This window comes from Hibiscus syriacus, unplaced genomic scaffold (assembly GCF_006381635.1).
Source record: "Hibiscus syriacus cultivar Baekdansim isolate YM2019G1 unplaced genomic scaffold, ASM638163v2 tig00110788_pilon, whole genome shotgun sequence".
Taxonomy (NCBI): Eukaryota; Viridiplantae; Streptophyta; class Magnoliopsida; order Malvales; family Malvaceae; genus Hibiscus; species Hibiscus syriacus.
In genome coordinates, this window is record NW_024062863.1 from 1802627 (window position 1) to 1874201 (window position 71575).

Sequence of the window (71575 nt, forward strand, 5' to 3'; positions counted from 1 at the left end):
ATTTCCACCGTTGCTTGGCCTACAATTCACAATCAATTATCTTCAAAATTTTCCAATTCTTAAGGCTAAGTTTTTGGATAAGGTTGGCTTCAAAACCAGATTCAATTCATTTACATAAACGAGAATCTTTGTGAGACTAGCAAGAATTCTACTCTTTGAAGCCTTTTTGCACATGAAGGTCGTTGAACTCTCCTCGTACAAAAGAGTTTTTGGTCTCTGCAAAAAGCCACATTTTCTGCAGCTTCCTTCATTTTCTTGGCAGTGAGTAGACTCATCTTTTGCTCAAACTATAACCAAACGACCAAAGAATAACATCCAGACAGTAAGAATCAACAGGAAATTAAATACAAAAGTTCATGGGGTATGTCTTTTGATTCCTGATGATTCCGATGTTGGTTGAAGATATGTGCGGTGGGAAGAGTAGTATGGTAGCGAGGATCAACATATTGTAAATATGGCTTCATTGAACGGTTGTCGACGATGAGCGAAAGCCTTTTATTTCCAGAAAGCTAAACATTTTTCGGTAGATCCACGATCATCTATGGAGTTTCTCGAAGAACAGAGGACAGATTCATGGAAAGGAGACCAAGGCACTTCGAACGGTGTAACTTGGGTTTTGGTTGATGACCATCGATAACGGTCGGCACGGTGGTCATCGGTGTTTGGGTAATGGGCGATGAAGCTTCGTTGTCTTCCTACAAAGCTTTCGGTTGGGGAGAATTTAAAAGAAATAACAAAAGGTGACCATGTGATTCCAATCTTTCAAGGTGAGTATGGGCATCTGCAATTTGCTTTCTTTAGTTTAATAAGACATGAACATTATCACGTGGGTTGTTGGGGAATTGTAGATAACATGCAAAAAGGGGTAACTACAAGGTAAGTCATCCAAGTAGTTAAAAGCTCAACCTTGTCTATTAGCTTTTATATTGTTATGATTATGGCATAATGGTTTTATTAAGATCGATTTAGTCCCTAATTTTAGTAATTAAAAATTATATTGGCTCCTAAAGTTTTTAGTTTTAACAATTGGGTCCCCAAATTATTCATTAGATTTTAATAAGTTATGTTGATGGCGAGGAAAATTATTTGAAGTCGTATTTGTACGATAGATTATCCGTGTTCGTTAGAAAAAGAACGGAAGCTAGAAATCAAGTTGGTAAGCTGGAATTCAAGAGTAATATTTTGGGTTTTGTTGACGTCCTGAGTCCGATTCCGAAGTCCATTTTGCCAAATTTGAACTCGGTAAGTTGTTTTTACTGATTTATCACCCGATTAGATTCATTTTTCGCAATTAAGCTCTGTTTTTGATGAAATTTATGTTGTTATGTATTTGAGGAATTATTGGTAGTTGAATTAAAGATTGAGGGCGTTCGAATGGAATTTAAATGGTCGATCAGTATGATACAGAAATCGAGGTAATACTTTACTACCTCTTTATGCTTTATGGAACATGTGAATATTGGTAAATGCATGAATAAGATAATATTGGTCTCATATGTGTAGTTAATTAATTTCTGCACTCGATCCGAATACGATAAAAATTCGGTAACTGATTATGGTTCAGATGACTTTTATAAGAAACTGATGGATTATTAGAATTAAAATTACAAGTTCTGTGTATAGTGATAAAGGTACTTGGATGGAAAATTATGAGGATATTCCGGTAGGGTAAAATTACAGAAATACCCTTATGTTGTAAGATGACAAGAATTGTCCCTGGAAGTTGTTTAATAACTCTGAAAGGATATATTGATCTGATAAAACTATATATGTGCATAAGAAATGCTAGTTTGCTTAGAAAATTTGGATAATCGGTTTTTAACCCAATAGAGTTTATGCAAGATACTAGAAGTCTATTAATCAATCATTTCAAGATCCGAGAATGTTCGGGTAAGCAATTAAGCATAGAATCTCTGAACTATATTTATTTTCGTTAAGAGTTAATACCAAAAGTATATGGGTGCGAAATTACAAAAATGCCCTTGAGAGTTTAAAATAGTCCAAGTTGACTCTGAATGAGAGAGTAACCTGAGAATTTGTTTTTAAATCGATAAATTACTGATTTGATTGTTGGGATCTTATCTTTGTATGGAAAATTCTGAAAATTAGTTAATAACATTTGAAAAGACATTTAACTTGGAAATTACCGAATTCTGAAGAATGAGTTATCGAAGGTGCTCTTTAGTCAGAATTGTTTGAAAGGACCGAAGTAAGTGATAAGATTAAATTAAATAATAAGATCGGACGTAAGAAAATGATGGAAATACATTGGATCTATAAAATAACCAAAATACCCCTAGATTGGAAATGACTCAAGAATGTCACCAAGCTCGGGAATGAATGGATATACTCAAGCTTTGAAATGAATAGAAAAATGTTGAGCACCAAAATGACCAAAATGCCCTTATAACCTAGAATAAGTGAATGTCTTGGATTAATTAAGAAATCCAAATAAACATGGATGTTGTGCTACCAGTAAAAGTTATGGAACGCAACTTAAGTGATCAGCCAACGCTAGTGCTATATCATTACCTGAATGATATAAGTACCACTTGAATGTTTGTTCATCGTCTCAAATTTGGATCGATGATAATTCTGGAAGTACTTGGCTCAACTCAACTCTAGAGCGCATATAGTACTAATAAGTGGGTATTCATAAGTCAAATCAACCACGAATACCAGAATGACTTTATTATATGAATAAATTGAACTAAAAGGAAGTACAACATGTATTTGAAATTCAGAAATGTCTGAATTATTCTAGAAAACTCTAAAGTAACTGGGATAGACTTGCTTGCTAAACGAACTAAGTAACCTCAATGGCTGAGGATTAAATAGGTGATTGGATGAGTTTGGAAACACTGTTGGACTTACATGATGAATTGTCCTTATGGGTTGAACCATGAATTAAGTACGTCCGTATTTCTTGATATCGTTGAAACGTGGAAATGAAATAAAGACCGTTGGAAGATCTATTCAACGATGATTATGTGGAAGATCTATGGATCTGCATTATGGTATTAAAAAGTGAATACACTGGAAGGATAATGAATTGATTTGTTGACATGTATCAGTTTGGGAGTTGTGTAACTCAAGTTGTTTGATAATACGATCGATAGTCATAGATTGTAAATGACTTGAATCTTCGATTCTATATTTTCATCTAAAATCACTTTGGTCATGTTTGAAAACGCAAGTAACGCAGGAGGAAAAATTCTGAATACCTCATTTGGTTCAATTGGGCTGAAATCCTATGAATTTAAAGTATATTCCTGAATACCCCTGATTGTTTGGGTAATGGAATCACTCGCAATAAATATGAATTTAGAATTATTATGTATAAAGGTTCCTGAACGTTTTCCTGATGCACATGGAAACTTAGTGGAATTCTAAAGTATCAATTTGAAGTGTCTTATTAGATCGGTTAGAAATCTATTCTCTTCAATAAGATCTTATTCCTGGAATCCGATCAAATTGCACAAGTTCATGTTATCCATACTGATAACTACAAAATGCATCTGAAAAATATTTGGATTCTCTAGTGTGTTCCTTATATTTTGAAAAAAAAAAATTGTTTTATTGTTTTAACATGTGGTACACTGAAATCTATGGTTACTTTTTATGGATGCACCGAATTAACGGTGATGTCGTATGGATTTGTATCATTGTATAAACTGTATCTTGGAGATACATATTTGTAAAGTACAACTCTGATCAAGGTTGAAAATTTTTATGGACCTAATGTGACTCTTAGGTAGGCTCTGTGGCCCTGAGATCATTCTCGGGTAGGCCCTGCGGCCCTAAGATGTGTTCTTAGGTAGGCCACGTGGCCCCGAACTTTCTTGGGTAGGCTCTCAGGCCCTAAGATGTTTCCTTAGGTTAACTCTTTGTACGATGGTTTTAAAAATACGAGTTTAAAAAGCTCTACTATAGTATGGTTTATGGGATTTACTGAACTATCATTTAATTAGTGTACCTATTATGATTTTATCGTACTGATGGAACACACTAGACATCCTATTCGACCTCATGAAAACGTGACTGTATGAAAGGTTTCTTATGAACTGAGATTCATGGCTTCTACTCGATGAACTACTAATGGAAACCCAGATTATTCCGCAATTGATATACGATTGATTCAATAAGGAAATTATGGTTTCCCATTTATCTACATGTATTATAGCATCATCTGGTAGTTCTGTATTACTGAGCTTTTCGAAGCTCACTCTATTACTCACCATTGCAGGTTAAAAGATTGTACCAGTACATCTATCAACATCAGTTAGGGAGTTCTTCCGACGTTGCTTGCAGAGTATGGTACATGTGATTAGGGGGCATGTAATTGTATTTTGCTTTATATATGAGTATGAAAATATGTTATATTTCGAATACTGATAAATTTTATTTTGTACTCATAAATGATTTTATGAGTTTACATGTTTTAAGAAAAGTTTTAAATTTTTCGTTGTTTTTTTAGGTGGGTTGCTCCGGTGGCCCTAATGTGACACTCCAGATCGGATCGGGTTATCCGCATCGGTCTGAGGAGGTTACAGTAAGGACCAAAGAAACAAAACCCAGAGTTTGTTTTTTCAGTTAAAAAAGCTTCTGAATGGTTTGTTATGTTGTAAGAGATTCAGAGCATATTCAACCAAACGATCTAACTGTAGGGTTGGCCTTTTAGGCAGGAGTTGAAAAACCCTAGCAATTGTTTTGGAAAATATTTTAATGAATAAATTCCCATTTATTGTACTTAAATGTAAAAGGTTTAATTAAAAAATTAAAAGTATGGATTATATTTCTCACTTTAGTAGTCTAAGGGGTTGTTTGATAAAATTAAATGATTAAGCGTTGAATGATTCAAAAGCTCGGTATGAATTGGCTCTGAATGTGACATGCTGTTTGATAATAGTTTTGAATGTACAATCTGAATTATGAATATTTTCATTTTTACTTTCATAATGATTTATTATATTATAAGATATGATTGTTTAATAAGACAACATGTGAAAAAAATATGTATTATAGTAAAATACCGTGTGCTTAATGATTCAGAATGTATTTTAATGTTGAATCATTCAACAGTGTTTTGTTGTTTCATTCAACATAGTCTTCATTCAGATGTGAGAATCAAATAGGCTGAATGCTGAATGGTTTAACATTCAACGCTAAATGGTTCCATTCAGCAGTAAACAAACGGCCCCTAAAATTATCTTAGTTAATATAAGTGTCTAATGTTTTTTCATTGCTATTTTTAGATGTTTAGTTCATCACAATCTTTAAAAAAATCTCTTAATCATTTAAAATGTTACATGTAATAATTTATATATTTTTAAATATACATATATATATATATATATATAATTATTAATTCAAAAAATCTCATTTTCCTTCTATAAAAATTAAAAGCCCATAATCCCTAATTTTAAACTCTTATTACCGTCGTTATTATCGTTGAATAATCATTAATCCTTCGTCATCCACCCACTAATCAATTATCACCCTTATCGTTGTCTCAACCCCTAAATTCCTTAACTAAAATTCTCAATACCTAAGTCTCAAATTCTCATTCCCCCGTACCTTCCAATTGCCCCTTCCTCTTATCGTCAACGACAACATATTTCTGACGATATGAATGCATGAATGATAATCTATAACGAGTGATGAATGATCAATATTGATAGTCAAATGAGGTAATGATATTTTGCAATGATCAAATTAATATGCAAATTAAAATTGAGTATTTAAAATTGAAATATTTTTTTAACCGATAAAATCGATACACAAATTAAATTCATGAGAAAGAACAACTATATCATCATTTGAGATACTTTACGCATGAATAATAATTTAACGTGTCATTGCTCTAATAACTTTAAATTAAAATTTAGTATTAAAAATTTAAAAAAAGTTAAAATTCAATAAATTATATACAATTTAAAGTTTAGTGACATTTGAGATACTTTACCCTAAAAAACCAACCAAGAACAGTGGTGCTTGGCACGATACATGTTGGGATTTGATCCCGCACACAGTATAGACTCTGTAATCAGATTAATCCCGAGTTGAACACCTCTTTGTTGTTTATTGATTACTGAAATATTTGATTGATGAATCAATTATATTTCTCAGCAACTTGTTGGAGACATTAGCAGACCTCCTGGGGCTTGGAAAACATGGCCATATGATCAGCTCCATCTATGAAATTCACATCCACTGCTGTGCTGTTTTCGATGTACCATTTCCGCAAGCTTTCTTTTATCGGCAAATCATCTTTGCAAACTATATAAACTCGATCGATCGAACCGAGTTTCTCTTTTGTTAGCAGAGATTCCTTGGATTAGTCTTTCATGAAGAACTTTCCTTGTCTCAGCAACGTTATGGCCAATTCTATGTCCGATAAATTTCAGCACAAAAACATCAGAGCATCGGTAACCACAAACCATCTCGGTTTAATCATTTACTCTTATGAAATCGATTCGAATACTACTTAACCTCTTTTGGTGAGAGTTGATAAACCTTTGCTGCGATATATTTTGGTCCAAGCAAGGTACGAGTTGGTGGATTTTCGGGTCCAATCACAGTTGTATTTGTATTACACATCAATAAAGAATGCATTATCTTTCTGTTGTTTTGTCAAAATCCCATTAAGTGGCAGCGTTGTTATTGGTGATTAATTGATTATTGAATAAAAAAGTTTTGTTTTCTTTGGCCATCGTTGTTTGGTGTGGATAAAGTGATTAAATGGCTAAACTCACGATATAATGCTTTAAAAATAAATAATTCACTATCTAATGCACTCTCTATATTATTTGCTGAAATAGGGTGAAATCAACAGTGTGGCCGTAGGTCGCCATGCCTTCCGGGCGACCTACTACGTCGCCATAGCTTCCCGGGAGCTGCACAGAGATAATGGACGTCTGCATGGAACATGCACGTCCCCAACACCCCAACACAGGTCGCCATGTACGTCCCCAACACCCCAACACAGGTCGTCATGCACTCCCAGTGACCTACAAGGTCGCCATTCACTCCCAGCGACCTACAAGGTCACCATGCACTCCCAGCGACCTTGTAGGTCGCCAAGCAATCCCGGCGACCAAGCTCTGGCGACCTGCTGGCAACCAAACTTAACCCTGCTCCCTCGTGCATGGGTTGCATCCATAGCTGGGAGATTCCTGGTCGCTCTGGCGACCAAACTTATCCCTGCTGGCGACCAAACTTAACCCTGCTCCCTCGTGCATGGGTTGCATCCATAGCTGGGAGATTCCTGCATCCATAGCTGGGAGATTGTAGCCACGCTTTAACCCTATGTTCCCTCATGCATGCGTTGCATCCATAGCTGGGAGATTCCTGCATCCATAAGCGTTAATTTAGCTGCTAAATGCAGCAAATATTGCTGTTGAATTGCAGCCTTTCAACGCTCTCAATAGTTACACAATTCAATGCTCAATATTATTTTCTTCAACAATCTAATTTAATGACGCTCTCCAACGCTCATTTTCTTTATATAGAGGATATGGAGGTTTAGGGTTTAGGGTAAAAGCAGAAGCAACACATATAGAAACTTTATCGAGAGAAAGAAAATGAAGAAGAAGAAAAGAAGATAAAGGCTCAAACATTTTTTTGAGGTAATTTTTTATTGTTTAATTTAGTTTATTATATGAAATTATTAGTTTGTTAGCTTAAGGTTTAGGGTAAAACTAAAATTTAGTTAATTAGTTTGTTAGTTTAAGTTATATTATATTAGTTTGTCAGTTTAAGTTATATATTATATTATATAAAAAAATTTAATTAGTTTCTTAGTTTAAGTTATTAAATATAAAAAAAATAATTAATTTGTTAGTATCTTTAAACGTATATTAGGTTGTTTGTTGAAGTTATATTATAAAAAAAATTAATTAGTGCTTAATTAGTTGTTAGAAAGGAAAGGAAGAAGACACAAATATGCAGGTAATTTATTATTTTTTGTTGTCCATTTTTAGTTGTTGTGTATGTGTAAATTAGTTAGTTAATAAGTTTATATTAGATAATTTGTGCGAGATAATTTTTGTTTAAAAAAATATTGTGTTTAAAAATATTTAGTGTTGTTTTAAAAATATTTTTTTAATTTATATTATATGTGTAAATTAGTAAGGAGTAAAAATTAATTGAATGAAATAATCCGGTCAACGCATTATATCACGAAATAATTCTTTCGAGAACATTATCTCGACAGTTCTGCCTAACAAATTTGTTTGATATTTTTAAAAAATTAAAAATATTATCAAACTAATCATTATTATTAGTAATAATTACTAAATGATTAAATATTTATAATAAATAATTATTAGTAATCATGACTAAATCATATTATTATTAAATTATTAAATATCAAATCATTAGATTAATAATAATTATTAAATCATTATTAGTAATATTAGTAATCAATCAATCAAATTAAATAACAAATTTTATTTGATCATTAATATAATAGTATATTATATTATATTTAATGATTTATGAAATTATCTTATCTAATTTTTTAATCTAAATTAATTTATTTTTTTATTTGTAGAGAAAATGAGCAACAACTTTTTCACGATTGTCCATTATAATGGACATATTATGAAAAATGAGGTCGGAGTAGTTTTTCAGTCTGAAAAAACAATAAATATGATGTTCAAAAAAGACATCACATTTATAGAAATGAAGCATAAGATAGAAAGAAAATTTTGAGCTGCAGTTGATGGTTTGAGGTATAGGTTTATGATATGCCCCAACCCAGTCAGATATGCTGCAGTTCCACTTGAAGAAGATGATGATATTAGAACCATGGTTGGATTACATGAGTCAACCAATATAGCAGTTATTGAGTTATTTGTTGATGTACGTAACATATGTGATGTTCTTGGGTCATCAAGAGGTGTGGCTCAAAATCCATCTGAAATGGCTTTATATAGTCAGTTTGAGGAGCCGACATACAAGTTCCCGAACAGTTTTATGGCACTATTGGAAAGTGTAAATGAAGTCGGGGGACATCTGCAACAGCAGAGTATGAGATGAGAAACATATCAGAATTGGTTGTTGATATTGACGCTGAAAATCGATGGGGAGAAATTCAAGATGATTCAAGCGAAGATGAAGAAACCGAAGAACCCGTTTTGGGCGGCGACGAAAATATTTTTGGTGGAGGTGCAATTGATGAAGTTCTGGCACCGTATGAAGCTACTCCTCACATGTACAAGATAGACTATGATGCGATGAGGGCACCTGAATTCCCAGACATGCCACATTTACCTCCATACCAAATGACTGAATCATTCGATAATTCTGGTGAATTTTCAGTTGGGGTGCAATTCAGAGGAAAAAATGAAGCTACGCTGGCGATTAAAGAGTACTGCATCAAATGCCATGTTGATGTCCATGTTGCAGAGTCCAACCAGAAAACCCTATACGCGAAGTGTGTAAAATATGGCCCAGAGTGCAAGTGGAAGATCAGAGTGTCGAAAAATCAAAGGCACGATGTTTGGGTCATCACGAGGTACAATAGTCCGCACACATGTTTGCGAAACTCCATCGAACAAGACCACCGACTATTGGACTTCGATGTAATATGTGAATACGTGAAGGCGATGGTTGAAAATGATCCAAGGATATCTTGTTCAGTGTTAGCTGCATCTATTCGAAGCCAATTTGGATATCAAGTAAAATATGGCAAGGTGTGGAATGCGAAGATGAAGACAATGAAACTGACATATGGAGATTGGGATACATCGTACAATGAGCTACCACATTTTCTACAAGCAATGAAGCAATTTATCCCAGGAACCATAGTGAAGTCTCAAACCATGCCCGCATATGACGAAGAAGGTCAACTTCTGCGAGGGAAGAAAATATTTCATAGACTATTTTGGGCATTCAAGGCATGTATTGAAGGATTTTCATTTTGCAAACGTATGATCTAAGTAGATGGTACGTGGTTGTATGGTCAATATAGGCATGTACTTTTGATGGCAGTTGCTCAAGATGGTGAGCGAAATATCTTTCCAATTGCATTCGCCATTGTTGAGGGAGAGATAACAGAGGCTTGGGATTTCTTTCTGACCAATCTACGTCAATATGTCGTTCGTGAAGATGGAGTTTGCTTGATATCCGATAGAGGAACGGGTATTTTGGCGGCAATTGAACGACCAGGAAGTCGTTGGATACCTCCGTATGCATATCCGACATTTTGTATCCGTCATATTGGCAAGAATAATATCGACCAGTTTCATAACGCACATATTCGTAGCGAGATAGTCAGCATGGGTAAGTTTTATTTACAATATTTGTGCATTTTTACGTGGTTTTTTTAATTGCGGTTTAACAAAATATATTATGGAACAGGATACGAACTACGTCGACCAAATTTTGACAAGAGATTGGAGAATTTGAAGGTATTTTACGATGATCAGCGTGTTTTGAAGTGGGCTTCAAAAATACCGCGGGAAAAATGGTCGCAAGCATACGATGAAGGTCGGAGATATGGACATATGACCACAAACCTTGCTGAGGCCATTAATTCGGTACTAAAAGGTACACGCCATCTCCCAATGGAGAGTGTGGTGAAAGAGACGTACTTTAGATTGGCTAAAGTTTGGTCGGACAAAGGTAAGGAAATTGAGAGTCTCATAAATAGAGTTCAAACTTGGGCTCCTACAGTGGTGAAATCAATGGAAGCAAATGAGCGATTGGCAACATCAATGGTTGTTCATAATTTCGACCGAGTTGGTCATACTTTTGTCGTGTCATGTATACGCCGTAACATTGGAGAAGAAGACCAAACATTTAGAGTTGATTTATGACACAAATGGTGTGATTGTGGTCGTTTTCAGGCATGGAAATATCCATGTGATCATGCAGTCGCTGCATGTATGTATGTTGGTGTAAGCGCATACACTTATGTTGATGAATGCTTCCACCTACGTAGGATATTAAATGTCTACAGCTATACGTTCAGACAGATCCCGAATGAATCATATTGGCCCAAAAAAGATCATGGTGAATGGCTACCAAATCCAATGCTTCGCAGAAGTCCGAAGGGTCGACCTGAGTCCACTCGAATTCATATCAGTATGGATTTCCATGCTAGAGAGAGGTCAAGCAAAGAGCGGATTATGTAGGGGTGAAGGCCATTCAAAAACAATTGTCCTAATTTACCAAGATATAGGCCTCATCATTAGTAATCATATATGTATTTCTATGTATTTATCCGGATTATGTGTGGTTCAATTAACGCCATTTTCATTACATAACTAATATTGTCCCGGCATACATACAAGAGTTGGTGTAGTCTGAGGCACCCATATATTATTAATTTAATGTATGTTAATATGAAATTATATTATTTTAATTTTATATTAGTATTAATGAAATTATAATAAGATTTACTAATAGGGTGATAAATTATTATACATTTAAAGTAATTCTATAAAATCGACCGGAGTTTTTTAAAGGGACCTAATTGATATGACATTTAATTCGAGGAATAGATTTGAATGGACGTGTGGTTCAAAACCATAAAAATGATGATAATAATCATTAAATGATTAATAATGAATTTAATATTTAATGATTTGATGATTTAGTATGATATATATAATCATTATAATGATTTGATATTAATCATTATAATAATGATTTAGTAATAATCATTATAATAATATTTAATAATTTAAATATTTATGATTGATGATTTAGTAATGATTGATAATAATCATTATATATGATTTAATAATAATCATTATAATCATTATAATAATATTTAATAATGATTTGATAGTATTTAGTAATGATTAGTAATAATGAAATTATTATTAATATTAATGATTGATATTAATGATTAGTAATAATGAAATTATTATTAATTTTTAATGATTTGATAGTAATGATTAGTAATGATTAGTAATAATAATTTATTTTAATATTTAATGATTTAGTAATGATTAGTAATAATAATTTATTATTAATATTTAATGATTTGATACTAATAATTTAATAATGATTAGTAATAATGAAATTATTATTAATATTTAATGATTTGATAGTAATGATTAGTAATAATGAAATTATTATTAATATTTAATGATTTGATATTAATGATTTAGTAATGATTAGTAATAATAAAATTATTATTAATATTTAATGATTTAGTAATTATTAGTAATAATGAAATTATTATTAATATTTAATGATTTAGTAATGATTTGTTAAGGTTTGAAAAAACTAGTCTAATTTCAATATTAAATTTTTATCAAATAACAAACTAGTTTACAATTGTTGCCGATGTCGGGGTGTTGTTGAATGATAATGTTGGGCGGACGTTGATGCTTTGTGGCCGTTGCGGTTGCTCAGGAGTATGGTACCCATCCTCCTCATTCATTGGGGGCATTTGATCTGACATGTGTTCAAAGTCATACGTCGAAGAAAACATGAGAGAGTAGATGGATGCATCAGGCTGCACAAACTCTGGTATGTAGCATCGCCGAACGGTGTGGTGCCTTTATCCACATCGGTCATTTCCACTTCAGGTTGTTGAGATGAACTCCCACTCCCACTTGGTAGAGAGTATTCAGCTTTACCAAATCTTTTCTTAAACCTAAAAAATTGTCGCCTCTCTACAATTGTTGTCAAGAATGGCTTTCCATTATCCAAAAAATAAGCAAGGTAAGCCGAAGTCTCAAAATTAAAGTCGTCGTCTTGAATGTCGTCAAGAGTTAGCATGAATGAAGCCCTATTGTTCCAAGCATTAATATAGGTTGCATGCTTCTCAACCCAATTAACATTTTCTTTACGACGACCATTAAATCTGTGCAACTGGTCATGCGTCTCAACCCAATTCACTTGACGACGACCATCTAAGATTTGGTGAAGGTCATGATCCCATGGACTCCGCGAAATATGTTGGTGGAAGTGGAATTACCTCAACACTCTATCCCCAAATTGGATCTCAACAAAATCAAAATTGATCAATGGTGTAACAGCACACCAATATTGAAACTCATCTAAAATATCGTGCGGTATCAACGCAAGTATTTCTTCATTCATGTATGGTCTCCAATTAAATTGTAAAATTACAAAAACAATAAAATTTATTTAAATCAAATAATATAGTTAATTTAAATAATAATTAAAAATAACAGATTATACATACCTCCTTTTTTGTCTTAATGTCGATCTTCAGCCTGAACTCTTTAATGTTGTTGTGCACCAACCTCGTGCCTTCAATTTTATGCCTCCATCTGTATATCAATCAAAACAAAAATATGATCATTTTTATTTTATAATTAATATTTTATATTAAAATAGAAAATTCATATTACCTTCCGGCAAGAGGAAAGCCAACCGCAGTCTGACTAATCGGTGTCAGAAACGGAAGTCTATGCCAAGCCCATGACTGTAGCAGCAACAGACATCCACCGATTTCTGCTGTATTATTATCATTCACGACTAATGACGCCTTGCACATCTCACGATACAAGAACGCCGATATCGCCGATCCCCAGCTATATTGCCTGCTATTCTCAAAATTTCTTAAAAAAAGAAGATACTGAGTGTGAACATAACTACCGGATTTATCCGGCATTAAAATACCCCCAATCAACTGTAATATATATGCTCGTGTTGCATATATAATTTCATGCTCCGTACTATTTGTGTTGAGTTAATCGATTGACTAAATCGGCCAAGAGGGGGGTGAATTGGCAATAAAAATTTTGGTGGAAGCTTTTGCAGAAAATTGAAAGAAATTGCACAGCGATTTAGAGTGGTTCGACTTTATCAACCAAAGTCTACGTCCACTACCTTAGTTATCCACACTAAGGATTTTCCAACAAATTCACTAATTTGTTCTTTCTTTTGAGGCCAAAGAGATAACCTTACAACTCCCTCAAGAATATACCCCAATTCTTGAGAACACTCTTTTCTCAAAGAGAAATACAAATTTGCAAACTTACAAGAAAAACCTCACAAGGCAAATATTTTTGCACAATTCTAGAACAAAGAAAGAACACTCAAGAATAAATACAATTGAGCACAATAGGTGTTCTTGAAAGCAAAATGAATATTGAATGAAAAATAGGCTTGAAATGCTCAAACTTGAGGTTTGATGCTTTCTCTTTGATTCTCTCTTGATTCTAATTGCTTGATGTTTCTTGTTATTGATCAATGGCTTCTAAGCTTGCTTAAATACTCCTTGAATCAATTCTGAATGTTGGTGATAATTAGTGGAGTCAATAGAGCCGTTATTGTGTGAAAACAATTAATTTTCTGGGTGGGAGCGTCTCATGCATCGATGCATGACCATTATGCATCGGTGCATCAGTGTAAAATTTCAAATATTTTGACCGTTGGACTCCTAGTGCATCGGTGCACTAAGAGTGCATCGATACATGAAGTGCATTCGATGTTTGAAAAATAGCCTGGTGCATCGATGCATGGATTGTGCATCGATGCATCAAATGCATTCGATGTTTTAATTAAATCAGAGTGCATCGATGCATGGAGAGTGCATCGGTGCATGGAATGCATTTGATGTTTCAACTTATTCATTGATGCATCGATGCATGGTATTGATGCATCGGTGCATACCTTTGAAAAATTGATTTAAGGCTTGATTTTGGTTCAAAATACTTTGTGAAAATTGTTTCAAAAATAGTTTAAGTACAAATCACAATTTTACACATTTAGTAAAAATTGATCTTCAAAGACTTGGAGTAATAATTTGATGTTCGATAAATTGAATCGAATATAAATTGTAAAATCATTTGTAAAAATCTTAAAATTCATTTAACTTAATTTGTTATATCGAAATATCAAAAATGTTTTTAACAATCTCCCCCTTTTTGATATAACAAAACACTTGGGAAATTTTAAGATTTAAAAAAAAAATTGAAATCAGCTTTTGAAAAATTACTCCCCCTTACTATGACACACATCTTCTCCCCCTTTTTGTTAAATCAAAAAGACTCTATAAAACGTTTTAAATAAGAATGTTTTGAAAAACTAAAGCCAATTGATTTATTAATTATAAGCTGCTAAGATGACAATCAAAAGAGAGGTTAGCCATTAGTTTCATAAATCAATATTCATATAACATGCAATGGATAATTGGTCATATATGTCTAATGATGCAAAAATAAGAAAATTTAACCAAATATATATATTAAGTTCAAGCATCAATAAATATAAAATAAGTCCAAACATTCAACAACCAATCAAAATCAAAGTATCCAAAAACAAAGAAACCAGAAATATCAAAATCAATCCAAGTTTTAATTTTAAGAAAGCATGACAAGAAATACAAATTTACTCCATCGGAGGATCGGGAGGAGAAGGATAATGAGCTCGAACTTCAAGAGTCAGAGCATCCATACGATCACACATCTCCCTCTGAAACTCAGTAATCTGAGACTCCATGAAAGCAAATCGTAGATCAAATGCCTCTAAAAAAGATCGGAAATAAGGTGGTGTTTGATCTTCTTTTCGAGCGGGTTCCGGTGCATTAGCTGGATCGTCAATATCTTGAAATATCCCTTGAAGCTCGGGATCAACATTCGCAGCCGGAGGAGGAGGAGGAGGAGCACGAGAAGAACTAGCTCCCGGAGTCTGTTTATTTGGTCGGAAGACTCAAAAACCGGTGCGTTCATCTTGAACCCAATCCGCTTTCTTTAAAGAAGTGAGATTGATTTGATTTTGGAGAGGAATGGGAGTGTCGAGAGAAACGTCTAGACCAAATTTGATAAACATGTTACTAAGTAGACATCCGTAGGCTAATGTTTCAACATGTTTAGAAGGAACAATGTTTACGATGTCTACTAGTTGACTAAAAATGATCTGTGGAAGATTTATTTTGATTTTATTTTTAATACAATATATCCACCATAAATCCCTAGCGCGTAGAGTGGAGTACCTACCAGCAGAAGGACGAAACCACCAAGAAATAATAAAATGAAGGAAACGGTCGTGATGGGTTCGAAGGGTACTGACACTAGCATTAAGAGTATAGGGATAAGCCACAGATTCTTTTTCGTCAAACACACCATCATCATCTAACCCGAAATGAGAAGCAATAGTTGCGGAATCAACAACAATGTACTGTCCTAAAAGATAGGATCTAATTCCGATGGTTCCACATTGGGTTTGATTTTGAATACAGACCGCATTGGAATAGAAAATGCGGACCAGTTGTTGATAGACGATAGGTTTAAGCTTAAACAATTTATCAAACTTCCAAGCTTTAAGAATCGGAAGGTATTCGAAATTGATGTCAACCATAGCTTGAAGCGAAGGAATACGCTCTTCACGAATTCTATAAGTTTAGAAAGAATTTCTGTTCCTAGAGTACAGTTCGTCTCTACGACGCTCAGGCATGTTAAAACAAGAACCTAATAGACTAGTGGGTGGTGGAGGAACGAGATTTGGCGGTTGGTTTGAACGAGAATGACTAGACGAAGTTCTAGGACGTTTTGGATTAGACACGATTAAAGGAAACGAAATAAGGAATATTACCTGCAATTTGAAAACATATGTATGCACAATCAATCCCAAAACTCAATTGAGTCCTCAATATTTCAAGGTTCTCTAAATCAATCCTAATGGGCATGTTTTGAAAACTATTAAAAAATTGATAATCATAATAATATAGTTTTCATGAAAACAAAAACAATTAAATCAAAAATCTTACTATTTTTTTTAAAATTTTCGAAATCCAATAAAAATTTTTTTTTTGAAAAATTGTTTGTTTTGGAAGAAATTGGCAGTAAAATATTGTTTAGAACCAACAAACAATCAATGCCCGATATAATGTACATCCTAGAACTAATCAAAACTAGTTCTAAAATCATAAATTTGTAAAAAAAAGGTTTTAGAAAAATACCTTGAAAATTCGGATTGAGAGAGATGAGGAGTTGTTTTGCATGATTTAATGATTGAAGCAGGTTTGGGAGTTGAAAAGCTTGAAAATTCCGTCGAAAAATCGTTGATTTTGAGCAAGAATAGAGATTTTAGAGAGAGAGACGAACGGCTTTGAGAGAGGGGTTTTTAGGTTTTGAGAAAATGAAGAAAATGAGGCATTTTAACCTAAAACCCGACCGATGCATCGATGCATGATCTTGTGCATCAATGCACATTCAAGGCATGCATCGGTGCATCATGAGGATGCATCGATGCACATTCAAAGGGATGCATCGATGCATTGTTAAGTGCATCGGTGCATTAAGCACAAAAATGTCAAAAATCCATTTTAAACATTTAAAATGCTAAATTATTTAGCTCTAGTGGTTTTGGCAACTCATATATTGAAAATTAACCATGTTCAATCAATCAAGTTAATCTCTTAAAAATATTTGAACATAAAATTAATTTTCACCAAATAACATAAACTCCCCCTAACTAATGGCAATGAATGCAATCAAAAATTACTATTATAAGCATTTTTCATTGATTCTTAAAAGTGCTAAAAATTATTTTAAACACTAAGTGAAGATAGGTTGGCTAAACCTAATTCTCTCCTAAGTGTCCAAAATCTTTCTTTGTCTAAAGGTTTTGTAAAGATATCCGCTAATTGGTGCAAAGTATCAACAAATTCTAGAACTACATCTTCCTTAGTGACATGGTCTCTAATGAAGTGATGTCTTATTTCAATGTGCTTAGTTCTAAAGTGTTGGATGGGATTTTTAGTGAGACAAATAGCACTAGTATTGTCACATTTGATAGGAATGGTACCAACTTCAATTCCAAAATCAAAAAGTTGTTGTTTCATCCATAAAACTTGTGCACAACAACTACCAGCTGAAATGTATTCGGCTTCAGTAGTAGATAATGCAACACAATTTTGTTTCTTTGAAAACCAAGAAATCAGCATATTTCCAAGGAATTGACAAGTACCGGAGGTGTTTTTCCTATCTAATTTGCATCCTCCATAATCTGCATCAGAAAAAGCATGCAAGCTAAAGCTAGAGTCTCTAGGATACCAAAGTCCTAAACTAGGAGTGTCTTTAAGGTATCTAAAGATTCTCTTAATAGCTAGTAAATGTGATTCCTTAGGGCATGATTGAAATCTAGCACATAAGCAAACACTAAACATAATGTTCGGTCTACTTGCAGTTAGATAAAGTAGAGATCCAATCATTGACCTATATAATTTAACATCTACACATTTACCTCCTTCATCTAAGTCAAGCTTTGTTGAAGAGCTCATTGGAGTGTCATGAGGTTTCCCATTTTCCAGTCCAAACTTCTTGAGCATATCTTTGACGTACTTAGCTTGATTGATGAAGATGCCATCTTTTCTTTGCTTGATTTGGAGTCTCAAGAAAAATGAGAGCTCCCTCATCATGCTCATCTCAAACTCACTTTGCATTAGCTTAGAAAATTCTTGGCAAAGAACATCATTAGTAGAACCAAATATTATATCATCAACATAAATTTGAACTACTAATAAATCTTTACCTTTATGTTTCAAAAACAATGTAGTGTCAACCTTCCTTTTTGAAAAACCTTTTTCAATTAAAAAATTTGACAATCTTTCATACCAAGCTCTAGGAGCTTGCTTAAACATAAAGAGCTTTTGTCAATTTTAAACATGATCCGAAAAATTTGAATCTTCAAAACCTGGAGGTTGTTCCACATACACTTCTTCTTTTATAAAACCATTTAAAAATGCACTTTTAACATCCATTTGATATAATTTAAATTCATTGAAACATGCAAATGCTAATAAAATTCTAATTGCTTACATCCTAGCTACGGGAGCGTATGTTTCATCATAGTCTATGCCCTCTTCTTGAGTATACCCTTGAGCAACAAGTCTAGCATTGTTTCTCACTATATTACCACTCTCATTGAGCTTATTCCTAAATACCCATCTAGTACCTACAGTGGATTTATTACTAGGCCTTTCAACTAATGTCCATACTTTACTTCTCTCAAATTGATTTAACTCTTCTTGCATAGCCATAATCCATGTTCATCATTTAATGCTTCTTTAATATTCTTAGGCTCTATGCATGAGATAATGCAACATAATTACAAATATTTCTAAGAGAAGATCGAGTTGTTACCCCTTTTGATGGATCACCTATAATTTCACCATCCTTGACATAGTTGTACTCTCTTGGATAATATACTTCCCTTTCTTCAATGGTTGGATTCTCAAGAGGATCATGAGTTTCCTCATTTTTCGTTTCTTCCTTTGATGATGGCTCTCCAACGTCATGTCTAACGTCATTTGTATTTATAACACCTACATCATCATTCACACAAGAATCCTTCCTCGGAAGGGGATTATCATCGAAAACAACATGTATAGACTCTTCTACAACTAAAGTTCTTTTATTAAATACACGATAGGCTTTAGAATTTAAGGAATAACCCAGAAAAATTCCTTCATCACTTTTAGCATCAAATTTGCCAAGGTTTTCTTTACCGTTGTTTAAAACAAACATTTACATCCAAAAGGATGAAAATAACTAATATTAGGCTTTTTATTTTTGAAAATTTCATATGGAGTTTTCTTTAAAATTGGCCTAATCATTACTCGATTTACAACATAACAAGCGGTATTTATGGCTTCCGCCCAAAAATATTTTGGCAAATTATTTTCACAAAGCATGGTTCTAGCCATTTCTTCTAAAGTTTGATTTTCCTCTCAATAACTCCATTTGTTGAGGGGTTCTAGGTGCTGAAAATTATGGCTAATACCGTTAGAGTTACAAAATTCAGTAAATCCAAGATTTTCAAATTCAGTTCCATGATCACTCCTAACACTAGTTATAGAGTAACCTTTTTCATTTTGGATTACTTTTGAAAACGTGATGAATTGTTCTAATGCTTCATATTTAGTATTTAAAAATAGAACCCAGTATATCTAGAATAGTCATCTACCAAGACAAATGCATATGTTTTCACCCAAGCTAGTAGTTCTAGTTGGCCCAAAAAGATCTAAATGGATCAATTGTAAAACTCTACTAGTTGATACATCATTAATGGATTTAAAAGAAACTCGCTTTTGTGTTTCCTTTAACACAAGCATCACAGATTTTATCATTATCAAATTTAAGCTTAGGCAACCCTCTTACTAGGTCTCCTTGAATTAACCGTTGCAAAAACATCATACTAGCATGTTCTAGTCTCCTATGCCATAACCAACTATCATGTTCATCCTTAGCAACTAGGTATAAATTAGTCATATCAAAAGAATCTAAATGCACAATGTATATGTTTCCTATTCTATGACCAACAAGCATAATCCGATTAGATGCAATGTCAATGACTTTACAACCATTAATTTCAAATAAGACATTGAATCATTTATCGCATAATTGACTAATACTCAATAGATTATGCTTTAATCCATTCACATATAAACATTTTTAATTGTATGGAAGAGGTATTACCTATTGTACCAATACCTTCAATGTGATCTTTTGAATGTCTCCAAAAGTCACTTCTCCTCCATTTTTGGCGTTAAGCTCAATGAACCGGCTTTTGTCTCCGGTCATGTGTCTTGAGCATCCACTATCAAGGTACCATGAATTTGAATTTGTTTCCCGTGCCTTGTAGCAATGCTCTTTTCCCTACAAACATAGATTAATTTTTGATTTTTTGTACCCAAATTTTTTTGGGTCCATATTCATTAGTTTCCAAAATCCTAGTCCCCTTAGGTATCATTTGTGTAGGATATTTTTATCTTTAGTAGTAATGAGTTCTTTAGGAACCCACATACTTCTAACGATTTTTCCATTAGAGGTTCTTTGGGGACCTCTATGATTGTAGTTTCTAAAACTTTTCTAACAAAGTTGGATTTGAATTTCCACCTTTTTCAAAATGTTTTGTTCCAACTTTATCAAAAGAAGTTTTAAGATCATCAATTTTCTTTTGATGATCATCATTGATCTTTGAAAGTAAATTTTACAAATCTAAATTTTTCTTTTCAAACTCTTCTAGTTTGATTTGCAAATCTTTGATTTTACTTTCAAGATCGTTGTGGTTTTGGATATGAGTTTGTTTTCATTTTTCAATTTTGAAACATCATTTTATATTTTAAAAATAATTTCATAATCCGAAGCCAACCCATTATATTCCTCTAATAACTCATCATAGGATAAATCATCAAAATCGGATGAGTTAGAGGTTACCTTAGAATCTTCCCCAATGCATCAAGCACAAGTTAGCTACTTCTTGTTCCTCTTCATCGGAACTTTCTTCATCGCTCCATGTAGCCACATAGCCCTTGTGCTTATTCTTTGATTGACCCTTTTTCTTCAATTATGGGCAATCATATTTGACATGCCCTGGCTTTTTGCATTCGTAGCAAATGATTGGGTCATTCTCTTTCGGTTCATTTCTGAGGCCTTCATTTCGTTTGAATTTTCTTCCTCGATAAGGTTTCATCATTTTTCTGAACCGTTTGGCAAACAATGCCATTTCCTCGTCATCGTCATCGTTATTCGAATCACTCTCATCTTTTGTGGATTTGAGAGCAACTCCAATATTTTTCTTCTTCTCCTTCTCCTTTGGTGTCTCGTCAATCTTGTCGAGGTCCACCTCATCTTCGAGCATCATTTCATGAGTGAGAAGTGACCCAATTAGCTCTTCAAGAGTTAAGGACGTTAAGTCCTTAGACTCGATGATTGCCGTTTTCTTTGATTGCCACGATTTTGGGAGGGAGTAGACTAACTTCCTCACAAGCTTTTCATTTGAAATGATCTCTCCATATGATTTGAGACCATTGACAATCGTTGAAAATCTATCCGTCATAGCTTTGATATCTTCATTTGGTTTCATCCTGAAATTTTCATAGTTATGCGTTAGAATACTAATTTTAGATTTCTTTACCTCATCGGTACCTTCATGAGTGACTTGAAGTTTGTCCCATATTTCTTTGGCGGTTGTACACGATGAAACTCTTCCGTATTCATCTGGTCCAAGAGCACAAAAAATGATATGGATGGCTTTGGAGTTGAGCTGGAACATTCTTGTCTCTCCTTCACTCCACAACCTTGGATGAGTGAGAGGTTTGATGTATCCTTCTTCTACAGCATTCCATGCTCCCATGTCACTTGCTTGAATGAAGTACATCATTATATTCTTACAATAGGCATAGTTAGCTCCATTGAAGAAAGGAGGCTTGTTGACGGGCATCGAGTCGAGACCAGAGTCGAAGTTTGAAGCGGAGGCCATTGATGACTTTGATTATCGATATAACTCTTCCCGAATCGACTCAAGAGGCGATTAAACCTTCAAATGAGTTAGGCTCTGATACCAATTGTTGAGTTAATCGATTGACTGAATCGGCCAAGAGGGGGTGAATTGGCAATAAAAATTTTGGTGGAAGCTTTTGCAGAAAATTGAAAGAAATTACACAGCGATTTAGAGTGGTTCGACTTTATCAACCAAAGTCTACGTCCACTACCTTAGCTATCCACACTAAGGATTTTCCAACAAATTCACTAATTTGTTCTTTCTTTTGAGGCCAAAGAGATAACCTTACAACTCCCTCAAGAATATACCCCAATTCTTGAGAACACTCTTTTCTCAAAGAGAAATACAAATTTGCAAACTTACAAGAAAAACCTCAAGAGGCAAATATGTTTGCACAATTCTAGAACAAAGAAAGAACACTCAAGAATAAATACAATTGAGCACAATAAGTGTTCTTGAAAGCAAAATGAATATTGAATGAAAAATAGGCTTGAAATGCTCAAACTTGAGGTTTGATGCTTTCTCTTTGATTCTCTCTTGATTCTAATTGCTTGATGTTTCTTGTTATTGATCAATGGCTTCTAAGCTTGCTTAAATACTCCTTGAATCAATTCTGAATGTTGGTGATAATTAGTGGAGTCAATAGAGCCGTTATTGTGTGAAAACAATTAATTTTTTTGGTGGGAGCGTCTCATGCATCGATGCATGACCATTATGCATCGGTGCATCAGTGTAAAATTTCAAATATTTTGACCGTTGGACTCCTAGTGCATCGGTGCACTAAGAGTGCATCGATGCATGAAGTGCATTCGATGTTTGAAAAATAGCCTGGTGCATCGATGCATGGATTGTGCATCGATGCATCAAATGCATTCGATGTTTTAATTAAATCAGAGTGCATCGATGCATGGAGAGTGCATCGGTGCATGGAGAGTGCATCGGTGCATGGAATGCATTCGATGTTTCAACTTATTCATTGATGCATCGATGCATGGTATTGATGCATCGGTGCATGCCTTTGAAAAATTGATTTAAGGCTTGATTTTGGTTCAAAATACTTTGTGAAAATTGTTTCAAAAATAGTTTAAGTACAAATCACAATTTTACACATTTAGTAAAAATTGATCTTCAAAGACTTGGAGTAATAATTTGATATTCGATAAATTGAATCGAATATAAATTGTAAAATCATTTGTAAAAATCTTAAAATTCATTTAACTTAATTTGTTATATCGAAATATCAAAAATGTTTTTAACAATTTGGTTGAAGCTGAAATTCATTCTTCAACCATGACAACCTCACACGCCACCCTTTACACTCTGGTGGTACGGGCGTTTTCCCAAGAAACAAGCTACAAAGTTGTGCCACATTATTAAACTCATGTGACATTACCACTGGCATCCCATTTGTTTGGACCCCGAGTTGCAATGCCACATCCTCCAGAGTTATCGTACATTCGCCACACGGCAAATGAAACGTGTGCGTTTCTGGTCTCCAACGCTCAATCAAGGCACTGATCAAACCTGGGACCAACTTGTCATCTCGCACAAATGTTACATACCAAAACTCAGCCTCCTGCAAGTTTTCTTCTATCAATCTGTGTGGCTTGGGCACTTTATGTAGCCGAAGACGAATGACTCGCTGCTCGTCCTCCTGCAATTAAATATTTCAAAAAATTTATCACAATCATAAAATAATATTCAAATATTTATTAATTATAATTCATTAAACAAATATTTTATTCACCATTATTCCCAAATGACTTGAAATATGTTCATTGTCAAGTCTCAGCAGTGGAATTTGATCAGCCATTGAAATGAATCTGTAAAAAAATTAAACAATAATATTTAAAAAATCATTTAATATAATCTAATGTTAAGTAACTAACTAACTAACTAATTTACAACCCAACAAAAAAATTTAATATAATAACTTATAATATAATAAACTTATAAAGTAACAAACTAAACTTTTTAAAATATAACTTAAACGTGAATTTTCTTTAAACAACTAATAAACTATTCTTTAATATAACTTAAACTAATAAACGATTTTTTAATTATAATTCACTACTAAAAAACTAATTAACTAAAAATTTTATATAATATAAATTCAACAAATCATATGGCAACTTAACTATTTAACTAACACAAACTAATTACATATTTTTATATATAACTAACTACTAACAAACTAACTAATTAAGTAAATTTTTTACCCTAACCCTAAACTAACTCTAACCCTAAACTAACAAACTAATAATTTAAAATAATAAACTAATTTAAATTAAATAAAATGAAAATTTACCTCGATGTTTGCTTGCCAGACTCCCTTTCTTCTTCTTGCTCTTATTCCTTTCCTTTCTCTCGACACTCTTCTCCATTTCTTTCTTATGCTTCCTTAATCCCATATCATATCCCCCTATATATTAAAGGGTCGGCTGCCTTGCACCAATAATTGAAGAATCACGAGTCGTTGATTCTCGTGGATTGCAGCAATAATTGCTGCATGAAGCAGCGAAAATTATGCTGCAATAATGCAACGAATAAAGGTGCATGGAGCAGCGGGAGAAGGCGAGCATGCAGTGGGGAGCAGGCGAGCATGCAGCGGGGAGTAGGGCCAAAGACAAGGTCGCGGGGCGTGCATGGCGACCTACCATGTCGCCTGGCGTGCATGGCGACCTCCTTGGTCGCCCGGAGTGCATGGCGACCTCCTTGGTCGCCCAGAGGGCATGGCGACCTATGTTTTGGGTTGTGCATGTCCCATGCAACGTTAATTCATGCGATGCAACGTTAATTCATGTGACGTTAATTCCTTTTTTGATCGTTTTGAAGCTGGCCAACCTGTGCAATTCGCCCTATTTGAGCAATTAATCTTGAGAGAACGTTATCTCGTGAAATAAAAAACTCGAGAGCATTATCTCGTGGAATCATCCGTGATTAAATCAACCATTTATGGTTCATCTCTTATTATGTAGACGTATGGTCAACTCGGGATGAACACTTGTTTGCTTAGTCAAATAAAAGAAGGATCGTACACAATAAAAACCACCTTGTAAAGATAATAGGAAGAGGTAATCAGACGAATCTGGAGTTGTGAACACTTATTTGTTCATCAATTACAAAGTTGGGCGACTGAAATGTTTGTGGTTGAATCAATTGTATTTGGCAGCAACTTCCTGGAGACATTTGCAGACCTCGTGTGGCTTGGAAAACATGGGCATATGATCTGTACCAGCTATGAATTTCACGTCAACTGTTGGACTATTTTCGATGTACCATTTCTGCAAGCTTGATTTTATCAGCAAATCATCTTCGCAAACTACATAAACCCGGTCGATCGATCCGAATTTTTCTTCTGATAGCAAAGATTCCTCAGACAAATCTTTGATGAACCACTTCCCTTGTCTCTGCAACGTTAACATTAATTCTATGTCCTATACAAAACATCAGAGGCATTAGCAGTTTAGCACCCACCAAAAAAACCACTTTGATTAACCATTTACAAGAAACAACCGACCTCTTTGGGTGAGAGTTGATACACCTTTGCCTCAATGAATTTTGGTCCAAATAAGGCACGAGTTGGGGGATTTTCAAACCCATCATCGAAGGTGTGCTGATAATCCATGATCGGCTCCTCCGATACCCTTTTCAGGCACTAACTTCCTCCAACATTCGGCCAAGCTTAAAATCGAAACAAAAAATGATACTAACATGAAAAAATATACAAAATGGTGATGACTTTTTTTTACCTCGGCTACTGCAGTTGCAATAGGAGAACGATGGGTGGGAATAAAAGCTGTGATATAAACAGCAGCCAGTACTTTCATAGGGAAGCTTTCCATGGCTAAAGACATGCTAACCCCACCAAAACTATGACCCACTAATATTACCTTCTCCTCTTGAGGCAAAGAAGCCATGAATTCCATCAGTGGCTGCGCATAATCCCACACGGAATCCAGCTCGCTGATCTGCTTCGTGTTGATGCCACATGCACCGAGATCCAACGGAGTGGCACGATGACCGGCTGATTTGAGCAGCGAGACAATCTTATACCAGCACCAAGCCCCATGAGACATACCATGGATTAGAACAAAGTGTGCCATTGTCTTCTTCTTCGTTTGATTAGTTTGTAGTTTGCTGCAAAGGACTTTATTTAACCGCAAGTCAAACCTGTTAACACCATGAGATTGTTGGATTTTTTTTTAAGGTAAAGTACACAAATAGTCCCTTGATTATAGGATATTTTTTTTGAGTCCCTCAACTATTAGAAGTTACAAAATGGTCACCCGACTATTCATTATATTCCAAAATCGTCTTTTTTCGTTAAAAAATTAATGGTAGTTTGAGCTGGACATTAACATGCTGACTAAGATATGATAAAATCTAATCTCATAGTTTCAAACGACTATCATATCTCAATCAACATGTTAACGTCAAGCTCAAAAGACTGTTATTTTTTAAGGATTAAATGTCACTTTTGCCCCTGTAGTAGACTCAATTTATCATTTTCGTCCCTATCGTATTTTTGCATCAATTTAGCTCTCAAAGTTGTTTTATTGCATCATTCTATACCCTACCCCTAACTTAAAACCATAAATTGATAACCTTAATTTCTAGCTTAAAATCCTCAATTTAAGGTTCTAAGTGATGGGTAAGGTATAGAATGATGCAATTGAGCAACTCTGAGGGCTATATTGATGCGAAAATACGATACGAGTAGAAAATGATAAATTAAGTCTACTACAGGGGTAAAAGTTACCCTTTCGCCATTTTTTAATAAAAAAAAGAACTCAACAAAGTAACTCTATATAGTTGGGAGATTATTTTATAACTTTTAATAATCGGGGTACTCAACGAAGTAGTATGCCATAATTGGGGACAATTTGTGTACTTTATCCATTTTTTATTAATTATGATAGTCAAGTCCGCGGTATTTTTTAATTAAGTGTCAACTATGGTTAGTTTGGTTGTTAAGCACTCATTACAAACGGCTTATATACAATTCTTTTAAACAAAAAAACTAATTAATAACGTAATTTTATAAAATAAATTTAATAACATTTTAGGTTAAAAATAAAAATATTATGTCTTATATAATAAATTATGTAAATTGCATAACTATTTCAATTATCGTCAAGATATTTTCATTGTAATCGAAATTATTAATAATTGTATGACCTTTTTTTAATAAACCTATAATATTTAAGTTAAAAAATTTAACATTCTTTATTATAATTGAAATTATTATTAATTATATAAAATTTTTAAATTAAACAAAATAACATTTTAAATTAAAATTTACCTTCAAACAACAATTATTCATGAAAGCAACTAAAACTCCGTTTTAGTTTGATGTCTGTTTTGATTTAGCATTTCTCATGTCTTTGGGACTAGGTTGTTTGGTTTCTGTATTTTAGAGTAGAAGAAATGTCTGATTGCCGGACATTTATATTTTTCTCATGTCATAATTCAAGCTCTTGGAGCTAATAATACAGTAATCCAATGGATCGCGTAATTTCATCTAATGTTTCTAAGATATATAAATGAAAAAACAATTTTGATCCTCTTTTCTGTCACCTGCATTTCTCCGCAGTCCGCACTCAAACTCTCATGCCCGGAAAACGATCAGTTTAATCGAACTATGGGAGACGTCCGACAGCTTTGCCGCAGAGTAGGACGTTAGAGGGAATGTCATATTCGTTAGCAAGGCTGCGGACTGGATTCCAGACTCTCAGGTAAAATTGTTGTCCGAGATATTGCCTGTCCCACAATGTAGACCTCACATTCCACATACCTTGGTTGTCCAAGGAGACGAAAACTGCGGTCCAAGAATTTGGATAAACCTGCCGAAAAACAATGAAATCAATATGAAGGCATGACCTCATAGCGGTGATCGATAAACCGGAAATGGTTCGTATTTGATACTTGATGTGGGTTACCTGAGTAGTGTCTCGTAAGAGCATCAACTAGATTGTAGCTCTTTCTACTGTCTGGCGACCACTGCCCGGAGCCAAAACTACGTATATCGTAATATGAACAATTAGAACCTATACAGCAATGCGAACAATCGAAGAAACAAACAAAGCGCGCATTGTAACTCACCCAGCGACCCAAAAATCATAACCATCAAGATGCCAAGCTTGTATGGTGTTTTCGTTGTTCTGAAAGACGACTTCGATTAAATCATGGAGAGAAGTTGGCATAACAGAGGTAGCAACAGTTGCAGCACGACCTGAAGGAACTGCACTTATGGAATTCGTGCTAAAATCTCCAGGAATGTTAAAATGATCGGCAAGATTCAAAGGTGTATCGGGATTTATATAGGAGACGCCATTCACTGCATAACGCAACTTTCCGTTTATTGAAGATGCCGAGTTGGCCAAGACAAAAGTCTTAGTAGGTGTTATCTGCCCATAATGGAATGAACCCTGAGGATTATGCCTGGCTGCATTGGACGTCAAGTTCCACCTTCAAGAAAATGAAGGAAAACGAATCAAATAAGATTTTCTTTTTTAGTCTAAACTGATTTGAAGAATGAATCAAGATCTCCATTGATTAGTACCTGTACGTTCTCGCCTGCTCCATTGACCAATCAAATTGGTTTACAGGAGCAGCTGGAATCGGTCCGGAAACTAGGGCATTCGAGTTCGAGTAGTGCAACACTCCAGTTGCAGTGAGAACAGTTTCTGTAAATCGTGTGGATGCTACAATGTAGTAGTCCTTTGGAGGCTGGTCCAAGGTCACTAAGATGGTTACGGATTGACCAACATGTATATCGAGATAATCATATAAGTTCTGAATTACATGAGATCCTCCGACCTCAACTAGCTTCATTTTATGACCCTGGATCCTAAAATTGAGTGAGGTAGATAATCCAACATTTGAGATCCTGAACATGTAAGTTTTGCCTGAAACACCAGAATTTCATAGCACGGATTAATAATACGTTATGAAACAAGAGACGAAACTCCATTGACGATAAAACGAAGATGAGACCACATGACTTAAAAGTCACTGATGACCTTGATCCCCAGTAAAGGTTGATTGAGTTTGGCCATTTATAAGGACTCCATCAGGGAAGGGCAGAGGGTTGCCTGCGTCCAAAGATTGCTGCATTATCTGCAAACCAGAAAGCAATATATATGATGGGTGAATTTTGCATAGCAGGAATCTATACAGAGAAGCGTAAGAATGTAAATTATTCATAAAAACAACCCTTTCCGAGAAAAAATGCCACTTTCAGGAGTTTTATTTTTGTTCGCATTCTTGTAAACACAGAAACCTGTTAGTATTCATATGAAACAGCCATTTAACTAACTAGTTAGCTTCCAGCTTTTCATGCAATTTTAACATTATGATCTCAACTATAAAATGCAGCACAAAGATTTGTCTAAATGCAAATGAAGAACAAATTATTAGTTTCTTGGCAAATCAAGAAAACATGCTTTAACCGGCTATCAGATCTTTAAAGAGAGTTTGAAAAGCTAGTTAAAACATATTTTCATGTCGAACACTTACACTTGACTTCAACTAACATAGATGTAGAAAACTGGCTACTGAGATTCTCATATAGTATAACATACATTTGGCATTGCAAAAAGAAAAAAATAAGGGGTTGGTAACTTAATTGTGAAGACAGAGACTAACCTTATGGTTGGTCTTGAACCAGTCACCAACAAGTAAAGTGAAATCTCCATCAGGGTTAGCATAAGGGATAGGGATCACACTTCTATGTATTATATTGAGTGCTCCGAATCCCCCGGCAGCTCTATGCATCAATGTTGATGGGAAATAATTGTAGGATCCAATCTGATCCTTGGCCTGGAATTTGTATGTATAGTTTGAGTTTGGAGGGATAGGGCAATTGGTTCCCAATACTCCATCCTGCCATGAATTCTTCCTTTGCTTCACCCCATTCCTGTTGTGATTTCCCTCATGAATCAGCAAGGGAAAAAAAACAATGGCCAAATTTAAAGTAAAACACAAATCTTGATTTTCCCAGATTTATGAATCAGCAAGAAACTTAAGAACTCAATGAAAAGAAGCAACGCCTTACCATGTCAACAAGAAAGGCTGGTCAAGCTTGTTAATGAGATTCAAGATAATGTTATTATTAGTCACTACATCAAGCCCTGGTCCAGGGAACTGATCATTGATAAGTATAACCTTACACAAGAATCACAAGAACAAAATATCAGAACTTTAGAAACCCAGAAATCAAAAGCACATTGTTTTCAACACTAATAATAATAATAACCAATCTCAGACCAACCTGCTGGGGAACTCCAAGGATAGAACGAGTACCATAAGTAACAGTCCAAGTGAAAAACAAGTAAGGGTCTTCGGCATTCACTAAGCACACACTAAAAACAGCCAAAACAACAAAAACCAGATGGAGAATCACTGATTTCCCCATTTTTTTTCTCTTTTTGTACCCTGAAATTAAATAACTGTTAGTTAAGCAAAACTACAAACACCCAAAGATATCGCCATTGTTGGCTGAAAGAGAGAAACCTACCTAGTTAAGAAACTCCCCTGGAAAGTGAGCTACTTTCAAGTCACGATTCAAAGAATAAATGTAGCTAAACACCAGATCTTGGTCGAGTGGATTGGCGGTGGACTATTTAAAGTAAAGTACCGAGCTTGCTTTTAAACTAATAATCGGCGCAACGCGTCTCCACGTTATGATAATTGCTTCCAGCTTATGTTTATTTTCACCTTTTTTTTATCGCTTTTTCTTCTTCTTTATTCTTTAGCAAGTATTAGAATCGGTTGGGGAAGAAGATAGTTTGGATGTTGATCACTTGTACTTGTTCTTCCCATTTATTATTTTACTGGAAACTGGTAATCCAATCAACTTCCTTCTATCACAACATATGTTATGTTCATTATTAATGAAAATGGAATCTTGCTTTGAATTAATTTGTAGAAAAACAGTTCATGAGGGAATCTTTCTAACCTAGCCTTTTACGCATATATTAAAAAATTAGAGGAAAAAAAAAACAATGGCATTGGATAATAATGGTTGGTTGCATGAATTATAAATACATATCATCAACCTCACATGCATACCTAAACCAAAGTGGTATTTCTATTTCATAATTTTTCAGCTTTGCATCTCCAAATTTAACAAGATTTACTCATTCATATGGATACTAAATACGAATCAGCAAAGAAATGAGCAACCTTTGGTCAAAAAACAAAACAAAATCATGGGAAAAATCACTCTTGTCTGCAAATGGAAATTAGTTATTATTATGAGGGGGAGAATTTGGGCATTGGGAACCGAGCACCGACGCACCGCCCGATCAATGGGTCATGGGTTGTTTGGTTCCTTGGATCCTCGATCCATGTTATCTTGAAGAGCGGATTGATCCAATACCAAAAGCGAAAATCGAAACGCTACATGTTATTGCTATAATGTAAACGAAATTCGTATCACTTCATTTAGTAGGAATAAAATTCATTTTATTACGACCAAAGCCGATTGATAAAGGAGGTGGAGTTACGGAAATGTTGCGATTTGCGAAGAGCGGTAGTGTGAACGGCAACAAGGTTGATCAACAATTTTGAAACAAAAAGAAAAAAGGGGCATCTCTACAATAAGCCCCTAAGCTTTCACAATTTTAAAAGTAAACACATATTCTCAAAAAGTATTAATAAATTATTAATTTTTTCAAATTAAAAGGAGAACCATATTGATAAAAAAATTAATATTGAGAATTTATTCGATTATTTCAAATTATGATCAATTTAATAGAATATGTAAATTGCTCAGATTAAAACTATTATTATACCATGTTAAATCATAATTTACGATAAGTAAACAATCAAACCTAACGGTCGATGATTAAACCTAAAACGAGATATAACATTAACTATGATTTTTTTAATATATATATATATATGATTGGAGTGGCCAAAATAAAAATATAAATGATCCAATAAGTAGTTTATCAAGAATTATCTTCCAAAAAGTCCACGTTAACGGTTTTATTTAACTCCCATAATGCGGAAAAGGATGAATTATACAAAGAGAAAATAACCTCAGTGACCAAAAATTTCATATAATATACGATTTTAACCAATTTTTTCCGGATTTGCCAAAATGACCAACAAAATCGCAATGCGATCGCTAATTCGCAACGCGATCTCCATTATCGCAAATTCGCGTTGTATTTTCGCAATGCGATAGTTGAAAATCGCGTTGCGATGGTCTACAATATCGTTGCGATTTTCCCAATTCGCAATGCGAATAAGTAAATCGCAACGCAAATTGGGAAAATCGCAATGCGATACTTACTATCGCAATGCGATAATACAAAATCGCAACGAGATACTTACTTTCGCAACGCGATACTGACTTTCGCAACGCGATTTACATAATCGCAATGCGATTTTCAAAGCGCCATTAGTATCCTGGCCAAGTATTGGCAGTATTGGCAGTATTGGCAGCAATCGAATGAATTTAATAAGAAATCTAAGTGAAATGGTTAATCTATTATTGAAATTACCAGTAAACTTATCATCAATCTCAATATGAAAAACCTAAAATAATGCAAAAATTTCAAAATAAAAATAAAAAAAACTAACCCTCGGAGGTTGATTTTCCATTTCTGAATGATTGTGAGGGATTTTTGAATGTGAATGGTTGTGAGGGATTTCGCCGGCGATGGGGACGGAAATCTTCGGAGATGGGTACGGATTTCGCCGTAGAGAGTGAGAGATGGAGATGGGACTGAGTGTTATGTTTTTGGGTTTGAGGTTATGAGTTGCGATTACTGTGGACGGTTCATTTTCCGATTTATTAAGAAAAAATACGTGTTTGGAATTTGAAAAAAAAAATACGCGTTAATACGAATGGCGCTATGTAAATCGCGTTGCGAAAGTCAGTATCGCGTTGCGAAAGTAAGTATCTCGTTACGATTTTGTATTATCGCATTGCGATAGTAAGTATCGCATTGCGATTTTCCCAATTCGCGTTGCGATTTACTTATTCGCATTGCGATTTTCCCAATTCGCGTTGCGATTTACTTATTCGCATCGCGAATTGGGAAAATCGCAACGATACTGTAGACCGTCGCAACGCGATTTTCAACTATAGCATTGCGAAAATGCAACGCGAATTTGCGATAATGGAGATCGCGTTGCGAATTAGCGATCGCATTGCGATTTTGTTGGTCATTTTGGCAAATCCGGAAAAAGTTGGTTAAAATCGTATATTATATGGGATTTTTGGTCACTGAGGTTATTTTCTCTTATACAAATGGTCATGATCAGAGTGTTGTTTTGTTGAGTCTCCAGACTATTAAAAATTATAAAATAGTTTTTCGATTATAGGATGATTCTTTTTTGAGTCCTCCAACTATTAAAAGTTACAAAATTGTCACTTGACTATTCATATATTACAAACTCGTTATTTTCTGTTAAAAATTGGAAGTTGTCTTGCCTATAAATTAACATATTGGTTTGGATATGATAAAAGCTTATATCATAATTATTTGAGTTGTATTTTGTAGATCGACTCTTTGTTTACATTAAATCGTCCAGCAAGTATTTGAAACATTATGTCGTAAAGCCCATGTTTGCAAGCAATGGTCGTACCACTAGATAATATTAAAATATGATTTTATTACATCTCATTTAGAATGTGGGGAAATCATTTATTAACTTTACCCTTAAATAAACTTGTGTCTTTGACACATGTCAATTGTTAATGTAAGGAATCACGAAAAAGAAATTCAAAATGAAAAAGAGAAGGCAACGAACTCGTTCTATTAACATTTTATCACGATTCCTTAAGGTGCGTTTGGTTTACGGAATGTAAGATTGTCAGTGAAAATGTAAAATTACGAGTGGAAATGTAAGATTACCAGGGAATATGATTACTGAGAATATTGTATTTTGTGTTTGGTTGGTTTAACAGGAATGTAAGATTACCGTGTTTGGTTAAAGGAATAAAAGATTATTAGAATGTATATTTAACCAAATTATCCTTATTATATATTTGTTTTTTTAATAAGTTAGAAAATATTTATATATTTTCTTTAAAAAATTTAAATTCATAAAATTTATATATATATATATATATATATATATATATATATATGCCATGGCCAAACACGATGACATAATGTATACTTTCATACATGTCATTTTTTCTTCAAAATATGCCATGCCGATTTAATTTTAGAGTAATTATAATTTTGATTATATAATGTTGTTGACATTAGGAATGATAACAAGACATAATGTATTTTTGATAGTCTCAAATTCATTTTTGATCCTATCCTTTCTAAAATAAACTTCTAATTCATTTTATTTTTCTATATAAAAAAAAACTCTCTAACCCTATATGATTAGGTTGAGATTCATCCGATTCGAATAATTTTTTACCCGCTGAGTATAATTGGTAATAAATTGTTTTTTAGGCCAGATTCCTTGTATAAGAAAAAAAAATCTAAAACACTTGCCATACCAAATATAATCATATTTCGTGTGAATAAGCTCAATTAAGAATATTGTTATAACAATTTAAAAATTATACATTCGAACACGCTTTAAGCGCGTTTAAATGTATAATTTAATAAGTTTTAAAACATAGATTAAAATCAAATTTAAAAAAAGTTATTCATAATTTGATTTAATTTGACCGAAAAAAGTCTAATTCAAATAGTAGGTCAACTATTTTTTATTTTATTTTTATGTTATTTTTTCTTTAATGTTATAAAAATTACGTCAGTCGTCGAACCAATACACTATCAATTCTTCATTTTACCAATTAAACTATTAATTCAAAAATGATTAAATAAAATTTCAAAAATATAATAAAAAGTTATTAGAAAATCTCAAAATTTGATTTAATCCATTAAATTATTATTTTTTTAATTATTCATAATGACTCATTATTTTTAATTTTACCTCTTCTTAATTTTCAATTAAACTCGATATAATTTTGACGAACATATATTTTTACTTTATCCAATCATACATACCCAAAAATATGTACACATTAATCTCATCTGAAGGGTCCAATAGGTTAAATAAAAAAAATTGAATAGAAAAATTAAAATGACAGTTTTTCCAATATTCCCCTGCGCGTGGTCTGCACGTAATATAAAAATGTTTTTGATCCAATACATGACGAGTTACTTCACAGAGTTACCGGATCATTATATAAACTAATGAAAAATTATGCGACAACCCGTTCGAGAAACTGGCAGCGAATCTTGAATATTAGAGAAAAGACAATGGAGTTGAGCTTGGGTTTGAGTTCTGTCTATGTTCCAAAAACCATATCCGAGTTTGTCGAAGAAGTTTCCAAGATAGAAGATGGGTTCCAGAGATCATCGAAGATCAGTGATTTTGTTCAAAGATTGGAAGGCGAGATGAAGAAAATCGATGGTTTTAAACGTGAACTTCCCCTTTGCATGCTTCTCTTGAAAGATGGTATTTTTTTAACCTTTTTATATACCTTTTTAATCATTTTTTCCATTTTTTGTTGGATTTAATTTGATTTTTCTTGGGGTTTTAGGGATTGAGAGATTGAAGGTTGAAGAAATGCAGTGTAAAGGAATGGATGAAGGGCTGCCATCGGAGAAAAATGATGGCGGTGACAAGAAAAACTGTCCGAGTTTACTTCAACTCAGTAACTCTGACTTCGACAACGCTGATCACAAGAAGAAGAAACCAAACATAATTCCAGAACTGCTTCTTATGAATCCCGGTTTTGATTTGGCTAATGCTAATCCAATCGTGAAGAGCAATGGCGGCTGCACAATTGCTTCTAGCTCTTCCATAACACCTGAAAACCCCCTATTTAATATTCAGACAAGTTCACAACAGCAGCAGAATTCGAGGAAACCCAGGCAATATTGGTCGCCCGACCTTCATAGACGATTTGTCTTGGCACTTGAGGAGCTTGGAGGTTCTCAAGGTTAGATTTTTCAATTTTAATTGAAAGAGCGAAGCTTTTAGATCAGAATTTCATGGAATTATGTCTTTGTTTCACAGCGGCAACGCCTAAGCAGATTAAACAACTTATGCGAGTTGATGGTCTCACTAATGATGAAGTGAAAAGCCATTTGCAGGTTAGTGTTTTGGCTTGTGTTATCCTCTCATCTCTTTTTTGATTGCTGATTTTATTTGTGAATTTTGCAGAAACACAGGCTTCATGTCCGAAAACTTGAGGGTTCTGCTGCACTAAAACAGGGCATTGAGCTCATGCAATCGCAATCTGATTCTCCACAAGGTCCCCTCACAAGTTCCGACGATGATAGTATGAATGCTGAAAATAATGAAAAGTCAGATGGCCATATTGAGGAAGTGGGGAGGATAGATTGAACGTGTTACCAATGGATGATAATTTCTGAGAATAATTTAACTACAGTTAGTGGATTAAGTATCAGTTTTGGGTTTTAGGTGTTTGTTTTACAGTATTTTGTTATGATTCTACATAATCATTTTGGGTATTAATTTCGATATTTTCATCCTTTCAACTTCTTTTTTGCTATTAACATGAGACTTAATCCTTTTAATTTATGCAATTATCCATGAGAGAGAGAAACTCAATATAAAAATAAAAATTTAAATTATGGAATATATCTTATTTTAGTGTTTAAATGTTTCTTTTCCTTCTTGTCAAACTAGGTGATTAACGCTTTATTTCATTTTTATTTTCAAGTTTCTGTTAATATTTTTTGTAACATATGATATTCAGTCATCTTCTTTCTTTTTCTTTTTTTATTCTTTAGGGAAATAAAAAACATAAAGAAGTGAATTCAAAAATTGATTATTTTTTGGAAAAATTAAACAATCTTAAATTTCAAGCATTTTCATTTTGAAGATCCCTCTATTCTCCATATATTTATACTTTTAATTTTATATTTTTACAATTGAGAAATCCCAAATCTTAAAATTTTGTCTAAAAATATTTCGATTATAAAAACTCATTTATATGAATATAAAATCATGATCTCTTGGAGAAGATTGCTAAAACCGAAGGACGTTACTATGAATTTGGATTTCTTATGTCTAAATCTCACTTTTGAAAAAAAAAATGAGATGTTGTTAGGCAGAGGAGGTATATGGTTGTGTCGCATAAATTGATATAACATTCATCTCATAATTCAAAAGATATATTTATCTTTTGGATAACAAATTTAAATAGATTGTCTATAAAGAACATATTACTCTCTTTTGGAGGTAATGCGGATGTTGGTTGTGTGTTTCACTGTTTTGTGATAGTAAGTAGGAGTCCATAGATTATATCTTTTTTGATTGCCCTTTTTCCAAAATTACATGGTATGTTGTGCTACATGCATGTCATTTACAGCGAGGAGTGAGGGGCTGGATTTGAGAGCTTGCATGGGCAGTTAATCGACTTAAGGGCAAGTCCTTTCTTGTGATTGTACATTGAATTCTTTTATTTATCAAGTGTGGAGGAAGAAAAATCTATAAATTTTTTAACAAAAAATTTTGCTGAAAACTGCTATTATCCAATGTATTAAGGAGGCTATAAGATGTAGAGTACAAGATTTGTACACCTCTCTCTGCTTATTATCAAGTCTCTGCTTTTTAGCACGTATCTTCCTTTTGGCACGTCCTTTCTAAGTATCTTAGTGTTCTCTCTTTACAAGTCTTCAATGGCTGACGTAGTGAACAACCTGACCATTCTAGCAATTGATGACGAGGAAGAAGAAATTTTGCAGGTCGAGGAGAAATTTTGCTTCGTTGGAACTTTTCTGACCAATAGTGTTTTGAGTCGATGAGATCGACATTATCAAGTGTGTAGCGCCCCATTGGGGGTATTTCAATCTCGGATCTAGGAGATGGTAGATTCTTTTTCCGACTTTACCATGTCTCGGATGTGGATAGAATTGCAGATGGTGGGCCTTGAAATTTTAACGGTCATCTCCTCATACTTCATAGACTACAGGAAGGAGAGGATCCATCTATAGTCCCGTTATATTTTCTGAATATATGGGCTCAAGTTCATGATTTTCCCTTTGGATTTATGTCTGAACCAGTAGCCAAATCATTGGGAAATTTCATTGGAGTGTTCCTCGGGTATGATACAAAAAGCAATTTCTCTCGGATATAAACGAATCATGAGGATTAGGGTCCGGTTTGTTTCTCGTCTATCGTTGAAAATAAAGAAGAAAGTTGCAGAACAGAATGGAAATTAGGTATTTGTTCGGTTTCAATATGAACGAATCAAATTGCTTTGTTTCTTATGCGGCAAACTTGGCCATGGGGAGGGTCTTTGTCCTGTTCGTCTAACACTGGATCCAAAGGATATAGTTTTTCAATTGGACATCTCTCTCAGGGATACTGGTCAGAAACCAATTCCGACAAACAAATGGCTACGCGGGGATCTGGGTTTCATGCCCCCTAATTTTTGGGATTCTAATGGAGGACAATAGGAAAGAATAAGGCAGCAAATTCCTCAATTTGTGGACCCCAAAATGCACGGGAGGCACAAGGAAATTTCCAATTTTCAAAGTCAACAGGCTTTTTAGATAGTAACCCAATTGATAATATGGACATCCAAATGGGCTTTAATGAAGAGAAAAACCCAATTGATCAACCAGATGGAAAAAAAGAGTTGAGAGTGCAACTGCCAGAGCATTAGAAGTTTCTAATAGAATGGATTCGACTGATGCTTTAAGGGAATCTTCGGGTGTCCCGCCATCATCTTCATCGGCCGGCCTGAATGTGCAGGCCTTCCTTTTACAATGAAACTTTTAAGTTGGAATGTCTGAGGTTTGGGGAAGTCTCGGGCAAAGCGACGTTCCGGCACACACTGAGAGATGTGTACCCGTTTAATTTTTCTAATGGAAACAAAATTGCAGACTACTGAGATGGTGAAGTTTCGAAGGAGTTGTGGTTTTGTGAACGATTTTGAAGTTGGTTCTAGAAGGCGCAGTGAGGGTCTATGTCTTGCTTGGTTCTAGGATTGTGATGTTACACTTAGATCCTATTCTGATAAACATATTGATGTGAACTTTTCTATGGACTCGTGGGAAAATGTGGCGTTGCACTGGTTTCTATGGCGAGCCTGAAGAACAGTGTCGGATTTTATCATGGAATTTGTTGAGACAACTTAATGATACTCCTAATAATCCCTGGATAGTCATCGGGGATTTCAATGAAATTCTCTTTTCTGTTGAGAAGTCTGGTGGTCGTATTCGCAATCGACGACAAATGGATGAGTTTCGACAGGCCTTAGATGATTGTAATCATATTGATCTTGGCTATACAGGCAGATGGTACACTTGGGAGAAGGATAATTTTGCAAGCACAAATATCCGAGAGAGACTCGATAGAGGGGTAGCTAACGAAAATTGGTGGGATACTTTTCCCCATTTCACTTTAACTCATGAGCTGCACTCCATGTCTGATGTCCTCTTTTGCTTAATACGAGAATTCTTCATGAAGAAAGGCGAAAATGGCATTTCAAATTCGAAGCGGCATAGTTGGTTGAAGACTCGTGTGAGCTTGAAATTAGACGGCTCTGGAATTATTCGGTTGGTTTAATTCCAAAACATTTGAGAACAGTTAGTACAGGCCTTGATTCATGGTTTCGGAAACTACGGTCTGCTAGGAAAGTTACAACTAAGGACTTGCATAGGAGACTAGAAACTCTAATAGAAATGGCCTCTACTGCTTACCAATGACTAATCCATAAATTTAAGAGTAAGAGTTTAAAATTTCAATTTTCTTTTTTTAAAAATAATGAGTATACAAATTTTGTAATTTTTTTCTTTTTTTTTTTACACATTAAGTTAAATTTAACCATTTTTTTAAAATAATGGGAGCTTAGTGTATCCGTCACTGCTGCTGACATTTTGGGTGAGCAAGGCATACGACAGGGGTGGAATGATATTTCGTGCTCACTGTTATGGAAAAAATGGGCTTCAATGCTGGTTGGATTTCAATAATCGCTCGGTGCCTTTCTACAGTTTCCTATTCTGTGGTCCTTAATGGTGAAATTGGTCACCGTTTTCAACCCTCGCGGGGGATTCGGCGGGGCAATCCTCTGATCCCGTGTCTTTCTTTTTTGCAGTGAAGGTCTTTCTACCATTTTGCTGGGCTGCCCATAATGACCATTTGAGTGGCTTTCGACTCAACTGTTATGCTCCTAAGGTTAACATATATGGTAGGACGTGAAAAAAGAAGCGTTTCGAGGATTGTTAATTGGATCCCACCTGCCGAGAATTTGTTGAAAGTACATTTTGATACAAAGTTCTGTTCTTCAGAAAAGGAATCATGGTCAGGCATCGTGGTTCGAAATTCCGAGGGAGATGTAATGGGTGCATGTGGAAGGAAGGCTTACAATGTGAACTCGTCTTTCGTGGCCGAAGCATGGGCGGCCCTTCACGCTGTTGAGTTTGCCGCCAATTTGGGTCTTAGTTCTATTATCCTAGAAGGAGACTGTCATTCAGTACTCAAGAAGCTACAATCTAAAAGCTAAGATTCTTCAGTTATTAGTGCACTTATATGGGAATCAAAGGAAATTGCAAAATCCCTCAATGCATGTCATTTCCGATGGTCTCCAAGAGCAGGTAATCAGCTGGCCCACGAGTTGGCGCGAGATATCTCGAATGGGGTGTATGAACGCTACTGGGTAGAAGAAACTCCTCCAAAAGTAGCACGATGGGTGGCTTCAGATAAAAGAGGGTTTGAACCTCCCTAATTTTTCCAGAATTTGTTTTGGTGATAAGGCTCTATCTTTCTGGAATCACTTCTTCTCCACGATCTTCTTCTATTTTTTACTTGGTATGAAGCTTTTGGATAGGAGAAGTTTTTTTAACCGGTTGCCATTTTAGTTTACTGCGTTTTTAAGTTGTCTTTATTATTTTTGCTTTTAAGACTACTTTATGTTATTTGTCTTTTAGGATTGAATAAAGGCAACCTGGAAATTTCTAGTAAAAAAAAAGAATTAATTATGTCGATAAAATTCTTTATATAGAATTGAATCTTGTGATTAGTTTTATTGTTGCATAGGAAGTGAGATGATTGTATGAATTTTATTGTTTCTTGATATATATATATTTAAAATTATGATTCTAGCTCTCAAAAATGGTTTTTCGTAATACAAATGATCTCTCGATTATATGATATTGTTTTGTTGAGTTTTCGATTATTAAAAATTATAAAATGATCACTTAATTATAAGATGTTTTGTTGAGTCATCCGACTATTAAAAGTTACAAAATTATCACTCGACTATCCATATGTTTCAAACTTTTCATTTTTTATTAAAAAACGAGCAGTTTTTTGAGCTGGACATTAACCTATTGATTGAGATATGATAAAATCTTATCCTATAACCATTTTAGATGTATTTTATGTATTGACTCGCCGTTTACATTATACTGTCGAGTTAGTACTTGAAAGATTGTACTATTGAGTCAGTGCTTGAAAGTAATGACAGTCCCGGTATGCATTATTAAAATATGATTTTATCATATCTTAGTCAACATGTTAATGTCTAACTCAGATAACTGTCAATTTTTCAACGGAAAAAGACAATTTTAAAACATATAAATAGTCGGATAATCATTTTTGTAACATTTAATAGTCAGAAGACTCAACAAAACAACATCCTATAATTAAAGGGTCATTTTGTAACTTTTAATAGTCCTCAACAAAGTATCATCTTATAATCGGGGATCATTTATGTACTTTACTCAAAAACTTATAAGATTTAGGTAACTTATCAATTGAATATAATGATATTTTTTTTACAGATAATTTAAAAATAATTATAGAATAAAACATTAAATAATTATTTTAATTATAAAATAAAATAAAAATTTATAATTTAAACATTTATTTCTCTATTAATACTCTATATTTTTTTTATCAAATTCTGACAATTTTAGGTCCTTCCAACATCAATAAACATAAACCAATCAATTTGGTTGAGCTTTGTATATGTTCTTTGCGTGAAAAAGGCTGAACTTTATTTTTTATTCTTAAACGATCGAATCAATGAAGAGAATAAGATAAAATATCAAATGGGCTATATTTGATTATATGTGGCATATAAGCTCCCCATGTTATATGGGTTAGCTGTCAAGACTCGGATTTTTTTAAAAAAAATAATTATTTAATCTCGAACTTATTAAACGGTCTTGATAATAAAAGAATATATTTTTTTTAAAAATTTTGAATTTAAATAATTACACCTGCAAAATGTGAGATAACAAGATTCTTGCAAACCACTAACAAAAAAAAGTGATTATACTCCAGATAAGCCATGGTTAAGTAGGAGAGGTAGTAGGGCTTTCGGTAGTTTCTAACATTGGGCAATACTCCTAAGACGTGTGTTCCACCGAAGATGTCGGCAAGCCATGACTAGTTTTAGTTGAGTTAAATTCAAGACGAGGATTTTCCTCTGCCCCAAACATGTCGGCAGTTCATAGCTGCCTACCACTAATCTCATTTTCTCGACCTTTGGAATCAGTCTCTTTTTTGTTTGTTTAGAGTTTTTAGCTCAATTTGGAAGCAACTATGACTGTTTCTTGCATCTCCGGTCTTCAGCTTTGTCTTGGGGGAAACTATGTCATATTCCAGCGATCTTCCTCGTATCCAGTAGTATCCCAGATTAATATTGTTTGTCTTTTAATAGGCTTTTGATGATGGCATCCAGAAACCAGATTCCTGAACGTGTTAGTCAATATCATAAGGATCAACTACACTAAACATCACTTAAAACAGTTAAAACACTAGTTTTAAAATTTATAAAATAGTCATTAATTTTATCAAAATATAATCAAACGGCCACTGCAATATTATAATACATGTAAAATTTTGATAAATTTAATAACTACCTTGTATCAGTTTAATATAATGCAATGATCATTTTTCAAAAATTTAATAAATTTAATGATTATTTAATAACTTTTAATTTAATGACCAAAATAGTCATTTGATTATAATTAAGTACCTTTTGTGCATTTTATCCATACTATTTTGGCTGCACCCTTTTGTCCGTTTCTGAGATACTGATAGAGCAACATAGAAAAATAAATATTTAATAATAAATTTTAAAATTCGAATTATCTCTCTATATCTAAAATTTTAAATATGTTTAATTTTATGATCTTCAATTTATTAGCTTCATTTTACTATTAAATGTTAAAAATTAAATTTTATATAAAAATAAAATAAAATAACAATAAAAATGATATAAATATGTAAATAATTGATAATATATATATATACACACTTTTTTTTTGGGTATATTGAGGGCTGCTTATGGCACATTTGCATCATCAAAGAGTCAAACTTGAGGGGAAGCAGAAAGGGCGACGCGTCCTAGAAGAGCAGAGCCAAAGGCCACTTGAAAGTCTGACCGTTGACCTTGCCTAACCGGTACTCTCCCAAAGTGGAGTGCGACTCGGTCTTGAACACTCCTGCTCACTGTCCCCCCCCCCCCCGACTCGGTCTTCCTTGAAAAAAGAAGAAGAAATTTTTTAAATCGAAGATTATAAGCAGTAGGACCAAGTCGATTCATCCATTTCTTCCTTCTTCTTGTATGGTTATTATAAAAATAATATTAGTTGTTTTTTCTATAATAAATATTACATCGATTGAATTTTCATCTATTTTAATTTCAATTTATCTTATCCAAAATCACACAAAAGTACCCTTTGGAATGAGTCTTTTCCCCCTCCAAATGATTGAAGTCCAGCTATAATGAAGAAAAATTAGTGCACCATTATCATTAATAAAATAAATTAAATGAATCTTCTTCAAATACGTTGGGAAAACGGGTCCAGATTTAAATTATAAAAAGAGAATTCTCATTTCCTTTTTGAGTTTATTATATTAAAATAATTTCATTTGCATGCAACAAAATGTATATTAATATTTTAATATATAGAATTTTTTGAAATTACAACGTATATAATTTGCTTATGTAACACAGCAAAATGCTGGGTTTATTAATGCTTTTTTTCTTATTATTATTTTTATATATTATAATATAAACCAATAACCAACAAACCACTTTAATTAAAGAAAATCCAACAAAACTCCATTACTAATTGTTATAGAACAACATTTTCATAAATTATTTTTTTATTGTCGCGTCAATATTTTTATAATAAAATCTGGTTGAAATAACAAAATCCCTTGACTAATCCAACTACTTATTGTTCTTATATCGAAAATTTACGCCATCCAAAATTACTGAAGATACATGTACATTATTTTTGAGTCAAATCATAAAATAATTACTAAATTATATATTAAAATGATTTTGATTAATAAGTTTTTAAATATTATAAAATGATTACAGTTTTTTTAAATGATTATTAAATTTAATAGAAAGATAGAAGTATTACCAGTAAAAAGCCATAATAATAGTTTTATCTTATAAAAGTTGAGAAAATAAAAGATTAATTAAAAAGACATAATGATAGTTTTATCTTATAAAAAGATAGAAGTAGAACAAAAGCGAAGAGGAGCTTGACTTTTTTGACCTATTTAAAAAGCAAAACAAAAAAGCTTATGTTGTAAAGCGTGTTGTCTTGTGAGGTTTTTTCAGACAGAACAATAAGAAAACTGAATTCCCGACATCCGTAATTCCAAACCAGAACTGCGTTCAAATCCCAACTTCGTTTTTTCCCCTCTTCTTTTTAAAACATTTTGTTTTTTGGATTTTCCTTCGAATGTTTCATTTTTGAATCATTTTGATTTATCTTTTGTTTTTAGAATGATTGAAAGCCATGCGTTGGCTTCAGAATATTTCATTTTCTTCTTCTTCTTCTTCTTCATCGTCGCCTTCTTCTTCCACCATCGCCTCCACGCCGGCAGTTTCTTCGGGGAAGCATTCTCAAGATAATAATAGCTATCAGAAGCGTAATCACAAGCAACGCCAGAGTTCCCGTCACAATTACTTGGGTTTTCGCATTGCCGGACCTAAGCTGACGCGTCTCAGCGACCGGGACCTGGTGGCGTCTCCTCCGTCCGCCATTTTTGATTCTTCATTGTCGTCGTCTCCGACGCCTACTTCGAGGATACAATCGTCGGCGACAGCGATGCCGTTGCCGCTTCCGCTTCCTGAAGGAGACGGCGAGCAAAGGTTGTCGTCGCCGACTGAGGTTGGACATAGTAGAGCTCTAGAGGATAGGGATAGAGAAAAAGCAGATGGAATCCCTTCCAATTCAAGGTGATTTTCCCCTCAATTAGTAGTTTTAATTAATATTAGCTTGACATTTTAAATAAGATATTGTAATTTTTGTCAAGGAGATTGATATTCAGTTATTCATTTTGGTAATTTTAGGAACATCTAGTGGATGATTGATTCATAATTGCAATGCTATTTAACTGATAATCTGAATGCTCAATCTGAAACTTCAAAACTTTTTCATTGATGGGTTTGTTATAGATAATTGATATCTTCATGCGTACTTTAGAGCCGCTATAGACATTCTGATAACTTCTTTTATGGATTCTGTTAATTGATGGATGTTTTCTCGTATGACAGTATGTTCGCTTATCGTAACTCGAGGAAGATGGTGGAGAATTGGGACATAAGATCGACCCCTAAGATGTTACATCAAGAAGTGAATCGAGGGGACAGTTCTAACGATGAGTTTAGGGTGAATGTTCCTATTAGGAATGCCCCTGCGAGTCCATTTAGTCCACACAGAATGAGTACCGGTGACATGTTTCCGAACTACATGGCTCCTCCTACAGGCAAACAAGTCTGGTCTGCACCAGAGATGCCGACATTAGATATGGCAGGATTTCCTCCCCCAGCATTCTATGATTTCACCATGTTTAGTACCGATAATACTCCTCTTCACAGTCCAAATATAAGTCCTAGTCGAACATATAGAAGCCAAAGTGGACCTCCTTCACCAAGACATCAGGAGCATTCGCATGAGTTCTCGTCATCCCGACCTGAAAGTAATTGCCCTATTGTCCATCCCTTACCTCTTCCACCCGGAGCAGCCCTGGTTTCAGCATCAGCTCCCATTCCCCAAGTTTCGTCTAAACCAGAACTGTTGCCGATGAATTGTCAATGGAAAAAAGGCAAGCTTATCGGGCGTGGTACATTTGGACACGTTTATGTTGCCAGTAATAGGTATGCAAGTTCTATATACATTTTGCTTCCTCTGCTCTTCCTATCTAAATGCTAAAATGGCTTCTTTCTGACAGAGAAACTGGAGCTTTATGTGCAATGAAGGAAGTTGAGATATTTCCCGATGATCCGAAATCTGCAGAGTCTATAAAGCAACTAGAGCAGGTTTTTCTTCACTCTAAAGAGAGAGGAGTGCAGATTAAATGATTACCGATTGCTGTTTCTTTCTTTTACCACCCTCCTTACTATTTTATTTTAATTGCAGGAGATTAAGGTTCTTAGCCAGCTTAAGCATCCAAACATAGTTCAGTATTATGGTAGTGAAACAGTAAGTAACATTTGAATCCCGCATTAAAGATTTCACCCCTTCTTCTTACTCCAATTATTATAACATGGAATTCTATTAAGGCATTTGAATTATGCATATGCAGGTTGAAGATAAGTTCTACATATATCTGGAATATGTCCATCCTGGTTCGATTAATAAATATGTTCGTGATCACTGTGGTGCCATAACAGAATCCATTGTCCGGAATTTCACTCGCCATATTCTTTCCGGGTTGGCTTACCTCCACAGCACGATGACAATCCACAGGTACAAAGCACTGTTTCCTGATTTCTGGTTTCAAGGGAGGAAGTGAACCTATTTTAGTAGTCTTGCGTGAATTATCGGCATTTTAACATGCTTTTTTACCTGTAATATTCAGAGATATTAAAGGGGCTAATTTGCTTGTTGACGCATCCGGAGTTGTCAAGCTTGCTGACTTTGGCATGTCCAAACATGTGAGTTTTATATCTTCCCCTTTTCTTCGGATAATGGTGTATTGTCTTCCATTACGCCCTGTTCCTCCTAGAAATCTTGCTTGAAGGTCTTTGTTAGTTGTCGGATTTATGATTCAGCTTGAATAATTTTGGATCTGTTTGTTGCTCAGCTTAGCGGACAAAGAGCTGATCTATCTTTGAAGGGAAGTCCATACTGGATGGCTCCAGAGGTACTACCTTGCAACATATCAATGTGTTTCCGTCTGTAGCTTATACGTACTGACATCATTTGTTTCACTGCAGCTTATGCAAGCCGTTATGCAGAAAGATAATAGTTCCGATCTTGCTCTAGCTGTTGATATTTGGAGTTTGGGTTGTACAATCATTGAAATGTTCACTGGTAAAGCACCATGGAGTGAGTATGAAGGGGTAAGCACCTGATGTATATTAATTCACTTTATTAATCTTTCCAAACATTGGAGAAAACCAAAACATGCCAACCTTTTCTCCTTGTTAATGTAGGCTGCGGCCATGTTTAAAGTGATGAAGGATACCCCTCCCATTCCCGAAACATTATCGTCCTTGGGGAAGGATTTCCTACGCTGTTGCTTCAGAAGAAATCCTGCAAAGAGACCGACTGCAAGCATGTTACTAGAGCACCGATTTGTAAAATGCTCCCCTCAGTCGGGTGCCTCATCTTCTAATGGGCTAAAGTCCACGGTAAATAAGATACTTCCCCTCATGTTGCCGGCTGACATCTAATCTTTTATTTACGAAATTTTTTAATATACAAACATGCAGGATATGCCCCTTAGTCCTAGAGAGCGATCTGAATTCAAACCGGATCAATTGCCTGTGCAGCAAAGCCTACGAACTTCGAAAACTGCAACTCCTGAGTGGTAAGAGTTAATTTTTGCATTGCCTTCGACTTATCCCATTTTCTTGGACTGTCGGCTCCAGCTTCAGGCATTATATCTTTTTCTCCAGGGAGACTACACAACGATCTCATTACCAGAGTCCCGAGTTAAGAGTGGCCACACGTAATTCTCCTTGTTCAACCCTTGAGACCCTTCCCAGCTTGTCTCCTCAAGGCTCGGGTCAAAGTTCCCATCACCCCAGCCCTTTTAGTAGAGCCATCAACCAGGAGTCTAAGAAGAGCCATATTCTCAGATGAGAAATCCAGAAAGGAAAACAGAACTCCGTACATTATTTTTCTAAGGTTTTCTGTGAATAAGGCAATGCTTCGAGCTTCGAGCTTCGAGCTTCGAGAACTACACCTCGGAGGATGCCGTTTTTAACTTGTGGCCATGGAGAGCTGAAGTAAGAGCTTCCGAGCTACCGGATCAACCGTCACCGAATCCAGACACAGGATATAAATAAGTAGGATTTAGTTTTTGGTAGAGTTATATTTTTTAGAACTTCCAAAAATAGAGTTAAGCCCCTTTTTTTCCTTCATGAGTCCAAAATACTTGAGTTTTAGAAGGCTAAAGCTAGCCATGTATACATAGCCTGATCTGGGTTGGCTCGGATCCTGCGTTGTATTGGCGAATTGTTACTCAAAGATTGGGCCATCTTGGTTTTTGTTTGTACTATATCCAAATCCAATGCAGTAACCAATTGTGTATAATAGTGCAAGTTTTTCTCTTTCAAGTTGAATAAAAGTTGGAATAATGTATGATATAAGTTGCGTAGAGTCTAGTTTACATTAATTTATCTATTTTAATGCTATATATTTTATTTAAAATTTAGAATTAATTATTATAAAGCGTGATTTAGATGAGATTGGTTTTCAAAATACATTCAAATAACCTTATTTAATAATAGTTTAGATTCCTTTCACTCTAATAACAAAATCCTAGGGATATAAAGAAATGACTGTTTGAAAATTTCTCACCAAAATCAGATGTGCAACACAAGAGTAATCAGATAGAACCCTAAACCCATGAAAGAGAATAATTACAGACACACAAATTAAATAACCAAGTTATTTGTTAATGTAAGAGGAAGGAATATGTGTCTGGTCTTCCACCGTTGGATCGATTCAATGGCTGGGATTTAAGCCTTTCACCTTTTCAAGTAGTGATGAATCCACACCTTCAATTCAGACTTGGTTTTCCGTCCTTTTCAACTCTGAGCTAATAGCAATCACGTGAACAGGTAAACCCACATTCTACCGTCATTGTTCTGGCTTTCTCTTTTGGTTTCTGCTTTCCACATAAAGTCCCCAAGATTAAGACGCTGTAGAAAAACGCAGAATTCCCTGACAAAATCATCATCTGCTCACACGAAGAAAAATGGAACCACCTGCAGCACAATCCATAGAGACTTCCACCAAGAGTTTCCAGGTTGAAGAAGATGAACAAGACAGTTGTTGATGAATGGTACATACCCTTTTACTCTTTTTAGTTTTGCTTTTGTAATTTAATTATACTTGTTTGATCCTCTCTGGATTTGTTTTCTGCTGTTATGACTGCACCGACAACATCTTTGATTACTTGTGCTGTTACAATCTTTGTTAGAATATGATTTCAGAAATCATATAGGATATATTCTTCCTTTTCAAAGGATCTAATTTGATGTTTCAAAAGAGTATCTTAGGAATATCTGAAACTTTTGTTTCACTGAGTCCAGCCTTCGATTGTCGTAAAAAACTTCAGTCGATAGAAAAGATTCAATCATTGCATTTGTTAGTTTTTTTAATCTGTATTTAATATTGATATATACTTTTAAAAATACTTGAACAAGCAACCTTCGACATACGCCAACATACGCCAAGGTAACAATCGTATGCACATGCAACAAGATGCATGCATACGAATGTATGTATACGGTGGATTAGACCTTTCTAATATAAAGAAAGAAATGAACTTTAGTGATGTGAGACATGTAATATTTATCAAAATTATTTATCATTACCCATCTTGATTGATAGAACTTGGTTGAGATTTGTTCATGAGGGTTTGTGGACCCTTTACAAAGAAACTATCAGAGTTATTCTCTGTAATAATGCTGGAATTCACTGCAACATCATCCCTTGAACTACCCCTCAAATGGAGTCCAGAAAAATGGTCACCCCAAATATCATAAGTATATTCGTCTCCAATTATACCCTTTCTTTCTGCTTTTAAACTTTTCTGGTTAGAGAGTTCGGACCCCGGAGCTTGAGCACAAGGAGCAATCACAGATGTTGAAGCCAAAGGAGAAGAGGAGCTCGGCATACTAGCACTCGGAAAAGTAGCGGAGTGCGAGAGAACTGGTTTTGAAACAACTTCCCTCGGTATTACCTGCTCTTGTGCAGGAGAATACCAGTTGCTGCTACTATGCTCCATGGAAACTTTAGCTCCCAATACATTTGCTTTGGAGATGGGATGAGGAGCTTTACCCTTCTCACGGATTTGGTTGGCCAAATGCGTAAAAGGATTTCTAGACCCCACAGAATGCTCCACATCAGAAGGGAGTGGCCATGTTCGATTCGGTGTTACAGATGTTATCGGGGAGAGGGGGGATGAAGGTGTGGAGTTTCCACTTTGACTACTTGAAACTTCAATCAAATCTTTAAATCCACCTTTCCTTTTCCTTTTCCTTCGCCTTCTTCTCTTTTCTTTCCCAATCCGAATAGTAAGATTACCAGTTTGAGGTGCTTCCTTTGGATCAGGATTTTCAGCCACCACAGATTTTGAGGGCAAAGATGACAATGAAACTTCCCTCCGAGGTTCTAAGAAACTGTTAACATCCCTATCATTTGCAGAAGTTAGTTTTGCATTCTGATTAGTTAACCGCTCTTCGTTTCCCCTAACATGGCCATCTGGGAATCTACCATGAGATGGCTCCTTCAAAGATTTAGTATCCTCAACTGAACTTAACAAACTGTCCATTGCAGCTGACATAGAGAACTTACCGTTTCTCTGATTGCAATTGACGAAAGAAGATTCTCCTCCAGCCTGGATTGTACTGATCCGGTTCTTCTCACTCTTGTAAAAGTAATATTGGGAACCCATGGTCATTGCTTGGTGAAAAATGAAACAGAATATGAGAAACAATGAAGCAGAGACAAGAATCGCGCAACAGAGTCTCTTTAGCCGCATCCAGAACACTGATTTCCTACAAAGATTAAGCATATGCAGAGGCAGCGTTGCTTTCATGGGTATGACAAATATGCCTGTAGCCGAAGCCAGTTCAAGATCTCTATGTACCAAAGCTGCTGAAAAATCCGGCTGGTATGATATCAAAAGCTTTGTTGACTCTCCAGGTTCAAGAAAGAAACCTTTACAACTATGCACTGTAAAACCATCAACTACACCCTCTGTCCCAGAAACCTCAATGCTTCTTACCTCAAGTGGCAAATCTCCGGTATTCTTGGCATAAAGCTCTTTTGATAATGGCCGAGAACATGCATAAGTAGTCTCTTCAATGTGAAAAAACATTTGTGGAGAAGAGATGTTTAGAGAAGTTGGCAAACTAAGGTTAAATTCTACACTCTCGATGGGCGCTGAACCCTCAAACAAGACTAGAGCAATAGACCCACCATATCCCCTCAAAGATAACCACTCAACACCAGAAAGGTTGTTCCTTATCAGTGCAGAACTTGTCCACCCACATCGATTTGAAGGGTGAAACAATATCGGCCCAAAAGATGCTCTATCATTAGGATGAACAAAGGCCTCTATCGTTGCATTCTCACCAATGGAGAACCCATGTCTCATTGGTATTGTAGATGAATTGTGAGCCAAGCTACCAGAAGGGGGCATCGTAAACACATCTTCGCTCCTACATTCATCAACGATTTCTCCCGAGTTAAGAATGAGCTGCATTACAACTGGCTGTGTGCTAGGATTTTTCACAGTGATCCACTTGGAGCATTGACTACCAACTTGAACCATTGGAAACAGAACCTCGTGATCCCCAAGCACTGACATGCCACCTGTGGTACCCTGAGATTTCCAGTTGCCAAGTACCAATTCATCCACTTCTGCTGTCTGCAATACCAACATATAGTCAGTTGGATGACCTTAGTTATATCCTGAACATTGATCTAGTATAACTAATCACTATTTCAATAATGAGACCTTAAGCATGAACTAAGGGAGCGAGAGAGATTATAGAAGTGTGGTAGGGTGAGACAGATGTTTACATGCATGATAATAAACATATACAGACAATAAACAATTCCAAATGGTCCAAGAAGCAATCCTCATTTAACAGGTAGGTAAGAATATTATGATCTTACTTATATTCCTAATAAAGAAGCGATCCTGATATATATCATAGCTGCACAATGTAATGTTCTACAACATATGCAAAATATTAGAGAGTTTTAAGAGAATAAAAGAGGAATGGAGCATCAATCACCAGAATAATAAACATATAGAAAGAAGAAACAATTTTGATGGTTCAAATTATGTCATTGTATCTAAAATAAGCAAACCTGTGCCCGAAAAGCTAGTTGCATGCCCTCACTCAAGGATCCTGTCCTTGTGTTGCCAGTTTTAACCTTATAAGACTGATGTTCATTTGCCATGGATAAATTTTTCTGATATTCCACACAAATATGGATTATATCCTCACAAGGGACATCAATCTGAGGGCTAATAGACTCATTTGTCATTAAATGCAATTTACAATTGTTGATCATACTGGATACTTCAGAAGAAGAATCAGGAATTTCAACCGGTAGTTCAGTGCAAGCAATTGCAGCAATCTGTGTAACAGCACTCGGGTAGAGCAGCAACCCTTCCATGTATTTGATATGGAAAACTTTGGCATCTGCATCTTCATCAATCTTAATAAAACTCAGCACATAAGGAGCAGAATTTTTCAAAGAAATGGCAACAGAAACAGTTTCACTGCCATCATACGGCACCAGAGCTTCAAGAGAAACTGAAAGAGAACTTGCAGGGTCATCATAGGATGTTTTCCTACCCAAATCAACTTCAAGAGGAACCATAACTATATCAGGCAAGTCTTGAGAAGACCTCTGCAACTGCATGCAGAAAGCACCAAAGACTTTTCCTTTTGACTCGAGAGATAAATCAATCTCTATGATGGTCTCACTGCTTTGAGGATTAATCTCCCACTTCCTGCTTGGCCTCATAAACATAAGTGGAAGATCATATTTACCACTGTTCATGACCAACCAATCTTCAGCACCAAGTGAGATTTCCCCATTATTACCCTTGAAGTTTTCTATACTACAAACAGCTTCAGTATGATGGGTAGAGTTCCCAAGAGAAACTGACATCCATGAAGTTAATTCTTCCACATAGAGGGTTTCATCAAAAGGATTGAACAAAGAAAAGTTCTTACTCAACTGCCCACTAGAAGGAATATCCAGGCTCACTAATGGTTGAATTTCATAAGGGGACTCGACAGCGAACCCCTTAGCCTGAACCAGGAAACCACCAGAGCTTGTCTGCAAGATAAGGTGAGCTGATGACAAGCCCACCCATCTAGGTAAAAAAACAAAACATATAGAAGCTACTTCACCAGGTCCAAGCAAAATCTCACTAAAATTGCAGGGATAGAACTGTTTATTGGTACTGAATGGTTCATGAATGCTTAAACCGCTATTGTTGCATTTATTTGCTACTGTCAAGTAAGCCACTGATGGGAAAAATAAAAATTTCCGGCCCCAATCCAATATAGGAGGATTTATCTCTACATTAGGTGAAGATAAACCGTCAAAAGAACCTAATTTTGTCACCTCTTTGTTCTTTTTCATCCTAATACTTCTACTCTTCTGACTTAGTAAAGGTTGTCTACATGAAGAAATATCATTTTGATTAGCAACATCGGTATGAATTGACAAAAACTCATGGGTACCGTCACTTGAATATAAAGAACATGAAACTGTCTGGTCATTTAATAATTTAAACATACCATGGTTAGACAACCAACTTCTGCTACTTGCCTGCCTCCTAAGGTTACTTTGTTCTAAATAAGATGAAACACTATCAGACTGGGCCCTAGAAACTTCTAAACCACCTACTTCAATTGAGGTTTCTTCAGTAAAAAATCCAGGCAATGTAGAAGGAAAACAGAACAAATAAGAATTGGTGCACACACTCTCAGCACTTAAGCGTGTCACAGAAGTTCCTGCATCATAGCCCGGATGTGAATCACTGATAATAGTTCCTTGAAAATCAACATATTGAGTATCTCCATATTTTTCACACCCCTCGAGTTCGTCTGTTTTTGGCATCCCATTCACAGCACATGGTTCACACGTAATTAAGCAAAAAAGGGTACATGACAGAACCAAGAAAAATTGAAATGCTTTAACGGGTTGAAACATTTCCCTGAAAACAAACCACGAAGTAAAATGCTTAGTACAAAAAAAAAAAAGAAAATAAAAAATGTCTTCAGAGATTAATAAAATACGCCGGCAGAGCTGCATGTCTAATTTATATATTTATAGAAAACACCATAGAAGCACTTTCATTTCATCAGCAAATTCCATCCTGTTCAGCTTAAAACAAGTTCGAAGAAGAAAACGAAAACTTGGAAAGAAATTAAAAGATTATATACATCAAAAAGCTCTCAATACAGTTTAAAGTAGTTTAAAAAAAAGTCTTAATCACCATAACAACACGTTTTAGTTAATTTAATAAAAATCTTCAGCTAAAGATAGACAGTAAGTACCGTCTTTTAACCAAATAAGCAAATCAGAAGTTCAAAAAGCTTTTTTTTTTTAAAAAAAAAGCAATGTAGTACTCGAAGTTCTAAAAGAAATAAGCAATATAACTGATAAGAGAATTAGAATCGGCTGTACTGGAAAGATTGAAAGCGCGAGAAAATGGGAAGGGCAGTTCGAGAGTGATTTAAAATCAAAAGTTACCGATGAGAGTTGAACATGGAGAGCAGCTGTTTTCCAGCTTCGATGATCGTTAGGGTTTTGGACTCCATTTTTTAGCAAAGAAGAAAATCATCTGAAAAGAAAAACTCGGCAGAAATTTTAGGGAATTTTTTCCCTCAATTTCAAGGCCAGCCAGAAAAATATATATATAAAGCTCAGAACAGAAGCACGCCGGAGAAAAATAAAAGACTCCAAATTACCGTATTGCCCAGCAGATCCAAGTCCTTCAAACGTCGTCGTGGAGATGATTCTCATTAGATTCTCGAGATAGAAAGGGATAATTGAATACAAGCCATAAAAAACATATGGATAAACAACATTGAAGGTCACTAAACTATAGGATTGATTCTAATTTAACTAAAATAAATTTTTTTATCAATTAGATCATTAAAATTCAATTTGATTTCCGTTAAGTCATCAACTATTAACTCTAAATAAAATTATTGACGTAATAACTAATTAAATTATATAATAATACATTTAGTTTTTATTATTTATACATCCTATCAGTTAAATTTTAATTTTAATTAAAAATAATCCAATCCAATTCAATTTATTTGTTATCATATAAATTTATTTAACTTCCACGATAAGAATTTCATTAATAAATAAGAATCCATTATTAGATTAAAATTATATTACAATTTTAATGATCTAATTAATTTTTTCTATAATTAAAATAAAATCAATCTTGTAATTTAATATTTTTTGAAATAGTTTATCTAAAATATTTAAATACAATTTTAACAACAACAAAAAATAAAAATATTTATGGGTGAAATTGGAATTTAAGGCTACAGCAGTTGAAATAAAGTTTTATTGGGGAATTCTAAGACATTAGGTTTTGAAAAAAGAGCATAATAATAAAATCATAGTAATCAATAAAGGCCGGACCTCAAATGCACGTTAACTTGACCAAAGTAATATTTTTTTTGTATATGAATTGTCTATTTTACCATTTGTTCATTTTTGCTTGCACCGAACGGCGGGTTGCCAGTTAGGATCTATTGCAGTTGTTGAGCGAGCGCAAAAAAGGAAAATTGCACGTTTGGGGTGCGAGTGCGGTCAGGAGGCTCGTCATTCAAGGTCATAGCCTAGTGTTTTGGTCCATTGTTGTCCTCGCCTGTCGCCTCGTCTAGACTCGAAGTCCACTTGGGCAATTTTGAGAATTTGGAGAATGTTACTTTTGTAGAGAGATTCGGTGAAAATAGATTAAAGAAAATATAAGACCAAGGTAGTTCCTTAATGTCTAAGAATAGAAATTTAAGGTAAACTATTTAACCCGAAAAGATTTAAAATAAAATTTAAATAATAAAATATAGAATAAATTGTATAAATAATCTTTAATGTTTGAATAAATTTTTATTTTTACAATTAATATATTAAAGATAACGATTTGATTACTGAAGATAATTCTCAAACCACATTGCCAACCATTCACAAACCACGTTTTCACTATTGCTAATAACGGCTAACTAAAGCAAAAGGAATAATCTAACGGAGAATCATTTACAAACGGCAAGTGTCAGACAAATTGGCGGCTCTGTCAGAATCCCCTGAATTCTTTCTACCTGTCAGCGTAATCTACGCCTATTGCTTTGACAAAGTAACCGAGCATCCTCCACCGCTGGCTTCTGCAACTTTGTCTTCTGCCTGGCCGATCATGATTCGACTGTGGACGGTAGGTAGAATCAAAAAGTAGTTGTCCTAGACAAAAAAAAAATTCAAGGCTTTGATGAAAAACTGGACGGCTGGAGATTCAAGAGTGGACCCCATTTTCCAGTGGGTAGGTTACCGTAAAAAAATGAATTAAAAAAGAAGAGAAAATGTACATTGGATGGCTTATATATCTTCAGTCTTCACAATAGAAATCGATATATATTATTACTATGATTAAACGAAAACATTGCAATGAGTACAGTAGATGGCATTATGAAAGAGACACATGCATAAAAAATAACTACTAGACACTAGTAGTTACAAACACCAAAGCAGCAGGAGCAATTATTTTTCTTACAGCTGAACTCGAATCTCTGTTTTAAAAACTTAGGAGTAGGGCTCATGCATTTCCTACGTGAATTACTAATAGAAAAAACTAGTCGTTTTTCTCACAAACAATCTTGTTTACAAAAGCATGACCTACACCAGGACTGTGCCCTGGACTTGTACGTTTGAAATCTTGTGATGAATGCTTGCCACTAATGGAGCTAGAACTTCCCGGTCTTCCTTCGTCATCATCTCCGTCATCTTCTTCGAAAGCATGACTTATACCAGGGGTGTTCCCCGGTGAATATGGGTGAAAAATCATCTTCGAAACGTGAGGTTTTAGCTGGTGTAGAGGGAGGGAATACTTGTTCAACATTCAGTCCGCGGTAATGATCATCTTTGTCTCCGATGATCACTGATTCATTTGTCTTCCATTGACATAGAAAACCAAATGGCTGCAAACAATCACCGCAAGAACAAAGACAGCATATTTGTGCATGGGGCTAAATTCCATGATTAAGTAGGAAAATAACTTTGAATTCAATCAAAGAAGGAAATTAAGTAAACACAAATGAAGTACTGAGTTCACTGCGCTTCAATGGTATTTATAATTCAAGGAATTAAACTGTTCATAAACATGAATCAGCGGGGCAGCATTAATTGCAATAATCAAGTACAGGAAATGTAGTTAAAATGTTAAGCTATATCCTTGACCTTTGATAGTGCTGAAATGTTACTTTGTGGCTTGAATTAATCGAGGCACTGCAGTCTAATTAATTAACAATTTGTTTGATAAAATAAGATTACAAGATGATTAACCGTGCAGGCTTAGAAACCCTAGAGATTGCAATGTTCGAGACCCATCACAGGAAAAGAAAAAGATAAGGATTCTCGTGTACTTCTCCACTATGCAAATGCATAATTATTACTATTATTATATACTGATATGGCTGTTGTGAAATGCTTATAAATTCTTATTTTTTTGTCGACAAATACAAGTGAATCACACATCTGTCCTGTACCCCCATTGTTTAAGGTTGTACAGCAACTTGCAGAGTATGATCATTTGGTTTATTCGGTTCTATCGTTAAAAAATAATATGGTTAACTGATTAAATTGATCGAACAGATTTGAATTATGTCGGTTTAATTAAGTTATTTTATCTATTCAAGCAGGTTGGTTTAGGTGAACTATGCGAGTAGGAATCAGGTGTTAAAAAAATTAGTCAAAATGCATATACATTTGTTTTTCAAATAAACGAGCAACTTGCGATTTTATTTGAATGAAAACGTACAGAGTTTTGATTTCTATCGGGAAAAGCAACCAATATACACCTCATCATATTGATTAATTAAACCCAAAGCAAAAGGGATTCAAAGTTAATTTCTCAATATATATATATAAATACATAAATGAGAATAGAGGTTACGCGAAAATGTCATTTAAATTTTAAATGTTTTAACTCTATTTCAGATTAAATGTAACAATTTACCTATTTATTTAACAAAAATAAAATAATTTTTTTATATTTGATTATTTATATTGATAATAGAGTTTTAATCGAAGATTTTTGAGCAAATTAGCTCTAAATTATAAGGTTGATTCTATTTTAATCATTAATTTATCGTCCGCCTTATTCTCGAATGAGTAAATAATGTAATGGCTTTCACCTCCTTTCTATTCAAAAAATTAAATTAAATTTAATAATTTTATCATCTTTTTATGTTTATATATGTGTAAATACGAGGGATTAAATGTATGAAACATATCACATATCACTTAAATAAATAATTTATATTTCATTTATATCATATAGACACACACATATACTTTTAAAGGACAAGATTAATATTTTCTTAGTTTAAATATTGTATCGAATGCAAAATTAATTCAGAATTCACATTGATTTTTTAAGGTTTAACAACAACAACAACAACAAAACCCTATTTCCATATGTGATGGGGTAAGGGGGAGGTAGGGTAGTAGGCTGTCCCCTAACGCCAGGTTGAGAGCAGCTTCCGTGGAAGACCTCCGGCAGTCAAAAAATTAAAAATAAAGATAAAATACAATGCATGTTTAAATAAATAAATAAAATACGTAGTTGGACAATCTTCATATGCAGTCTTCATATGCATGTCTGTAATGGGAAGTAATCCCTGCAAATACACCCCTGCGTAAAAACAGTGAACACACTATAGTGATGATGTTTAGATAAAGAAAACTGGGCTCTATTTAGCTTCCACTAAAGGAAAATAACAAAGTATGAGGGATCATAATGGATGGTTCATACGACAGTCAATATTTGACCAAATATCAATGTCATAAGTTGATTTTGATTTCAAATCTTGCCTTTTTACCTTCATAAATGCAAAATTAATTCTACACTAGTTTTTTCTTCTAGTTTTCTGATTGATAAGTTGTTCAATTTTTTTTTGTCTTTGTTGATCGACAGTGACACTAATTTTAATGTTGGTTGTCGACCGTCAGTATTTTTTATTGTCCTTTTCCCCCCCAATAAGTCTGCTTGTATGACACATTTTCCTTTGTCTTTATGACACATTTTCTTCTATCTTTTGGCACATTTTTTGCCCGTTTGATCGTTGTTTTCTTTTATATTTTTCTAAGGGTTGATTAGATATCGCTACGACTGATCAAGATGATGTTTATCTGTTATATTGTTGATCTTCCTTGCTTTGAACTCTTAGATTGGATTTGATACCCGTTATGCATTTGTTGATAGCTTTTCAAGTCGCTCAAGTTTGATTTGTGGATTGTCGATGATCTTTCAATAGCTTGATCACCTTTTGTGGTTCGTTTGCCGATGTGATCCGATCTATTTGTTTGTATCTTTATTCGATTTTCTTGGTTAGATTTTAATCTTTCCTTGTATAGTCCTTATGCGATCTTAAGTTGCTAGTTTTGTTTCAATGATTATAGGAAATTATCCTAATTATGTGATTAATTTATTATTATAATTGCAAATTTTTATTGTAATTTAAGATATTTTGAATGAAATTATTGATTTCTTTAAAAAAATTGACCCTTCGATGCTATCTTTATGGATTTTGAACCATACTACTAGCTAGTTATTCATATTAAATATAATAAATAATATGGCTTTTGAACCTCTCTCAATTGCGTAAAATTCACATGTCTTGGGAAACTATGCTAGCATGGACTTGTGATGAATGGAGGGGTAAATCTCTCATCTCCACCTTATTGAAAATTGCTTCAACCTCCTTTATTTATTCGATTTGGGAGGAGAGAAACTAACTAATCTTTCAAAGAAGTTCAAGAGAAGCTGATCAAATTCTGTCAATTATCAAGGACATTATCCAAATTCAACTTAGAGGAAAAAACTTCAATAGGAATGATAATGTCAACTTAATTTTTAGTTGTAATTGGGGTATAGACTAACCATTATTTTGTCGTAAGTATTTGTTTATTTTCCCTTTTGGGACGTTTCTTGTAGCTACATTGCTTCTTTGGATAAATAAAATTTAACTTATCCAAAATAATAATAATAATAATATGAAGTTGATTTACGTATATTATGTTTGTGTAAAGAGTTATAATATTCTTTATTAATTTATTCATAGTAATTGATCATAATAATTGTTGTATCTTGTTAGCATAAAGAATGGAGTGATTAAGGTTCTGTTAAGATGTTATATCAGTCAATTATATTCGGTTACGAATAAGTGCATTGATATATAAACTGCTTACATACACTATAAATATGATGTAAAGATGAGGATCAATGTAAGCCTTTGAAATATGATGCAGTATAAATATGGTTTTGTCTAGCACATGATGACCGTGTTTACATTGTTGGGGAAAACGGGTTATTTCCCACACGAACGTAGTTTTAAAATTGACCTAAAATATCAAGATTAAAACCACCAAAGGTTGCACAGCGGATAAATCTGTCAAACTATTGAATATTGAAACACAATGGAAAAGAACCGAATAAAAACAATAAAGGAGAGAACACACCAAATTTACGAGGTTCGACGAGAATATCGTCTACTCCTCGGGCACCACAGCGGATGATAGCTTCACTATATCGCCAATATTACAACAAATGGAATTCTTTAGAATTCCCAAAGTGGGAGAATGAAGAATAGAAGAGGAAGAGAGAACTTGTTATTGGGATGATCTCTAATGGAAATACTTAGGCCTATTTATAGTTGAGTTTTAAGAATAATATGTTCAAAGTTTGGCCACCTACCAAAGAATTTTCCAATGTGTACAAGTTAGCCACTAAATATGAAATTCACATGTTCAAAGTTTGGCCACCAACCAAGATGAAATTTCCAATAAGTTGGCCACCAACCAAGATGAAATTTCCAACTTGTCAACTTAATTTCTAGACAAATCTAACAAATCTCCACCTTGGCTTGAAATTACCAAGCCTACTCAACTTCTTCAACTCCCCAAATTTGTAGTGCCTCTAATTGCGCTCACAAGCATCACATACCCAAAGGTGTTCATACTTTCAGGATGTTAATCAAGTTCAAACAATGATTGAACTTGATTACTGTTACCACCTTGGTCATCATATCTGCAGGATTTTCTGATATCGCAATTTTCTGAAGTAGAATATTTCTTTCTTCAAAGATCTCCCGCACAAAGTGATACCTCACGTCGATATGCTTAGTCCTTGAATGGTAGACTTGATTTTTCGCTAAGTGAATAACGCTCTGACTGTCACAATAGAGACTAATATGACTTTGAACAACTCCCAAGTCTTCCATCAACCCGTTAAGCCAAATTGCTTCCTTTACAGCCTCTGAAACTGCCATGTATTCTGCCTCTGTAGTAGACAAGGCCACCGTAGATTGCAATGTAGACTTCCAACTTACTGGGGCTTTAGCAAGAGTAAACAAATACCAGTAGTTGATCGACGCTTATCCAAATCACCAGCATAATCGGAATCAGCATATCCAATCACACACTGACCAAGTGCTTCATCATGTTCAAAAACTAAACCAACATCCACGGTTTGTTGGAGATACCGTAGAATCCATTTCACAGCTTGCCAATGTCCTTCTCCAAGATCATGCATGTACCTGCTCACAACTCCAACTGCTTGTGAAATGTCAGGACGCGTACACACCATTGCATACATCAAGCTCCCAACTGCTTTAGCATATGGAACTTTTGCCATATACACTCGTTCTTCGTTAGTTTTAGGAGATAATTGAGAACTAAGTTTCAAATGAGAAGCCAATGGGATACTTACATGTTTGGTATTTTCATTCATGCCGAAACATTGTAATACCTTTCTCAGATACTGCTTCTGTGTTAAACAAAGCTTACTTCTCTGTCTATCTCTGCTTATCTCCATACCAAGAATCTTCTTGGCCTCACCTAGATCTTTCATCTCAAACTCTTGATTCAACTGAGCCTTTAATTTGTCTATCTTCTTTTGACTCTTCGAAGCGATCAACATATCGTCAACGTACAAGAGAAGATAAATGAAAGATCCATCTTTAAGCTTTTGCAAATACTCATAATGATCATATTTGCATCTAGTATACTTTTTCCTCCTCATAAAGCTATCAAATTGCTTGTACCACTGCCTCAAAGATTGCTTCAATCCATATAGAGATTTGTTCAGCTTACAAACCCATTTCTCACAACCACCATCTTTGTATCCTTCTAGCTGAGTCATATAGATCTCCTCTTCTAAATCATCGTTCAAGAAAGCCGTCTTTACATCAAGTTGAGCTAGCTCCAAATTCAACTGTTCTACCAAGGCCAACAATATTCTAATGGAGGAATGCTTCACAACAGGGGAAAATACTTCATTGTAGTCGATTCCCTCCTTTTGAGTGTAGCCTTTAGCTACCAACCGTGCCTTTTAGCGAACATCTTTCTTGCTATGAGATCCATCTTTCTTTACAAATACCCACTTGCATCCAATGGCTCTTTTACCTTTCGGTAATTGTGCCAGTTTCCAAGTGTTGTTCTTTTGGAGAGATTGCATTTCTTCATCCATGACACTTTTCCACTTATCACTTTCCAAGCTTTGTATTGATTCTTGGTAAGTGATAGGGATATCATCATCAACAACTGGAAGAGTATATGCCACCATATCAACAAATCGAACAGGTCTACGAATTTCTCTCCTTGGCCTTGTAACTGCAAGTGGTTCTGGTGTCTCCAATGGTTCTTGGGTTTGAACCTCTTCATCTTCTGATTCTTCTATTGGAGTTGAAGAATCAGCTGCATCAACTTCTGGGATCATCATCTACTGAAACTCCACCTGCTGCGGAGTACTACTTGTCTGGACAGCTTCACTTGTTACCTTCTTTACTAGGGAAGATTAATCAAATGTAACATCTCTGCTACAAATTATCTTCTTGGTGTCTAAAAACCAAAGGCGGAATCCCTTCACTCCATGGGTGATTCCCATAAAGAGAGCCTTCGTTGCTCTCGGATTAAGCTTGGATTCCTTCACATGATAATAAGTAGTGGATCCAAATACATGTAAGGAATCATAATCAGTAGCAGGTTTTCCAGACCATACCTCCAATGGTGTTTTTCCTCCTATCGCTGATGATGGCAGACGATTGATGAGATGGCCAGCAAATGTCACAGCCTCAACCCAAAATGCCTTGCCTAACCCAACATTAGACAACATACATCGAACTTTCTCCAATAGTGTTCGATTCATACGCTCTACCACCCCATTCTGTTGTGGTGTATGTCTAACAGTGAAGTGTCGAATAATACCATACTCATGGCAAACGTCAAAGAATGAGTCACTTTTATATTCCCCTCCATTGTCGGTCCTAAGACGTTTTATCTTTCTACCAGTCTGGTTCTCGATCATATTTTTCCATTTCAGGAAAATTTGAAGCACTTCATCTTTAGACTTCATTGGATACACCCAAACTCTTCTGGAAAAGTCATCTACAAAAGTTACAAAATAATAGTTTCCTCATAAAGACGATGTCTTTGAAGGACCCCATACATCTGAGTGAATATAATCTACAATACCTTTTGTATTATGTATAGTGGTGTCAAACTTCACTCTCTTCTGCTTTCCCAGAACACAATGCTCGCAAAAGTTCAATTTGCAAGCCTTTGCACCTTTCAAAAATCATTTCTTTGCCAGAATTTGCAAGGATTTCTCTCCAGCATGTCCCAACCGCATATGCCACAACTGGGTTGCATCCAAATCATCACCTCCGGAAGCTGCTGCAACTGCTCCAATAATTGTACTACCTTGGTAGTAATACAAATTATTTTTCCTGATGCCCTTCAGCATCACAAGTGCGCCATATGTGACTTTTAAAACTCCATCTCTCATAGTGACTACTGAGCCTTTGGATTCCAAGGCTCCCAACGAGATGAGATTTTTCTTCAAACTGGCACGTATCGGACATCTGTCAGAACTCTGGTTGATCCATCTTGATTCTTCAATCGAATTGAACCTATCCCAACAGTTTTACAGGCATTGTCATTGCCCATATAAACAACTCATGCATTTAGTTCCACTAAATCAGAGAACCACTCCCGATTAAGGGACATATGATAGGTGCAACCCGAATCTAATAGCCACTCATCGGAATGGAATGTTGTTGATGAAGCAACCAATGATATGTCAGAGTCATGTGCATCATGCTCTGCAACACATGCATCTGGAGCAGCTTTCATTTCTTCTTCAGCTTCGGACAATCTTTCTTCCAATGGCATTTCTCATGACAAAAGGCACATTCAACTTTTCCCAGTCTGGACTTCGACTTTGATCTCCCTCTCCACTTTGGCTTTTGACTTTTTGAGCGACCTCTTGCCACCATGGCCTCTGCTGCTTCATACTTACTCTCCTTATTGGTTTTCTTCATGAGTTCATAACTATACAAAGCAACAGTTACATCTTTAAGGGTAAAATTATCCTTACCATGAAGTAACGTTGTCTCAAGGTGCTCAAATTCATCTGAAAGAGATGACAACAACATCAAAGCCAAATCTTCATCTTTGAAGGTTTCATCCATGCCCAATAAGTCTTCCACTAGCTCATTGAACGCAGTGATGTGTTCATTCATATTGGTGCATGATTGATAATCAAATTTGAACAATCTTTTCTTCATGTGGAGACGATTCTGAGAGCTTTTCTTTAGGAATTTTTCCTTCAAAGCTTTCCACATCTTACTTGCAGAAGTCTCGTTCTTGTAGTTATACTTCTGCTCCCTGGAAAGACAAGATCGAATCGTGCTGCACGCCAAACGATTGATTGTTCCCCATTCTTTCTCCTCCATATATTCGGGTTTTTCTTCTTCAATGGCGATGTCTAGACCTTGTTGGAATAAAGCGTCTAATACCTCGCCTTGCCACATGTCAAAATGACCGGATCCATCGAACAACTCCACCGAGAAATTTGCATTTGACATCACCCTCCTCACCGGTCCAGATGAAGAGCTTGATGTCTCAACTGATCCGTATTTTGGCATTTTAATTCTAACGAACAATATTCGATATCACGAACTATATCTTTTCAGCAACGGAACCACTAGGATAACCTCAACCGAAGCTCTAATGCCAATTATTGGGAAAAAGGGGTTATTTCCTACACGAACGTAGTTTTAAAATTGACCTAAAATGTCAAGATTAAAACCACCAAAGGTTGCACAGCGGATAAACCTGCCAAACTATTGAATTTTGAAACACAATGGAAAAGAGCCGAATAAAAACAATAAAGGAGAGAACACACCAAATTTACGAGGTTCGACGAGAATATCGTCTACTCCTCAGGCACCACACCAGATGATAACTTCACTATATCGCCAATATTACAACAAATGGAATTCTTTAGAATTCTCAAAGTGGGAGAATGAAGAATACAAGAGGAAGAGAGAACTTGTTATTGGGATGATCTCTAATGGAAATACTTAGGCCTATTTATAGTTGAGTTTTAAGAACAATATGTTCAAAGTTTGGCCACCTACCAAAGAATTTTCCAATGTGTACAAGTTAGCCACCAAATATAAAATTCACATGTTCAAAGTTTGGCCACCAATCAAGATGAAATTTCCAATAAGTTGGCCACCAACCAAGATGAAATTTCCAACTTTTCAACTTAATTTCTAGACAAATCTAACATACATGTCTCGTCACGTGGTATTTGATGAAATCGTATTTCCTTTTGCAATTGTTGATAAAATCCCTTTATAGTCTGGACTTTGGAGAAGGAGTCTTAAATGTTTGATATCTTTTGTGAAGTTGCGATTTTTTTATACGACTTATGATAAATTCATGTGATTTATTAGAGTTAAATTTATTGTCAGTCAATCGTATGCATTTAACTTATTGTCTTATGGATAATCATAATAACTCTACGCCTAATATAAATGTTAAGAGCCGTTACAAAGTTTCTCCACCAATAACAAGAGAAGGGTATGAAATATTCTCCCTACTCACCCATCTATCTTTTACGTTATTATGGAGGTAGAAGACTTTGGCACAAATTAACAAGAGAAGGGTATGAAATATTCTCCCTACTCACCCATCTATCTTTTACGTTATTATGGAGGTAGAAGACTTTGGCACAAATTAATTGGTCCTCCACTGACCACAACTCTTCATCTAAATAAAAAAAAATAGATCGCCCATAAATATCGTGACTCATTTATCCCATCAACAAAAATATTTGTTACATTCAAAATAATAATAAACAATATAAATAAAAATGTATTAAATAATTTAATACTTCAATGAATTAAAGTTGAAAGAATCCAACCAAAAAAAGAGGGCCCTCCACTAAACATTTATCATTGAAGAAATCTTGTATTTGACGTTTGTCGATTAAGTAGAAGATGAAGCCAATCATGAGGTTGGATCGCCATCTCTCAACCCCTCCTCTTACATTGGTATAACTGATTACGTGTGAAGAATATTCTTGCAAATGGACTTCCGTTTTGGTTCCTACACCTGAGGAGGCTCCCACTAAAACAAGGTTTTAGAATCGGACAAAATTCATATAAACTTTCATAGATAACGTACATACACTCTATCAAATTCTTAATTTTTAAGAAGAATAATATCCCCTTAATCATTAAAGTCGTTTGATGAGTTCATATATTTCGTATTTTTAATGTGTTATATGACACTTTTAAACTATAGTAATATGATAAAACACGTTAAAAATCGTATTATATATTTTAAAATTTTAAAACGAGGTTGTTTAACAAACCCATTTATGACTATAATGGGCCTTAGTTGATGCAAACAAACCATGCAGTTTGGAATAATTAAAGTGTGAAATTGTTGTTGGAACAATTCAAGAGAAGGCCTTCCCATGTTAATGGATTTCTCTCTCTTTCTCCTAAAGTAATCTCGATGATTTCGTTCAATCTAATTTCAGAATCGAAACGTAGTCTCCATGATCTCGTTCAATTTAATTTTAACCTTCAATATTTGTCTCGAGCATTGTTACTTTCTAACAAGTCCAAATTAAAAAAAAATTAAATAACATTAATTCTTTTCCTTATAAGTTGTACATCAACAAAAAAAGTTCGATATAAAATTAGTTTTACTCAAATTTAATTATAAATATATATAGCATTACTGATGTAAAATATTTTAAATAGCAAAATATGCTGATCAAATAAATCTATTTTGATTTTAGATCAAATACAAACATAAGATTTTGTGTTAGAGGACGTAAATATTTAAAAAGTATATTAGAAATGTAGAGGTTATAAAATTAAATTATTAAAAAATATATAAAAGATATTTAAATTATATAAAAAAATTAAAAAATTCAAGAGAGATGAAAGGATCTCAACACCCCCACTCAATCCCTGTTTTGATGAAAGCTTGATCAGGAAAATCCTTTTTACTACTACATTGACTCAAGTAAAGTAATAAGGTTAGATAAGCACACGTTGACTTTGTTCTTATTATAATTAAAATGGTGAGTGGCATTTGAAATTAAAAATTCAAGTACTCCAGTTTGTAACTTCAAATGAAGACTTTAATTTGTAAATACCAAGCTGGCGTTGCCAGGCTGCCGAGCGAGAAAATTGCTAAGAAGGTTCCTATAGCTTTGTCGACTGTTTTGGACAATGAATATATTAATCAAATCAATATCCACTTCCAGACGACTTAATCCCTATAATTACACTGTTAGATTTGTTTAATCATTTCAAAACTATCTCCTTTTCACCAATATCCATTCCTTGATCATTTCTCAGATAAGAACAAGGATAATATGGAGAGAAGATTATCAAAATGCATCCACCCACCAATTTATGGAAATCTTATCACTCTTCTCAGTATTGATGGAGGGGGAATCAGAGGAATCATTCCTGGTGTTATCCTTGCCAGACTTGAATCTGAACTTCAGGTAATTAACATGAAATATTTCTTGAAAATAAATCATATTGTGACATCTGCAATCGCGACACTGTACGGTTCGATTAATGTTGTATTGAAAACAGAAATTGGATGGTGATGATGTTAGGCTTGCGGATTACTTCGACTTGATGGCAGGGACGAGCACCGGTGGTCTTATAACAGCCATGTTAGCTGCCCCAAACGAAAATGGCCGTCCTCTATTTGCTGCAAAAGATATAGTGCCCTTTTACCTTAAAAATGGCCCTCAAATTTTCCCACACCCAAGGTATATCTGCTATGACATATTAATACGTTATTCTTTTCTATAAACCCCTATGTTTAAGAGTAATTTTTGGGTTCAGTGGGATTCTGGCTTGGCCTTTAAGGATATCGAAAGTTCTAACGGGACCAAGATACGACGGGAAGTATCTTTACAAGCTGATGAGAGACTTATTAGGGAACACCAAATTGCATCAAACCTTGACCAGTGTCGCCATTCCAGCTTTCGACATCAAGAAGCTTCAGCCTACAGTCTTCTCATCCTATGAGGTAGTTAAATAATATTATCCCGAATCGACTGGTTGAATTCGAGACGGGTGGTTTATATGTTTTATCATATAGTAAAGCTGGGAATTTTGGGTCTGCAGATTCCTATCAATCCAGGCACTGACGCACTGTTATCAGACATCTGCATATCCACATCTGCAGCACCAACTTATTTCCCATCTTATTATTTCAAGAACAACGAAGAAGAATTCAACCTTATCGATGGAGGCATCGCAGCCAACAATCCCGTAAGTTTTTTTAAAAAAGTTGACACAAATGAAAATCATATAACAGAAGCTGACACGAGTTATTGTGGGATATCAGACATTGGTGGCCATACGAGAAGTGACGAAACAGATAATGAAAGAGAACCCAGATTTTTCCCCGACAGATCCATTGGATTACACCCCATTTCTGGTGATCTCAATAGGTTCAGGATCCAACCGGCGTGAAAAGAAATACGATGCTAAAGCGTCGTCTAAATGGGGTCTAATAAGTTGGTTATTTGAAGATAACAAAAGTCCGATACTGGATTTTTATGGAGAAGCGAGCAAGGCTATGGTTGATTACCATAACAATGTTGTTTTCCAAGCCCTGCATTCCGAGGATAATTATCTCCGGATCGACGTAAGTTTTTTTTTAATCTTTGGTTTTGCTCCGGCTATTTACTCGAAACTTGATATGTAATGGTTCGATTAGGATGATACGCTAACCGGAGAAATGGCCTCCGTGGATGTATCGACGGGGGAGAATATGAAGAACCTCGTAGATAAAGGAGAGAAATTGCTCGACAAAACTGTTTCACGCATCAATTTAGACTCCGGCCATTACGAACCAGTAAAAAATGGTGGCTCCAATGCAGAAGCACTGCAAAGGTATACCAATATGCATATAAATATATATTGTAATTATAACTTGAAATCTAAATGAGGAAAACTCATTATTTTGCAATCTCTTTTACTAAAATCATGGATTAATATTTGTAGGTTTGCAAAACTACTGTCGGATGAAAGGAAACTGAGGAGATCCAACTCGCCAACTGCGTAGGCCAGCAACTCTCTTTTTAGCATGTCCCATCATAAAATTGATTGATAAATTAAATACTCCTACTTTTTTTACATTTTAATAATTTTGTGTGTTTAAATGATATTTTAATAAATTAAATAGTAAATTTAATAACACAATCACAACATATATATATATATATATATATATATATATATATATATATATATATATATATATATATATAATAATTAAATTAACTGTAACTTATGTCTATAGAAAAAGAATAAAAAGAGATAATGGTAAAGGACCACCATGTGGTACAAAGTGAAGAGTAGTACATTTCATGTGCCCATTGGAATGGTTTTCAATGAAAATGCTTGACCATAAAAGTTTATATTGATTATGCTATTCGAAAACTAACCTTATTAATTAAACTAATTGCAAAGCTATTGTCATATATGTTAGTTGAGATTCTTTTCATATTTGTAGAATTTCTTTTACAACTTTACAAATCCGAGCAATAGTACATTACTAAAAAGGATGGGCATGGGATCCGAACCCGACGGGTTCCGACCTGACTTAATCGGGTTAGATTTTTTTTTAAAAAAAATGGATTCGGGTCGGGTCGGGTTTAGGGTGAAAATACCCGACCCGACTCGCAAACAATATATAATTTTACATTATATATTTAAGAATAATTACAATAATATCTCTCTATAGATAAATTTTTTTCAATTAAGTTACTGTTTTTACTGAATAAAAATAATTGTTTTATAATTTTGGGTCGGTTCGAGTTTTTAAGTTATATACCAGGTCGGGTTCAAGTCGGATCGGATCTCGGGTGAATGACTCCTTGTTCTCGGGTCGGGTGGACCAAAAACCCGACCCGACCCATGCCCACCCCTATTACTACATGAGGACTAAAAATTAATAGCAATGGCATTAAATAATTTATTGTTAACATCATAACTATAAATTCTGATTTTCATTTAGCATATGATTCGATGAATTAGTTTTGAAAGTTGCCAGTTAGCTGCTACAGAGCGAAAACTATAAAAGACAGTTTGCTCAAAATTAAGTCCATGCACGTTCTCTTTTAATAACTCGGATTTTCCTTTCTGTTTGTCATAAATTCTTAGCAATTTTTTTATTTACTGTTGTTGGGTATAACTACGATATTGTCAAAGATGAACCATTGGAAGGGCGTTACGAGTGGGTACGATTAAAGCCATGAAGAAATTCTAAACACCCGGGAAAAAAAATTAAAAGGAGAGGAATAATTTATTTGGCAGAAGAAGAAATCAACCAGATGATTTCTCTGTTCTATTTGCTGGTTTAATAGTAATAATAAAGAGTAACATTTTTAGGCATGTCTACTTTTCTATTTAACATTTCTAGACGGAAAGAAGAGTGCAAAATTACCTTTGACTTGTTAACTAATTTTTCCCATATTTTTATTTTGAAATTACAAAACCTACTTATTTATTCGTGTCCGCCTCTGATTGATCAGATGGAACCTTGCTGCTTTCCACCAGCAAGGCAGCGTATCGAAAATATACGGTCTTCACCTCCATAGTGTGTGACCTAGTGTACACGATTTTCACCTCCTCGCGTGCCCTCTTTTTTTTCCCGATCCTGTCAACAAAACACCAAACAATTTCAAATTTCCGCTACATTCTTCATCGCCTTTTTCGTCATCATCATCGTCAAGACCATCGGCACCGTATGTAAGGTCACGATCATCTCCA

At 34.7% G+C, this 71575-nt stretch overlaps 7 protein-coding genes across 9 annotated transcripts in view; 3 read left to right on the plus strand and 4 right to left on the minus strand.

Annotated features, from left to right (window-relative positions):
• Positions 1 to 25227: 25227 nt before the first annotated feature.
• On the minus strand, positions 25228 to 26345 carry LOC120140580 (methylesterase 10-like). Its single transcript, XM_039155546.1, has 4 exons — positions 25974 to 26345; positions 25742 to 25879; positions 25326 to 25658; positions 25228 to 25273 (listed from the first exon to the last, which is right to left on the minus strand). The coding sequence occupies exons 1-3, from the start codon at positions 26325 to 26327 to the stop codon at positions 25377 to 25379; spliced, it is 774 nt and encodes a 257-aa protein (XP_039011477.1). The 5' UTR covers positions 26328 to 26345; the 3' UTR covers positions 25228 to 25273; positions 25326 to 25376.
• Positions 26346 to 27701: 1356 nt separating this feature from the next.
• LOC120140621 (L-ascorbate oxidase homolog) lies at positions 27702 to 30846 on the minus strand. Of its 3 annotated transcripts, none has more exons than XM_039155587.1 (9): positions 30743 to 30846; positions 30497 to 30660; positions 30281 to 30390; positions 29872 to 30142; positions 29247 to 29343; positions 28787 to 29132; positions 28327 to 28692; positions 28164 to 28240; positions 27702 to 28067 (listed from the first exon to the last, which is right to left on the minus strand). In XM_039155587.1, the coding sequence occupies exons 2-9, from the start codon at positions 30638 to 30640 to the stop codon at positions 27925 to 27927; spliced, it is 1554 nt and encodes a 517-aa protein (XP_039011518.1). In that variant the 5' UTR covers positions 30641 to 30660; positions 30743 to 30846; the 3' UTR covers positions 27702 to 27924. The 3 variants fall into 3 exon arrangements, with proteins under 3 accessions (XP_039011518.1, XP_039011519.1, XP_039011520.1); XM_039155588.1 differs by having other exon boundaries at positions 30739 to 30779; XM_039155589.1 differs by lacking the exon at positions 30743 to 30846 and having other exon boundaries at positions 28150 to 28240; positions 30497 to 30658.
• A 4604-nt stretch (positions 30847 to 35450) lies between these two features.
• On the plus strand, positions 35451 to 36567 carry LOC120140944 (transcription factor HHO5-like). Its single transcript, XM_039155926.1, has 4 exons — positions 35451 to 35673; positions 35759 to 36160; positions 36238 to 36314; positions 36385 to 36567. Exons 1-4 carry the CDS (start codon positions 35475 to 35477, stop codon positions 36565 to 36567), a joined length of 861 nt encoding a protein of 286 aa, XP_039011857.1. The 5' UTR covers positions 35451 to 35474.
• An 8190-nt stretch (positions 36568 to 44757) lies between these two features.
• Positions 44758 to 48674, plus strand: LOC120140896 (mitogen-activated protein kinase kinase kinase 5-like). The gene is made up of 11 exons (XM_039155897.1): positions 44758 to 45409; positions 45728 to 46330; positions 46405 to 46492; positions 46593 to 46655; positions 46759 to 46922; positions 47035 to 47110; positions 47260 to 47319; positions 47393 to 47518; positions 47612 to 47809; positions 47891 to 47988; positions 48077 to 48674. Exons 1-11 carry the CDS (start codon positions 44967 to 44969, stop codon positions 48261 to 48263), a joined length of 2106 nt encoding a protein of 701 aa, XP_039011828.1. The 5' UTR covers positions 44758 to 44966; the 3' UTR covers positions 48264 to 48674.
• A 550-nt stretch (positions 48675 to 49224) lies between these two features.
• Positions 49225 to 55054, minus strand: LOC120140945. Its single transcript, XM_039155927.1, has 4 exons — positions 54924 to 55054; positions 52515 to 54384; positions 50006 to 52074; positions 49225 to 49393 (listed from the first exon to the last, which is right to left on the minus strand). The coding sequence occupies exons 1-4, from the start codon at positions 54989 to 54991 to the stop codon at positions 49225 to 49227; spliced, it is 4176 nt and encodes a 1391-aa protein (XP_039011858.1). The 5' UTR covers positions 54992 to 55054.
• A 13094-nt stretch (positions 55055 to 68148) lies between these two features.
• On the plus strand, positions 68149 to 69890 carry LOC120140591 (patatin-like protein 1). Its single transcript, XM_039155558.1, has 7 exons — positions 68149 to 68283; positions 68378 to 68559; positions 68636 to 68822; positions 68921 to 69067; positions 69144 to 69446; positions 69519 to 69694; positions 69806 to 69890. The coding sequence occupies exons 1-7, from the start codon at positions 68149 to 68151 to the stop codon at positions 69864 to 69866; spliced, it is 1191 nt and encodes a 396-aa protein (XP_039011489.1). The 3' UTR covers positions 69867 to 69890.
• A 1452-nt stretch (positions 69891 to 71342) lies between these two features.
• Positions 71343 to 71575, minus strand: part of LOC120140754 (heat shock factor protein HSF24-like) — a 2722-nt gene continuing 2489 nt past the window's right edge. The window contains exon 2 of the mRNA XM_039155734.1: positions 71343 to 71575. This exon is cut by the window's right edge and continues 443 nt beyond it. Coding sequence (XP_039011665.1) covers positions 71428 to 71575 — 148 coding nt within the window. The 3' untranslated portion in view covers positions 71343 to 71427.

Excerpts from the sequence above, each read along its gene's own strand:
- LOC120140944 (XM_039155926.1), top strand. The coding sequence starts at position 35,475 with ATGGAGTTGAGCTTGGGTTTGAGTTCTGTCTATGTTCCAAAAACCATA. Across the intron at positions 35,674-35,758 it reads CATGCTTCTCTTGAAAGATG|GGATTGAGAGATTGAAGGTT; the intron begins GTATTTTTTTAA and ends TTGGGGTTTTAG. Across the intron at positions 36,315-36,384 it reads AAGTGAAAAGCCATTTGCAG|AAACACAGGCTTCATGTCCG; the intron begins GTTAGTGTTTTG and ends TGAATTTTGCAG.
- LOC120140621 (XM_039155589.1), bottom strand. The coding sequence starts at position 30,640 with ATGGGGAAATCAGTGATTCTCCATCTGGTTTTTGTTGTTTTGGCTGTT. Across the intron at positions 30,143-30,280 it reads CAGCCTTTCTTGTTGACATG|GAATGGGGTGAAGCAAAGGA; the intron begins GTAAGGCGTTGC and ends AAATCACAACAG. Across the intron at positions 29,133-29,246 it reads AACCTTTACTGGGGATCAAG|GCAAAACTTACATGTTCAGG; the intron begins GTCATCAGTGAC and ends CTGGTGTTTCAG.
- LOC120140896 (XM_039155897.1), top strand. The coding sequence starts at position 44,967 with ATGCGTTGGCTTCAGAATATTTCATTTTCTTCTTCTTCTTCTTCTTCA. Across the intron at positions 46,331-46,404 it reads GTTTATGTTGCCAGTAATAG|AGAAACTGGAGCTTTATGTG; the intron begins GTATGCAAGTTC and ends TCTTTCTGACAG. Across the intron at positions 47,320-47,392 it reads CATACTGGATGGCTCCAGAG|CTTATGCAAGCCGTTATGCA; the intron begins GTACTACCTTGC and ends GTTTCACTGCAG.
- LOC120140580 (XM_039155546.1), bottom strand. The coding sequence starts at position 26,327 with ATGGCACACTTTGTTCTAATCCATGGTATGTCTCATGGGGCTTGGTGC. Across the intron at positions 25,880-25,973 it reads TTGCAACTGCAGTAGCCGAG|TGCCTGAAAAGGGTATCGGA; the intron begins GTAAAAAAAAGT and ends GGAGGAAGTTAG. Across the intron at positions 25,659-25,741 it reads ATCAACTCTCACCCAAAGAG|GACATAGAATTAATGTTAAC; the intron begins GTCGGTTGTTTC and ends TGTTTTGTATAG.
- LOC120140945 (XM_039155927.1), bottom strand. The coding sequence starts at position 54,991 with ATGGAGTCCAAAACCCTAACGATCATCGAAGCTGGAAAACAGCTGCTC. Across the intron at positions 54,385-54,923 it reads TCCATGTTCAACTCTCATCG|GGAAATGTTTCAACCCGTTA; the intron begins GTAACTTTTGAT and ends GTTTGTTTTCAG. Across the intron at positions 52,075-52,514 it reads AACTAGCTTTTCGGGCACAG|GTATTGCAGACAGCAGAAGT; the intron begins GTTTGCTTATTT and ends GACTATATGTTG.
- LOC120140591 (XM_039155558.1), top strand. The coding sequence starts at position 68,149 with ATGGAGAGAAGATTATCAAAATGCATCCACCCACCAATTTATGGAAAT. Across the intron at positions 68,284-68,377 it reads GACTTGAATCTGAACTTCAG|AAATTGGATGGTGATGATGT; the intron begins GTAATTAACATG and ends TATTGAAAACAG. Across the intron at positions 69,447-69,518 it reads ATAATTATCTCCGGATCGAC|GATGATACGCTAACCGGAGA; the intron begins GTAAGTTTTTTT and ends TGGTTCGATTAG.